Source organism: Cricetulus griseus, chromosome X, assembly GCF_003668045.3.
Source record: "Cricetulus griseus strain 17A/GY chromosome X, alternate assembly CriGri-PICRH-1.0, whole genome shotgun sequence".
In the NCBI taxonomy this organism is placed as follows: Eukaryota; Metazoa; Chordata; class Mammalia; order Rodentia; family Cricetidae; genus Cricetulus; species Cricetulus griseus.
Genome location: NC_048604.1, coordinates 29250515 through 29321840, shown reverse-complemented (window position 1 = coordinate 29321840; position 71326 = coordinate 29250515). Strand labels below are relative to the sequence as shown.

General features: G+C 45.7%; 4 protein-coding genes across 4 annotated transcripts; 1 reads left to right on the top strand and 3 right to left on the bottom strand.

Moving 5' to 3' along the window:
- Positions 1-19951: 19951 nt before the first annotated feature.
- LOC100766788 (rhox homeobox family member 2) lies at positions 19952-20862 on the bottom strand. The gene is made up of 3 exons (XM_027431933.1): positions 20781-20862; positions 20280-20493; positions 19952-20027 (listed from the first exon to the last, which is right to left on the bottom strand). Exons 1-3 carry the CDS (start codon positions 20860-20862, stop codon positions 19952-19954), a joined length of 372 nt encoding a protein of 123 aa, XP_027287734.1.
- Positions 20863-31625: 10763 nt separating this feature from the next.
- Positions 31626-34193, top strand: LOC113837549 (putative deoxyribonuclease TATDN2). Its single transcript, XM_035449707.1, is given in 3 exon segments — positions 31626-31903; positions 31905-32365; positions 32549-34193. Coding segments are annotated over 3 exon segments (2352 nt in total). The 3' UTR covers positions 34162-34193.
- Positions 34194-49218: 15025 nt separating this feature from the next.
- On the bottom strand, positions 49219-52681 carry LOC100766209 (protein phosphatase 1 regulatory subunit 26-like). Its single transcript, XM_027431942.2, is given in 8 exon segments — positions 49219-49622; positions 49625-51178; positions 51181-51475; positions 51477-51822; positions 51824-52065; positions 52067-52253; positions 52255-52289; positions 52292-52681. Coding segments are annotated over 8 exon segments (3453 nt in total).
- Positions 52682-61107: 8426 nt separating this feature from the next.
- Positions 61108-64985, bottom strand: LOC100765912 (rhox homeobox family member 2). Its single transcript, XM_027431948.1, has 4 exons — positions 64919-64985; positions 64377-64752; positions 62436-62481; positions 61108-61158 (listed from the first exon to the last, which is right to left on the bottom strand). Exons 1-4 carry the CDS (start codon positions 64983-64985, stop codon positions 61108-61110), a joined length of 540 nt encoding a protein of 179 aa, XP_027287749.1.
- Positions 64986-71326: the final 6341 nt, after the last annotated feature.

The window sequence follows — 71326 nt, the reverse complement described above, 5'->3', positions numbered from 1 at the left end:
TGAGTGAGGTAACTCAGTCACAAAAAGACAAACATGGTATGCAATCACTCATATATGGATTTTAGACATAGAGCAAAGGATTACCGGTCTATAATCCACACTGCCAGAGAAGCTAGGAAACAAAGAGGATCCTAAGGAGACATACATGTTCCCCCAGAGAAGGGGAAAGGGACAAGATCTCCTGAGCAAGTTGGGAGCATGGGGGAGGGGATAGAGAGTTAGGTGAAAGAGAAGGGAAGAAGAGGAGGGGAGAGGAGGACATGAGGGAGCAGGAAGGTTGAGTCGGGGGAAGAATAGAAGAGGGCTAGATAAGAGATACCATTATAGAGGGAGCCACTATAGGTTTAAAGAGAAATCTGGCACTAGGGAAATGTCCGGAGATCTACAAGGATAACACCAACTCACAATCTAAGCAATAGTGGAGAGGCTACCTTAAATGCCCTTCCCCTATAATGAGATTGATGACTGACTTATATGCCATCCTAGAGCCTTCATCCAGTAGCTGATGGAAGCAGAAGCAGAGACCCACAGCTAAACACTGAGCTGAACTCTGGAATCCAGTTGCAGAGAGGGAGGAGTGATGAGCAATGGGGTCAAGACCGGGCTGGAGAAACCCACAGAAACAGCTGACCTGCACAAGGGGAGAGCTGTTGGTCCCCAGAATGATAGCTGGGAAACCAGCAAGGATTGATTCAGACCCCCTGAACATGGGTGTCAGTTTGGAGGTCTGGGTAATCTATGGGGCCTCTGGTAGTGTATCAATATTTATCCCTAGTGAACAAATGTACTTTGGAAACCCATTCCACTTAGATTCATACTCTCTCAGCCTATGAACAAAGGATATGACAGACTTTGAAGATCCCCTATGGAACCCCTCTCCCTCCCTGGGGAACAGAAAGGGGTTGGGATGAGGGTTAGTGGGGGGTTAGTGGAGGGCAGAGGAGGAGGGGAGGGAGAGGGAACTGAGATTTACATGCAAAACAAGCTTGTTTCTAATGTAAATAAAAAATAGAAAAAAAGATTTAAGTTTTTAAAAAATCATATATTTTTATTTCCTGTGCTTAGGTGTTTGGCGTGTATAATGTGTTACATGTACCATGTACATGCATGTACAGTGCCTGCAGAGGACAGAATAGAGCATCAGATCTCCTGGAAATGGAGTTACACAGAACTGTCACATGGATGCTGGGTTCCCAGCACAGGTGGAGAAAGCAGAAGCACGGCTGCCAAATAGACTGAGTCCTGTAGACGGATTTTTGTTCGGGCTGCCAGATCACAAAAAAAAAAAAAAAAAAATGACACGGAGACTTACTATTAATTAATTAAACTTGGCCTTACCTTAGAGTTGTTCCTAACTAGTTCCTTTTTTTGATGCAAACAGCAAGAGGTTTTATTGCAGTTGTTTAATGAGCTAACCCCATGTTAGCTTGGGCCTTTCATCCACCCACCATGGCAGATGGCTGGGGAAAGAAGCCGAGAAACCACAGGACAAAGATCTTATAGGGCAGCGTAAGGGGAGAGTCTAGGGGTACACAAAGGCTAAGGATTGGTGTACCTCCAGGCTTGGAGGGCTTGCCCTGTGTTGATTGGTCAACTGGTTGTTATGGCCCATAGGCCCTCCCAGGGCGGTTGCTATGCTCTCTACGTCATTGCTGTGCACTTGTCCCTAAAGCACACCCAGGGTCGTAAAGCATAGCACCATCAGCTAACTTATGATTGGTTCCTTGCCACAAGGCAGGCATCTGACCTCCTAGTGACCAAGGCAAGGTTAGGCAAGCACGTGTTAGGCTGTTATGGCTGCCGAAATGGGGAGCTGGTCCCTTCATTCCCCCATTTTCTTTTTGGAGATTCCAATCATGGAATTGCTGTCTCTCAGGTGTCCCCATCAGGGAGTGAGAGATATTGGCATCCCCTATGTAAGGGAGATCCTTCTGACTTAGCATTTCAACCAGGGAAAATGGGCGACGTATTCTTTCCCATGCTACTTCCTGCTGACTTTGGGACGAAGTTAGGGACCCAAGAAGGCTGAAATGCTAGTCAAAAGCAAAAAGGGAATTTAGGCAATGGGGAAGCAGGTTGTTGGCAGAGTCTGTTGAAGAGACAGGGGGTGTCCACATCAGCTGGACTGGTTCACATCCACAGCACGTTCAGGGCCCTCAGTCTACTTAGGAACTGATACTCAGATGTATCTGCCAGAAGCAGAAACCTGTTTAAGATATGTTTAAAGTGGGAACAGAAGTTAAAATTTATTTATTGAAACCCTCAGTGCAGAAAAAATAGATTTCTGGATATCTGTTTAAACAGCAGGAACATATTTATATCTTTGAGTCCTAGCAAAAACTGCAGATTTGGGCTAGAAGCATGTACATTGTCTTCTGTCCAGAGAGCCAGGTATGGATTTAAGTTTATACTTAGATGGCAACCAAAATAAACCTAAAAACCTTGACCTTGTGCCTGAACAGTAGGTAGTCATTACTTTATCAGCTACCAAGCTGACTATAGTCTATAGTAGATCTGACTGCCTGATGCTGTCAAGCTGACAACCATTAATACTTTCAGAGATCTGAGAAGGGTATATTTTATACAGTTTCCGAATCTATTAAAAAGTGACAAAAGCCAGTTAGAAGCCAGTCCATATACAGTTAGCCATACCCAAGTCTCTCCATTACCATTGGAGGCAGAAGTCTCAAAGAACAGCAATCTTCACCAGGCCTATAAGGTGAGAGGTTTTTTTCTCTCTGTGGAAGAGGGACATGGAAAAGACTGACCTTGTTTTATCTAGGCAAAAGGGGTGCAATCAATTTTCCAGTGTCCAGCAGCTTTGTCCACAGTCTTGGTCAGGTCCTGGCAGGCAGCAGGTGTCACATCTGAGCATCTCGCTCACTGGTCAGCGTTGTCATCATCCAGGTGCAGGAACTGGGGTGTCTCATAATCTTCTTTGGAGACTTTGGGTCACTGTCAGGATCTGGCAGTCTGTCTGATATTATAAACTTTTAAAATAACATTTTAAATGCCATATTCTGCAGGTCTCTGAAGCATTAGAGGTCTGTCTGTCTATTTTAGTTACTTGCCTTAAGTGCATTGGTGGCTAGGTAAGTCCTTATTTCTGTAATTAATTTTTAGTCTGACTGTAACAGGTTTTAACTTAGTAAAATATTTGAAACTTAGCACAGTTGACTTTAAAACTGCATAGAGTTACCTTATATCCCTTAAACAGTAGCTACATGTACACATTTTAGTTGCTTGCTTAAGCTTAATTTCTGAAAACATAATTATATTAATTTGTATTTTTAACATCTTAGATTAACAGCCTTTATAAAACTAGAACTTTACATTGTTAGACTTTGCTTAAAAATGATTCTAAATTGAAGTTCTTTAAGTACAAACATTAATAAAAACACTTTAAAATCATAAACATTCAAAAAAACTGGTTTTAAAAAGAAATTTAAAATCCTTTAATGTCTTTCTGTAAGATATAGAAGCATTAACATTTTAAATCTTAATTGAAAAACTTGTTTATAAGATGGTACCTCCTAATTTCCATGTGGTCACCGTTAGTCAAGATGTTGGTCCAAGTATTTTTTTCAACTTCAGCAAAATGGCTACCAGCCAGTCACGTGACCAGCTTTCCATGTGACTGACTGCAAAATGGCGATAACCTGCACCATTTGTTTTAGCTGTATGCTTGTGACAGAACTTAGGTTATGCCAGGAAACAGATAGAACTTTTTTAAACAAGCATACATAATTTACTTGAGAAATAAACAGAACTTTGTAAACAGAATTAACTTAATATGGTTAAATTTTTAGCTTATATTACCAATTTTTGAAATTCACTATTTGTAAACCTGAGAAACCATAGCAAACAGTTTACGTTTCTCTCTGACTTTTAACAACCTTTTCTCTGACTTTGACAACTTTCCTCTGACCTTCTACGACTTTCTTTGACCCTCTATAACTTTCTATATACCTTCAGTTCATTCCTCTGATTCCCTTAGACATTCTTAGACAAATTTCTCTTTGCCTTCCCCTCTTTTTCACTTTAGTCTCCTACATTTTCTCTCATTTTTCAGTCAACATAAAAACTCTTACCAAAGTCCTTATAGTTTTTAATAACTTTAAGGCCGTTTCTTTAGAATGTCCGGACCAGGCCAGATGGTTCACCTGCCCCAGCTCCATGTGTTCAGGGCAGAGACCTGGGGGGGGTGCTGCTGCTGGTAATCCCAGACCCTCTGCCAATGCAGGGGTGGGAAAGACACTTCCCGGATTTCCTGCTCCAACATTCTACATAACACGTGTGTGGAGCACAGAGAAGGCCGAGCAAATAGTGGCCTTGCAAGCCATGTGCTCAGGGCAGGGAAATTCCTGCCGTCATGCTAGGACCTGCAGCAGGATGGCCGCAGCAGTGGTTGGAGTTCAGAACAGCAGCCTCACCATGTGCTCGGAGACAGGGTACCCTGCCACAGCACACTCTAACATGGAGGAGGAACTCCTGTCCCGCACGCCACATCCTCAGGATAGCAAGAAAAGACCTGTGACCCACGCATGCCACACGTATGGGCGGTAAGGACAGAGAGAGACGCTGCTGGAGTCTTGAGCAGCAGCTGTTCTGAAAGACCTCCAGAGTCAGGACAAAAGACAAAGACAGGCTTAGCAAACACACAGCACAGACTAGACTAGGGTCCTATTCAGAATTTCAGATGGCTAGCCACATGGGGAACAACTTGGTCCACAATCAAGTCTCCCCTTACAGATTGGGCGACCCCCCTGGGTTCCCTTACAGATGGAGCAGGCAACTTGGTCCCACCAAGTCCCCCTCCTACAGATTGTGCAACCTTGGGCCCTCTGGCCCTCTTTTTACAGACTGTGGAAGCTGCCACTGAAGGGACCTGCACCCCTTTCGGCAGCCATAACAGCCGAACACGTGCTTGCCATAAACCTGCCTTGGTCACTTAGAGGTCTCATGACAAGGAACCCATCAGAAGTTAGACACTAGAAAGTCAGATGCCTGTCTCATGACAAGGAGCCAATCAGAAGTTAGCTGGTGGTGCTATGCTTTACGACCCTGGGTGTGCTTTACGGATAAGCGCACAGCAATGACGTAGAGAGCATAACACCACCCTGGGAGGGCCTATGGGCCATAACAACCAGTTGACCAATCAACACAGGGCAAGCCCTCCAAGCCTGGAGGCACACCAATCCTGAACCTGTGCATACCCCTAGACACTCCCCTTACGCTGTCCTATAAGATCTCTTGGGAGATCCTAGGAGCCGTCTTTTGCTAGCCATCCGCCATGGCAGGTGGGTGAAAGACCCGAGCTAACATGGGGTTAGCTCGTTAAATTACAATAAAGCCTCGTGCAGTTTGCAGCAAGCTCTCGAATCTGCCTGGTGATTGGGGTGACCGCGAACGTGGCCTGGGACCCCGGATACTTGAGTTTTCAGGGGTCTAACACCACCTGAACCTCTGCCCAAGGCCTACTTACAGATTTTGTTAGGGAACCCAACATAGGACCTTTACATTTACACAATTAAACAAAACAACAGACATGAAAACACAAAACTGACACAGAATCATACAGCTCAGGATCTGCCAAGCCAGCACCGAAAAGCAGGCAGGCAGGGTGTGGATTACAACAGATCAGATAAAAAATCCTGCTTAACTGGCCAGTCACACAGCCTGTTCTGATCCTCCAGGCTTCACAGAAACCATACAGAAACAAAGACAGAAAAAGGAAAGTTACCTGTGTGGCGCCATGTGACTTAACAAAAGGGGGTGTCATGGTGGATCCTGAATTGAAAACCAAAGATAAAAACACACAGAGACAGAATAGACAGAAAAGAACAGACCACAACCCAATCTGTCCGCGCCACTTATAAGGCAATGGCACCGGGTGGACGGGTAGCAGAACCAGGCGGCTGCAATCACTGCTAACTGAGGAGGGTCTAAGTGTCCTTGGTCCTCTGTACATCCTCTTGGGGCGTCCCCCAAGGCTGCAGTCTGCGACCCTCCGGGCACGTCTGCCGATTATGACCACCAGGACAACTACAAACTGAAAACCGAACCAAAAGCACGCTTTTACAGAATCAGAATAGACAGAGACAGAGCTGGCAGACAGTAGACGAGACAGCATAGGGTACCCACTTACCTCCAAGATGGACGCTACTCAGGTGAGGGGTGGTGGCAAATCCAGGATGAGCCCCCAAATAAAAAACCCCCAGAGGCTTAGGCCCCGAGGATCTCAGCCCAGGACCACGGCAACCCCAATCACGAGGCAGAGGCGAAAGCTTGATGCAAACAGCAAGAGGTTTTATTGCAGTTGTTTAATGAGCTAACCCCATGTTAGCTTGGGCCTTTCATCTGCCCACCCTGCTGGATGGCTGGGGGAAAGACCCTAACTAGTTCTTATAACTTAAATTAACCCATATTTAAATTTACATTCTTCCCTGTGCATGTTACCTCATCTCTATTTTGCCCATCTTGCTTCCTCTGCATCAGGCTGGTGAGTCTGCCTTTTTTCTTTCTCCGAGTCTTCTCTGTCCAGAATTCACACCTATACCTTCTGCCTAGCTATTGACCACTTTGCTTTTTATTAAACCAACCACAGTGACACATCTTCACACAGTGTAAAGGAATATTCCACAACAGTCTCCCAGATTATGGAGCCATTAAAATGAAGGTTTCATTGGCCCTGGACCCTTTCACTTCCTGCCCCTCTACCTGCTCATGAGTCTTGTGTTTTGCACTATGGATATGAATACAAGGGGCATGCTTCAAACCCCACTGCCCTCAGGCCTGGAGCAAGGAATGAAAGAAGACAAATACAGGGGAGGTGATAGCCAGTGCACCTACAGACCAGCAACCTGTATTCCGTCTTGACTTTTGCTCACTGATGCCCACTTTAAGTGTTTAGTTGTATTGGAGAAAGGTAAGATATAGGAGTTTATCTTTTGAGGTCGTATAGAGTTTACTGGTGTTGGAGAGATGGCTCAGGAGTTAAGAGCACTAACTGCTCTTCTAGAGGACCCGGGTTTAATTTCCAGCTCCTACATAGCAAATCACAACTGTCTCTAACTCCAGTTACAGGGAATCTAAAACCCTCACACAGACATACATGCAAGCAAAACACCAATGAGCATAAAAACCGCAGAGTTTATAATTCTATATATGCTCTGCAGGTGTACCCCCTTGTAGTAGTTTGAATGTAATTGGCCCCCATAATCTCATAGGGAGTAGCACTATTAGGAGGTATGGCTTTGTTGGAGTGGGTATAGCCTTGTTGGAGGACGTGCATCACTGTGGGGATGGGCTTTGAGGTTTCCTATGTCAGGATACTACCCAGCGCAGTGGACTTCCTATTGGCCATAAGATGTAGGACTCACAGCTATTCCTCCAGCACCGCCTCTGCCTGCAGACTGCCATGCTCCTGATGTTGATAACAATGGACTGAATCCCTGAATCTGTGAGACACCACAAGTAAATGTTTTCTTTGTAAGAGTTGCTGTGGTCATGGTGTCTCTTCACAACAATACAAACCTTAACTAAGACACCTCCTACTTGCCAAGAACAAGAGAGTTTCCATTGCAAAGTCTTCCATGAAACACACAGGTGAATACATATGAAGAAAGCCCCCTCCCAAGGAATGCACAATAGGAAAATGTAATCTAATGGTCATAAAATCCAAGGCCTATAAATTTCTTAAGAAAGATCCTGGCCTTTGGGAAACAGGGAGAACCTGGGAAATCAGATTCTATGCCTAGGAAGAGACCCTAGGAATAGGGTTCCTACCCAGAAGGCACTGCCACCCAATGGTCCACAGACCTTTGGGTCCTAATGAAGATCTCCTCCCCACGCCAAAGCCCCATCCAGCTCTTCCCTCTGAAGAAACTGTTCCACTTAGCACACCTGGAGCCAGAGGCGTGCTTCCTGCTGTCCAGAAAATGGAGGGATCCTCATCTCTGTTTTCCACACTTGACAAGGTCCACCATTTAGTTAATCATTCCCAGGCAGAAATCTGCCAAAATTGCTGGTTATGCTTAACTTCCTACTCCTATATTACACAGGGATAGGAACTAACCAGACTGTCAGCCCACTGACTGACAAAACCCACTGTGGTTGAGGGGTACTCCAAATTAATGTTAGAGGAGTTACAAGGAACTGAAACTTGTCTAATATCCAAAACCTTTAACCTAGGCACTTCCCCATATTCTGATGCCTGCCTTCTGGGGTTAACTCATCTGGGCAACAGCAATATTACCGGGAACCTGAGACTACTTGGTGGCCATGTACAAATAGTCTAACTAAACGTGCTTCTTCTAATGCCTTACAAACTAAGAAGCACCTTTTATGCATCTTAGTACACATTCTGTCCCAGGTATACCTGTATATTGAGGAAGAAGGGATAATACATTTTAATATGAACCCTGAACTACAAAGAAAAACATCTATGTCTGTTATCATCCCACTCCTGGTTGGAGTGGCATAGACAGCTCAACAGCCATAGGCATGCCAGCCTTTATCATGGGAGGTAAATATTTTAAGGAACTAAGTAGACATACTGATAGGGACCTAGAGGTATCAGAACTTTCCAATTTTGAATTAAAACAACAGAGTCTCTTGCAGAAGTGGTCCTAAAAATCAGAGAGGGTTATACTTGCTTCTCATGAGAAAGGAGGACTATGTATTGCTTTGTGAGAAAAACTGTTGTTTCTATACTAATAGATCAGGACTAATTATAAAAATCTTGCCATAATTTGGGAAAACCTCAAAAAAAAAAAAAACAGAGAGGCCAAGACATGAGTCACATAATTGGTACCATTTCTTTTGGTCCCCCTAGCTAACTACTTTGCTATCAGCACTGGCTGGGCCTTTAATTATCATTCTGATTGTATTAACATTGGGCCCCTTCATCTCAAATTCCATAGCAAATTACATAATACAAAGAATAATCTGGTCAAATTAATGGTCCTTAGGAACAGCTTCACCTCTTTCAAGCAGGATGAGTTCACAATTTAATTTATTGACTAAGACAAGTAGGGGATATAATAGAGCTCAGCTCCCAGACCTTAGTACAACTGAGTCCATGATGGAAGCCCCAGTTAGACTATAAAATGAAGCATGTGGACAGTACCACCTGCCAAAATGAAAAAAAGACCTAATCCATCAATGTCCACGGTTCTTGGAAAGTCTCTAAATGTACTATCCTTGCTTTTTGGCTTCTGTAGTCCTAATTCAGGCTAACTGCTCTTGTTAATACAAGTATGTCAACCCAGGGCATGTTTTTTGTGGTTAAGCTCACCCTGAGAAAGGCTTGGGGCTATGCTGGGATCCCAAACACCCAGTGTAGTTTCTGACTGGCTAATAAAGAATTTCTATTGGCTTAAAGCCATGTCTGAATAATCTTCTCTGGTGGATACCCCAAAATACCACTAAAATAAACAAATAAATTAAATTAAAGAAAAATTGAGTAGTTTGAGGCAGATGATGATTTTTAGCCTAGGCATTCAAGGCCAGCTTGGGTAAGACAAAAAGATTGTTGCAAGAAAAAAAGTAACAAGGAAACTTCATTCTGACTTTCAAGAGACCAGTGTTTCAATTACATACGAAAACCAGTTCTGACACAGTGGTTAATCTGTCTGCTTTAGGTCCAAAGTGAAAAAAGACCCACTTCTGCACCTCTGATAGGCATAATTCTCTTTCCTACCAGTTTAATGAGAGCAGTTCATTTTTCTTAAATTGTCACCAAGGAGAAAGGGGAATACACAGGCAGGTGCAGACAGCAAGTGGAACTTACAGAAGTTTAGTCTTACGGAAGCTCAGATCTGAGAAAAGAATCATTTAAACCTAATGCAGATTCAATCGTGTGTGTGTGTGTGTGTGTGTGTGTGTGTGTGTGTGTGTGTGTGTGTGTTTTGGGGACATTCAGTCTCAATTAGCTGTTACTCTTTACAACATGACTATGTAACTTCTCAGGAAAGGATGTGAATGACACCCAAAGGACTGAAGCAGGAATCTGGATTGTGGAAATGGAGGTTAGGGTAAATCTCTCTCTCTCTCTCTCTCTCTCTCTCTCTCTCTCTCTCTCTCTCTCTCTCTCTCTCTGTCCCTGTCTCTCTCTCTCTCTCTCTTGCGCACTCTCTCTCTCCCTTGTTCCCTCCTTCCCCCTCTCAAGTGCCAAGTGTATCCAACTTGCAACCTATAAGCCTCATGTATCTCAAGTAAGCTACCAACTCATTTTTAGATGACAATATCATGTCACAATGTCAAAAGGTTGCATATACCTAGCACAGTTGGCCTTGAACGAGACTGGTCTCAAATATGTGAGCCTCCTATCTTTACCTCTCAAGTTCTGGGAATACAGGCTTGTGCCACTTTGGATAGCTTCAGGGCGATTCTTTATGTCTGTGTACACTTGCATCTCGGCTTTATGCTTATAGCAGGAGTTACTTAAGATCCTGCCAGACAAAATGGCTGCAGATTCAGCTCAGTGGTAGAGCACTTATCTAGGAAACACAAGGTCAAGGATATAGTCCCTAGCCCCGCGCCACTCACTGCCAAAAAATTTCTTATAAGAGATAGCAAAAGTTGTTGAATGTAACAGTTCATGAATGTAATTCCAGCACTCTGGAGCTGGGGACAGAAAGAAAAGGAGTTCTAGGCAATCCTAGATAATATGAGACAGTGTCTCAAAAAACAAAGTGACTTACATTCTCAAAACCTGAACTGCATGCTCTAAAAATGAATATTCTCCTAAAATATTTTTTCTGCTTTTTATTTAAAATTTCCCAGAATATTTCTGTGCTGGTTAAGTTTGCTTGTTTGTGTCATCTTGACACAAATTAGAGTTATCTGGGAATAGATAACTCAGTTGAAAAAAATGTTCACAATAAGATTGGTTTGTAGGTAAGACTGTGGGGGCATTTTTAAAAAATTTAATGTTTGATATGGGAGAGCCCAGCCCACTGTGGGAAATACCACCCCGTAGTCTGGTGGTCCTTGATGGTATAAGAAAGCAGGCTGAGCAAGCGATGGGGAGCCAGCCAGTAAGCAGCACCCTCCATGATTTCTGCTTTGGTTCTTGCCTTCATGTTCCCACTTTAAGTCCCTATTATGGCTTCCCTCAATGACTGTGACACAGGATATGTTAAGTCAAATAAATCATTTCCTCCCCAGCTTGCTTTTGATCACGATCTTTATTACAGTAATAGGAATCAAGTAAGGCAACTTCTCAAGCAATACAGACTCATGATTCCTAATAATTCTAATACGAGACTGGCTTTGCTAGGATTTCTTCTCAAATAATGAGTTGGACCTACTTCTATACAAAGAAACTTGATGACATTAGGTCTCTAAATGTATGGAAAGTCTTCAAACTCTTTTTTTCTTTTTTAGATTTTGTTTATTTATTGTGTATACAACATTCTGCTTCCATGTATATCTGCACACAAGAAGAGGGCACCAGATCTCATAATGGATGGTTGTGAGCCACCATGTGGTTGCTGGGAATTGAACTCAGGACCTCTGGAAGAGCAGCTGGTGCTCTTAACCTCTGAGCCATCTCTCAGCCCCCAGTCTTCAAACTCTTAGGTCAGGGTGTTTAACCATGTTTGGGGCGGGCTCTGTGTCTGTCAGCAGTTAATAATGTGATAGGATCAAAAGAAATAAAACTGGAAGAATAGAGAGGTGGAAAGATATGGGAGAAGATGAGGGAAGGGAAAGAATATGGACCAAGATTTATTGTACGATTTTTTTTAGAATAAACACAAATAAATCATACTTTCAAAATGTGGCTGGTGGTTGTGGTAGTATTCTGTTGGCCAAAATAAATCCAGAACAAAATAGAGTGCTATAGTCAAACAATTAATAAAGGGAGGGAGGGAAAAGGGGCAGATAATTTGGAGAAAGTATGTTCGGAAGAAGAAACAAAACAAATGTTATCAAGAATGGTTTTTTAAGTGCCCCCGTTCTCCTCCTGCATCAGGCCTGCTGAGTTCAAAAGACCAGACCAAGGGCCAGCACCCTGTCTTGTGCTTTTAGAAAATAGATTTTAAGGGCTGGAGAGATGGCCCAACAGGTAAAGACCCTTGATGCCAAGCCTGAAGACCTGAGTTCAATCCCCAGTTCCCACAAGCTGTCTTCTGTCCTCCATACACCCTCTGTTGCATGCCCACAAAATAAAAAGGTAAGTATGAGGCCCTGAGTATAATCCATATTACTACCGCCACCACAACATTCTCTATATCCAAAAATGGGCCAAGTCACTTGGTGGAAAGAGAACTGATTCCTGCTATGTGAGCGCGAGCTCGCAGAGGTGTGTGTGCATAAATTAAATATCAATATATAGCCTTGGCAAGACTCAAATTTGCTGTGGAGACCAGGCTAGCCTCAAACTCCTAGAGAAGCATGTCTGTCTTTGCCCCTTGAGTACTGGGATTAAACGTGTGCCACCATGATCAGCGCAAAAATTATTTTTTTAAAGGTGCAATGTCATTTTTTTTTCTTTTTGGGAAAGGGTCTCACGATGTAGCTCTGATTGGCCTGGAACTTATTTAATTTATGCACACACACCTCTGCGCGCTCGCGCTCACATAGCAGGAATCAGATCTGGTGCCCTCTTCTGTAGACCAGGGTGGCCTTAACTCATAGATATCTGCCTACTTCTGCCTCGCTAGTACCAGGATTAAAGGTATTGCCTTGGTTATTTATTTATTTATTTATTTATTTATTTATTTATTTATGTATTTTAGTGCAAGCATAAAATACTAGAATATTGAATCACAGGATGCTATGACTGCCTTGGGTGTTGGCTTAACATTTCGTAAAGGGCAGTTAGTTTTATATCCTAGAATGTAAACTGTGCTGAGCAAGTGTACCTCTCTATGAATGTGTATCATTGACATGAGCACCACCATGTCAAGGACCCCCATGCTTCAGACCCATGGGAATGGCAAGGCCTTCCCCTAGTCTAAGTACAATGTTTACAGACATTACCCTTTAGCTAAACGTCTGGGTCCTGGTTGACAGCCTGAGACTGCTGTCCTGCAGAGATCCCCTACTGAGATTAGCTCACCTGCCTCCTCCTTGGTGTTGCACTGGCTACTGCTGGTGCATTTCTATCAGAACACAGAGCCCACACCATCTCAACATTTTCTATCGGGTCCTTTCTTCATTTTCTATTGCCCCAGTCCAGGCCAATCCCAAAGCCACGAAGGTCTCCAAAACAAGGCATATTGAATGGCAATTTGGAGTCTTTGTCAGGAAGCTAATGTGATTTGAATATTTTAAATTACTTCTAGTCCTGTGTTTTTAGTAGAACTGTTTTCTGGGGAAAACAACCTCTTGATCATTACCTATCAGAACTGTTGACCTCTGTAACATCTCTTGTTCTGGTAGTCCAGTTTTCTAATAATTTTAATAATGTTTTGTGAAAGATGGAAAATTTGAGTGTGTACTGTATTGGTTAAAAAGTAGCTTCATAGCTGGGTGGTGGTGTCACATGCCTTCAATCCCATCCCTTGAGAGGCAGAGGCAGGCAGATCTCTGTGAGTTCGAGGTCAGCCTGGTCTACAGATCGAGTTCCAGGACAGGCTCCAAAGCAATACAGAGAAGCCCTGTTTCGATAAAACAACAAATAAGTAGTTCCATTTCAAAGTGAGTTTCAAACTAAGTTACTGTGTTAAAAAAAAAACACCTTAGGAGTCAACAGGACCTTATTCTTAGCTTAAGAGTTGATAACCATGAGATGTCTAGACCATGACCCTAAGGTCAACCATGTCAGCAGTTGAGTCATGACAGCAATCTGAAGAGGAGACTAATCTCAAAGCCACCTGCTCAAATCCCCTTATTGTATAATTGTTACATGAAAATATTAATCAAATGCTCATCTGCCTCTGTAACCTTCCTTAATTACTTGGTTGCTCAGAAAACAAACAAACATATATGATAATGACTCATGTAACAGAAAATCCCCAGAGTTGAGACAATTGTGGTTTGAACCTTTAAAAACTCCAGTTCCGGGCTGGAGAGAGGGCTCAGAGGTTAAGAGCGCTGACTGCTCTTCTGGAGGTCCTGAGTTCAATTCCTAGCAACCACATGGTAGCTCACAACCATCTGTTATGAGATCTGGTGCCCTCTTCTGGTCTGCAGATATACATGGAAGCAAAATGTTGTATACATAATAAATAAATGAAATATTTTTAAAAAACCCTCCAGTTCCTGTCTTCCCCTTTTGGAGCAGTTCTCAGACTGGCAAAGGCAGCTGTTGCTGCAATGCTGCTATGTAGAAAGTATGCTTTTTTATTTTATATTTTTCTTGTAGTTTTTCTAGACAGGGTTTCTCTGTGTAGCTTTGGAGCCTGTCCTGGAACTCCCTCTGTAGACCAGGCTGGACTCGAACTCACAGAGATCCTCCTGCCTCTGTCTCCTGGGTGCTGGGACTAAAGGTCTGCGTCACCACCGCCCGGAGCTGTTTTATATTTTAAATTGGAATTTTGTTTGGTGGTCTTTCCTGGGTGGTCTTGAACTCCATGCATCAGTAGTGTGTATGATATAACATTGTGAATCAGTCAGAGTTACGTAAAGGATATGGATATTAGAACATATCCACAGGATATTAGAACATATCCTACAGGAAAATTTGCCACCAAGATTGAATATGGAATATCACTGGAATAACTCTTTAGAAAGAAATATAATACATGGCTCTTTAGATTTTTTGGTAGGTGTGTTACAATTGTGCATGAATTGAAATGTAACAATACTAATAATAAATAATAATGAAGCCGGGTGTTGGTGGTGCACACCTTTAATCCCAGCATTTGGGAGGCAGAGGCAGGCAGATCTCTGTGAGTTCCAGACCAACCTGGTCTCCAAGAGCTAGTTCCAGGACAGCCTCCAAAGCCACAGAGAAACCCTGTCTCGAAAAACCAAAAAAAAAAAAATGATGACAACTACAGGCAAACAAACAAACAAAACCCCTGGGAGATGGATATAGCTGCACTCACATCTGATTGTAGCTATCAGGAGGGTAAAGCAGGAAGGTCACAAGTTTAAGGCAAGTCTGGGTTACATAGTGATTTCCAGGACCCTATGCGCTGAGATCCTGTATCACAAAAAATAAAACAAAATAAAACAGAACAAAAATGAAGAGTATTACAAAATGACTGCTGATGACACTGCCCATTCCAGGCAAACTGAGGCCAGGAAAAGGAAAACAAGCATGAAGGGGTCCTGGGGAGGAGAAGGCACAAACGGTATAGGTGGTCCAGCTGACAATAACTTCATCAGCACCCAATCTCCAATCAGACTCCAGAGCCCTGGGGAATGGGGACACACTTCTGAGCATTTATTAATGCCCTGTGACATAGACTTTACTATGACCCTCTGGTTCTTAAACCAAACCTGAAATCTGATGATAATGGGAACTGTTTTCGTATCTTGAGCAATCTGCTGGTAAAGGAAGCTGTACTCTCTGTAATTCATTATTCTTTTGAGAAGCTGTTTTCTTTCTTTTTTTTTTTAAAGTTTAAGTTTGTTTTTGTTTTTTTAAATTTTATTATGTATACATTCTGCTTCTGTGTATACCAGAAGAGGGCACCAGATCTCATAACAGATGGCTGTGAGTCACCATGTGGTTGCTGGGAATTGAACTCAGGACCTCTGGAAGAGCAGTCAGTGCTCTTAACCTCTGAGTCATCTCTCCAGCCTGAGAAGCTGCTTTCTTATTGGAAACTCTTTTAGTGAAGTTAAGTTGTGGAGCATCTCACAGCCTGGTCTTTCTCCTGCCATGTTTGCTTTTGCCCACCCCGTTGAGACGGTCCCCTCTAACTTAGGTTGAAGAGGACCTTGAACGCCATTCCTACTGCTTCCACTTCCACTTCCAAAGTGATGGGATTATATACATAGGTCACTATGTCAGATATAATGTTTTAGGATAGGGTCTCATGTATCCCAGGCTTGCCTAGAACTGGCTTTTATAGCATATAATGACTTTGAACTTTTGACCCTTCTGTTCCTACCTCCTGAGTTCTGGGTATTTCTTGTGTGTACAACCATACAGAGTTTATGCTGGGGATTGAACCCACGGTTTTATGCGTGCTTGTCACTCTAGTGACTGAGCTGCATGCCTGACTCCATCCCTTTTGTGAGAGGCTCTCTCTCTGTCTCTGTCTATGTCTCTGTCTCCCTGTCTCTCTGTCTCCTTTTTCTCGTCCTTTGGAATAGTGGAGGTTGGATTTGGTATAACATCGTCCTTGCTTTAAATGATACTAAGTGGAACGGCCTCCTATTTGAAAATCCCATCTCCAGTCTGAGGTACGTAGACTATAGGAGTGGGCTGGATATTAATATATTGAGACAAGGTATCACTGTGTAGCTCTGGCTGTCCTGGAACTCACTATGTAGAACAGGCTGGCCCCAAACTCACAGACATCTGCCTGTTCTTGCCCCCCGAGTGCTGGGATTAAAGGTGTATCTACTGTGCCTGGCTTGAATTTTTTTACACTTATTTGCATATGTTTTTCTGTATATACATTTACTACAGCAAATGTGTGGAGGCAAGAGGACACTTTGCAGGAATAGGTTCTCTCCACCAGTTGATCCCAGGTTGAACAGTAAACGAGCTTTTCTTGAGGATGTCCAAGAGTCATTCATCCTCCAAAACTTAATTAAATTAAATCAGAATTAAAAAAACTGACAAAAATCTGGGGCATGTGGGGCCCAGAGCTTCTGTCCTGTCTAGCTGCAATAGACAATTACTGAGCTCCTTAACATTGCTTTTATATTTCAGCCTATAGATTTTAGGAATATATTATATGTGTGTATATTTGTGTGTTAGATTTTAAGAAATTGTGTGTGCTGGGGGGCACATGCATGTGCTTGCTGGTGCCTGAGGAGGCCAGAGACAGCATGGGATCAACTGGAGCTAGAATTACAGTGAGCTGCCCGATGCTAGGAACTGAACTCTGATCCTCTGCAAAAGCAGCAAGTACTTGTAATCTCTGAGCCTTCACTCTGACCTTGGTATAGGAGTATCTAAGCAAACTGCGCCCAAATTCACTAAAAACTACCACCATATCTGCAGCTTCTTCCCATACTACACACTACACACAGTCTAGGGAAAAACATAATAAACTCTCCCTAGAGTGAAATCCTTGCTGTGTGCAGTATGAAGATTGGAGTTTGGAACCCTAGAACTCCCATAAAAAGCCAGGGAAGCATGGCAGCTCTCTGTAATTCCATCACTCAAGAAGAGGCTGGCTAGTTTGACTAGCAGGAATTGGCAAGTTCAAGGTTTAATGAGAAATCTTACCTCAATCAATAAAGTGGAGAGTTACCTAAGGAAGATCCAATGTGGACTTGGGTCTCTGTTATGATAACTCTTTCCCGCCAGCCTGGTCCCACAGCTGCGTCATCCTCAAATGAACACTCAGAGACTTATATTAATTATGAAACTGTTGGCCAATGACTAGGGCTTTTATTGGCTAGCTCTGTCTTAATTACTAACCCATTTCTATTAATCTAAATATTCCATGTGGTTTTATCTTACTGGAGAAGGGTCCAGGGACCTGTTACTCCTCTGGTGTCCTACATGGTGACTGCTTTCTGCCTACCCCTCCCAGAATCCTCCTCATCTCCCAGACCCGCCTATCTTGCTGCCCTATTGGCCATCAACCAATTCATCAACTTATTCATCAACCAATAAGATAAACATAAACAGAAGACCATTCCCCATCAGGTCTCCATTTCCATGTGTACACATGTACACACATGCACATTCATGCACACACACACACACACACACACACACACACACACACACACACACACACACACGCACGCACGCACACACACACACACACACAGAGTACTACAATACAGATATGCTCCATTTCCATGTGCATGCATGCACACTCATGCACACACCACACACATACATACACATGCATATACACAGAGTACCACAATACAGACATGCTCCATTTCCATTTGCATGAACATGCATGCACACCACACACACACACACACACACACACACACACACACACACACACGGAGTACTACAATACAGGTATGATAAATCTGAGCACCTACATACCTCAGACAGGAGTACTGATTGCTGTGCATTCCTAGTCCAGTCTGGGATTCATAGTGAATACCAGGGAAACCGGGGCTATAATAACAAGCCTGTCTCAAATGAAACAAAGGGGAAAAAACTAAAAAAATCACCTCAAAAAGTCTTAAACACTGGAAATTTCTGGAGAACACTCAAAGTTCAATTTGTGCTCTATCTTCAAGCTATATAGTTGTCATCTAATTCATCATGATCCTTTATTCTAGATGTGTACATGTGTGTGGGTATGTGCACAGGAGTGCAGAACCCCTTCGAGGCTAAAAGCGTCAGATTTCCTGGACAATTATGAGGAGTTATGAGCCACCTGACCTTAGTACTGGGAACCAAAGAATTCTGCAAGAGCAATGCAGCTTGATCCTCACTATGGAGCCATTTTCTCTAGTCTTAACTTTTTATGATTGTGTGTGTTCCAAGTGCATGCTGTCTCCTTCCATCCTGGAATTGAACCTGGGATTTCAAGCTTTGGAGGCAAGTGCTTTAATCCTCTGAGCCACCTGCCCCAGGCCCTGGATTGTTCTTTGTTCTAATATTAGAGAAATTTCCAAGTTGTAAATGCTCTAGCCATCCTCCAGCCTGACATATTTTGGCAATGTCTTCATTATGACACAACTATTCTAGAAGGATGAAAATCCAGTTAGAAGTTTGTATCACTATAGGCTAATTAGGGCAATCAGACACTTTGACTTTTTAAAATATTTATTTTTATGAGTGCTCTGTCTGCACGTATGCCTGCATTACAGAAGAGGGCATCAGACACCATTGCAGATGGTTGTGAGCCACCATATGGTTGCTGGGAATTGAAATCAGGACTTCCGGAAGAACACTTTGACTTTTGAGCTATGTCCATCATCAGAACTAAGTATGTATTTAACTGCTTATATAGTGTGTTCTGTGTAAATTGTTCATTTATCCCAATGCTAAAACATAAATTCATTCAATTAATTAAGTCTATGTATTTTAATTTAAAAAATTATGTGTATGGCCCGGGGGAAGGCCTAGACCGTGCCCCAAATGACTTGATAGACTTTGATCATCCCTCATTGAAGGCCTCACCTCCCTGGGGAGTGGATGGGTTCGGGGGTCAGTGAGGGGCATGGGAGGATGGGATTGATATGTAAAATTAGATTGTTTCTAATTTAAATGAAATTTATAAAAAATTACGTGTATGGATGTTTTGGCTGTATGTCTGTCTGCATACCACGAGTGTGCTATGTGCACAGGGAAGTCAGAACACTCTCATATTTCCTGGCAGTAGAGTCAAAGACAGCTGTAAAGCCACTGTGTGGGTGCTGGGAATTGAACCTGGGTCATCTGGGAGCAAAACCAGTGCTCTTAACTGTTGAGTGCTCTTTCCAAATCTGTTTTAAAAATGATTATGGGAATTGTAATGTTAAGTCCCAGTGAATTACTTTGCAAATTTCCCAGGTTAGAATGGTATGGAACGCAACTCCACCCAGTATTCCCTAAATAGTAGCAGCAGCAGCAGCAGCAACAGGGTTACACGGTTAAAGTTTATTTAATCTTACAAAGTTAACAGGAGGAGCAGGTTGGTTCCTTTTTCTTTTTTCCCCTAGCAATTTCCAATTCTTTTGGTGGGATTTCTATTTGATGTGTATTTCATTTTTTATTACTCCAAATGGCAATTTAAAAAAACTCAGTTTACAAATATTGGATAGGGAATGAAATATGATGAAGTTTACTTATTCCATTTCCAATTCCTCCCAAATTTGACTAATTTCACAAACATGGGGCAGATAGTCAACTAATATAAGCGTAGGTCGGAGAAAAATGTGAAAATCTTGTTGCAGATTTTAAACCTGACTACTCGGACACTTCATCCTCAGGTTCACCTGGCTCAGCTTCCGCTTCAACATTCACTGATACTCCAAGCTCCTTCCTAAGGGGAATAAAATAGCAAATGTTCAAGATTTTGTTACAGGTAAAGTGAAATACGTTAAACTGGTGGTGGCCCTCCCACCTCCGCTTCTTGAGTGCTTGGCAAAGAAGACTGATCCCACCCAGTGGGCCCTACAGCTTCAGACTATGGAGGGAAGGGAAGGAAGCTGGGAGAAGCCCAAGGCATCCCTGGAAGATGCCCCACCCGCTAAAGCGGGGAAGGAAGCCCCGCCCCCTAAAGCAAGAGATATACCTCACAAACACGTTGGGGAACTGAGTCCGCTGGAAGATACGATCCAGCTCGCTAAGTCGCAGCCCACTGAAGGCACGGCAGATCATATTGAGATCGGCATCATCCTGGAGTTGAGGCATCATGGCTGCAGCCTTGAGGGCTGGCTGGTTCTGGTTCTGTTCACCATAGGCCTTGTTCTCCTCGTTCTTAGTGTCGTGTGCTCCCATACCGACACCTACAAAACCAAAACCAGATTTGATGACCCCATCGCCCCTCCCCCAACATTGATCACAGGCAGCTTTGCTTCTGAAAAGCAGAATAAGAGAGAGATCACGATGCCAAGAGACCAAGAGACAGACAGAAAAACATAAAGGTGTTCAGTCCCATACCCCGAATCTAAAGGCTGCCACCAAGGAGCAGCGTCGGTGGCATCCCAGTACCACTCTATCCATCTGTGTCCCCAACAGAACTTGTGTTTGGGGAGGAGCCCGCCAATTTTCCAATTGTAGCCCAAGCACTGACCTTTGGTTCCTTCCAAGGAAGCATCAACTCCCAGGCTCTGGTAGCTGGAGTCTGTGTGCTCAAACTTGGGGGGATGATCCATTTCAAAGGTGTCTGAGCACTTTCAGGGGGCCTGCTCTGCGAGATGGCAGCTAGACGGCTGCTCTCCGTGCCACCACCAACGGTTCTGCTCCAAGCTTTGAGAGTCGAATGAAATGAGCGTAAGGGGATTGTGCCGACTGTGACGTTCACAGCGCTGGGGATTGGACAGCGGTGACATGCTCGATGCTGGGGATTGGACAAGTTGCAGGTACACACTACACTGGTGATTGGACAGGCTAGGACACGCATAAGGTTTGTGATTGGAAGACTGCGATACATTTGACGCTGTAGATTGGACAGTCTAAGGGCAACAACCCTAGGGATTGGATGGGCTGGGATGCACATGCACACGATGCTAGGGGTTGGAGGGCTGGAATGTGCATACAGAGGACAATGGGGATTGGGCAAACTGCAAACTGCGCGAGATTGTGGGGACTGGGTGGTACACTTCCGGGTATGGTGGCTGGGAGGGCCAAGTTGTGGCCTGTGGCAGGAGGGGCAGAGGAGCAAGAGTGCGATCTCATGTGAACTTCTGAGCCTGTGTTGAAAAGCCCTCCACCTCCCACCCCCACCCCACGGCCAACCCTCGAGGTGCGCATGCACATTTGTGGTGCCATACCTTTGTGCCTCAAAAGCTAGAGTGACGTTGACTGGACTTACTCTCTCAAAGCTGAGCCCCAAGGTTCTGGTCCTTTCGCTCTCAAAGTCTGTAAGTTGTAAATAAGATGAAACAATCAGGCAGTAGTTGACACACTAATAGTTTGCCCAACCACATATGAAAAGCTGAGTGCACAATGTGGGGTAAAGTGTCTGGGTTGCTGGAGTTTGGGACTCTGTATGCTCACACGAAAGCTCTCTGCTTTGCTTTTAAATATTTTTATTTTCTAATACTTTTGTTTATGCGTGTTTGTATGCTACCATGTAGAGGCCAAAGGACAACTTTAACAACTTTGGTCTCTCTGTTATTCTTTTGCTTAAATTGAAGATAAAGAAGTGTTAGACCCCAGGAAAACTCAGGCCTCCGGGGTCTCAGCCCAGGACTGCGGTCACCCCAATCACCAGATGGATTTGAAAGTTGGATGCAAACTGCACGAGGCTTTATTGTTGTTCAACGAGCTAACCCCATGTTAGCTCGGGTCTTCACCCACCTGCTATGGCAGATTGTTAGCAAAGACAGCTTGAAGGGGCTGCAGAGAGATCTTGTAGGGCAGCGTAAGGGGAGTGCCTAGGGGTATGCACAGGCTCAGAATTGGTGTGCCTCCAGGCTTGGAGGGTTTGCCCTGTGTTGATTGGCCAACTGGTTGTTATGGCCCATAGGCCCTCCCAGGGTGGTTGCTATGCTCTGTGCATCATTGCTGTGCGCTTGTCCGTAAAGCACATACAGAGCCGTAAAGCATAGCGCCACCAGCTATCTTCTGATTGGTTCCTTGCCACGAGGCAAGCACCTAACCTCTAGTGACCAAGGCAAGGTCAGAAAAAGCACGTGTTTGGCTGTTATGGCTGCCAAAAGGGGCAGGCATCTGACCTTAGTGACTAAGACAAGGTCATGGCAAGCACGTGTTACTGTCATGGCTGCCAAAATGGGGAGCTGGTCCCTTCAGAAGAAGAGACGCAGGATGAGACATGAGATGAGACATATTAGACATATTACCCAGTTTATTATAGACCCAGCAGAGTAGAGAGACTAAGAAAGAAGAGAAACAGGGTTAATGGCTGACCGCCACGACTGGTCACCATAGAGAGAGAAAGAGCACATAGGTGGGAGAAGAGAAGAGGAGAAGAGAAGAGAGTAGAGAGAGAGAGAGAAATAGAGAGGACTAGAGAGAGCGTAAATGGACAGAGGGGTCTGTTTTTTAAAGGGGACCTTTGCACCTGTGTGCAGACTTAGTTCCCATGGAACCCTCGGCTGACCAGTGTACTGCCTGAGTGGATTCTGCCAGAGGCAGGACAGCATAATGCCTGAACCTTTCAATCCCACCTTTACTTATTATTTAAAAAAGATGGGGTGTTAGAGAAGGCAGATTAAGGAATAAGGGCGTCGAATTCTCAAGACTGCTTCCTGCTGATGTGGGGGGCGTTGACCATCTTTGGGGGACCCGAGAAGGTTGGGGTGCTGCCATGTCCTGGGGTAGCTAGTTGTTTCATTGCAGTCCAGGCTGTATGGAACTCCCTGACACCTCTTAGACCTGGCAAGATGTTGACAGAGCAGAGGACAAGGTTAAGTTTAGAAAAAAAAATTCTTAGGTCCTGTCACTTGAGGGGAAGATTGTAATATGAGGGAGGGGTTCTCGAGGTGTCCCAACATGAGGGAAGGGAGTCCTGGGACCAGAGAAAGATTGAATAATTGGAATGAATCTGACCTGTTTATTTGGATTCAATTCAGCTCCCTGGAACTTACAAGAACCCTTAGAGTTTGTGGAAACATAAGTATTAGACACATTAGCAGCATATTCATGTTAGAAGCAACTTGGCTGAAAGCATTACCATTTTAAAATTGACAGATTTTTTAGGACAATGAAAAGCATCTTAATCTTGACCTTGTAGGTATGATCGCATAGTGGTATTGTAGAACTTTACTGACTATAAACAGTAGCATGAGAAATAGAGAAAACAGGAACATATTTCATTCTTTTTAATGTCTCAACTCACTTTGTCATCACTTAAAGCCTTTTTATCCTCAGACCTTCATAACTTTAATTCATACACCTTACATTACCATCTTAGACCTTCCATTTTCAGACCTTTATACCTTCCATTCTCAGACCTTCATAACTTGCATTTGTCCATCGTGTTAGACCTTCCCATCCTCAGAACTTTGTCTTAGATCTTCCATCCTCAGACCTTTATACCTTACATTCCCAGACCTTCATACACCTTACACTTTCCTATCTTCACATAGATAAACCCTAAAATACCTGTTCCTGAAATCTGTTTTTCTTTAAGATGGCAAGACTACCAGTCCTCAAAAGCATCATAGTTCTTGAGAAGGATAAGATTTTACCTGAATTAATGATTAAAGAATAACAAAGCCTTCCGTCCATAGTAGTGGGCTGCAGGACACCTGCCTTCTTGCTGATAGCATGTGAACTATAGATTAGGCTCACCTACCGTTGACACAAGCAACTTGGGAAAATCGATTCCACTGTCCTCTTGTCTACGGTCTGGAGTACTTTGTAGCAGTTGAGGTGAAGGGCAGGGTTGCTCAGTGATCAACATTGTCACTGACTCAAGATGAAGCTTCTTCAGTGTCCACCAGTCTTCTTGGAGGAAATGGGATGGAAAACCAGCAAAAGCTCCTCTTCGGAAGCCCATCGGTCTGTGGGAGTTGCCAGGGGCCTGGCTCCGAGGGGGACACAGCTGTCCCGAAACCAAAAAGGACCCAGGGGTCTGAACGGAAAAAACCAAAAAGCACCACTCCTGGAGCAGGATTCCTAACCTGACCCTCAGGAAATTCAAGGGATATCTTACCTGATTGTAGCGAACAGGCAGATGAGTGGGTTCCAGAGATGGTTAGTTGGAAAAGCGACCTGTTTGAAGTTCACAGGTTCCCAGCACAACTCAAGACTGCCACAGGCAGGAGAAAATGCCAGGAAAACCTGTGGAGTCTTACGGCACCAAATGTTATTCTTTTGCTTAAATTAGAAATAAAGAAGAGGCACAGGATGACACATGAGACTATTTGACATATTAACCAGTTTATTATAGGCCTGGCAGAGTAGAGAGACTAAGAGAGAAGAGGAGCAGGGATAATGACTGACTGCCATGCTGGTCGCCATAGAGAGACAGACAGAGAGAAAAGACAGAGGGGCAGAGAGAGGAGAAGAAGAGGAGAGGAGAAGTGAGAGTGTAAGTGGGCAGAGGTCTGTGTTTTAAAGGGGTCCTTTGCACCTGTGTGCAGACTTAGTTCCCATGGAACCCTGGGCTGACCAGGGTACTGCCTGAGTGCATTCCACCAGGTAACAGAGGCAGACCAGCATAATGCCTAAACCTTTCAGTGTCCATGGGGGTATATAAATGGGAAGCCTTGTGAGATTGGAGAACAACTGTTTTTGAAGAATAGAAATCCATGAAAAGAATACATGTGTGAACTGATTCAGTTCCTTCACTCTCAGCCCAACCCCTTGTTGTAAGCATCCAGCCTAGACCCTGAGAAGACACAGAGGCTGGAGCTCAAAGGGACCCGAGTTCCATCTTCCAACCACATGGCAGAAGAGTTCATTCTCTAGTCTTGCCCTCTGACTTCCTTGCCGTGGCAAACAGACATGTGTTTTTAAATTATGAAATTTATTCATTTGCTGTGTGTGTGAGTGAGGCCACATCATTCATATGGAGGTTAGTGTATATCTCATGGGAGTCCATTCTGGCCTTCTACCATGTGGCCCCAGTGGTCAAACTTAGGTCATCAGTATTGTTGATAAGGACCTTTACCCATTGAGTCATCTTGCCAGCCCAATAAAAAATTTTAAGGGCCAGTGAGATGTTTCATTCAGTGTAGGTTGGAAACTGTTACCAAGTCTGAAGGTCTGCATTTGATTCTGGGTCCCATGGAGTGGAAGGATTGAGCTGATGTGGAGGAAATGTCCTCTAATTTCCTGGAATTCATTTGCCTGGACATACACATATGTACACACACAAAATAAGTAAAAAAGATTTAAAATTTTCAATTCTGAGATACCATCTTACTCCTGTCAGAATGGCTAAAATAAAAAACACCAATGACAGTTTATGCTGGAGAGGATGTGGAGAAAGGGGAACACTCCTCCACTGCTGGTGGGAGTGCCAACTCGTACAGCCACTTTGGAAATCTGTATGGCGACTCCTCAGGAAAATGGCAATCAGTCTGCCACAAGATCCAGCAATTCCACTCTTAGTCATATACCCAAAAGATGCACATTCACACAACAAGGATATCTGTTTAACTATGTTCATAGCAGCATTATTTGTAATAGCCAGAGCCTGGAAACAACCTAGATGCCCCTCAACTGAAGAATGGATACAGAAAATGTGGTACATTTACACAACAGAGTACTACTCAGCAGACAAAAACAGCGGAATCTTGAAATTCATAGGCAAATGGATGGAACTAGAAGAAACCATCCTGAGTGAGGTAACCCAGTCACAAAAAGACAAACATGGTATGCAATCACTCATATATGGATTTTAGACATAGAGCAAAGGATTAACAGTCTATAATCCATACTGCCAGAGAAGCTAGGAAACAAAGAGGATCGTAAGAGATACATACATGGTCCCCCAGAGAAGGGGAAAGGGACAAGATCTCCTGAGCAAGTTGGGAGCATGGGGGAGGGGAGAGAGAGTTAGGAGAAAGAGACGGGGAGAGGAGGACATGAGTGAGCAGGAAGGTTGAGTCAGGGGAAGAATAGAGGAGAGCTAGATAAGAGATACCATTATAGAGGGAGCCAGTATAGGTTTAAAGAGAAATCTGGCACTAGGGAAATGTCCAGAGATCTACAAGGATAACACCAATTGGCAATCTCAGCAATAGTTGAGAGGCTGCCTTAAATGCCTTTCCCTGATAATGAGATTGATGACTGACTTATATGCCATCCTAGAGCCTTCATCCAGTATCTGATGGAAGCAGAAGCAGACACCCACAGCTATACACTGAGCTGAACTCCTGGAGTCCACTTGCAAAGAGGGAGGTGTGATGAGCAAAGTGGTCCAGATCAGGCTGGAGAAACCCACAGAAACAGCTGACCTGAACAAGGGGAGAGCTGTTGGTTCCCAGAGTGATAGCTGGGAAACCAGCAAGGATTGATTCAGACCCTCTGAACATGGGTGTCAGTTTGGAGGTCTGGGTAATCTATGGGGCCTCTGGGTCCGAACTGAAAAAGAAAAAAAGCACCGCTCCTGAAGTGGGATTCGAAACCTGACCCACCGGAAATTCAAGGGATATCTTACTGGATTTTAGTGAACAGGTAGATGAGTGAGTTCCAAAGATGCTTAGTTGGAAAAGTGGCGAGTTGAAGTGTACAGAGTTCCGATATCTCAGGCTGCTGCAGGCAGGAGGAAGTGCCAGGAAAAACCGAGATGGAAAGTGAGTCATGAGTTCAGATTTTAGGATCCCTGAAATTTCCCACAGCCCTGGCAGGAGAGGTTTCGGGAGAGCCTAAACTGAGTTGGGTGCCAATTATTATTCTTTTGTTTAAATTAGAAATAAAAGAAGAGGAAGAATGCAAGATGAGACATGAGACTATTAGATATATTAAGAGACATATTAGACATATTAACCAGCTTATTATAGGCCCGGCATAGTAGAGAGACTAAGAAAGAAGAGAAACAGAGTTAATGGCTGACCGCCATGCCTGGTCATGAGAGAGAGAGAGAGAGAGAGAGAGAGAGAGAGAGAGAGAGAGAGAGAGAGAGAGAGAGAGAGAGAGAATAGGTGGGAGAAGACAAGAGCAGAGGAGGAGACGGTAGAGAGAGGAGTAGAGATAGCATAAATGGGCAAGGGTCTGTCTTTTAAGGGGGTCCTTTGCACCTGTGTGCAGACTTAGGTCCCATGGAACCCTGGGATGACCAGGATACTGCCTGAGTGAATCCCGCCTGGTAACAGACTCAGGACAGCATAATGCCTGAACCTTTCACTCTCCTTCAATTATGTAGGTCTTAGGGAGTGTACTTAGGTGTTCAGGCTTGGAGGCAAGCCTGTTAACTGCTGAGCCATCTCCTCTGCCCAGACAATCCTTTTTCAAAATGCCCCAATGCTTTGTGCTGGTTGTGTTGAACACTTCCTGGTGTTGACTATCTAAGAATGCTTACACTGGAAGGGATCCTCCTTTGTCTCTGGATAGAACTGCCTGCAGAGCATGTAGTACCTGCTTATATGTGCTCTGCTGCTGTGTCTATAAACCCTCTACTGTGGCTACAGATGCTCCACTAAAACTATGCTGGTGCTGTTGACATGGAACTGAACCCTCCAACTTTTCCTCCTCTCCAACAACCTCCCATAATCCTCCTGAGATGGTTAGAGGGACCCAGCCCTCTTGGTGAGCATTTTTTATTAGATGTTAAACACTATTAAATACTGTCAAGAATGCTACTGTTATTTTTGTGGTAGTTGTTGTAATGTAAAAAGTGCTGCACGAGAGAAAGACGCCATGCGACAGAGTTTACATGGAGGGGTTTTCTATTAAGGGAAAGGGAATGGGAAAAGGAAGAGGGGGAGGGGAAAGACCAGCTTCTGGGGACAGGAGTAGCAGAAGAGAAAACAGAGGCTGGGATGGAGCAGAGAGACAGGCAGAGGAGAGAGAGGGAGGGAGGAGGGATGGAGAGAGAGAGAGATAGAGATAGATAGATAGATAGATAGATAGATAGATAGATAGATAGAACAGATGCCTGAATACTAACACTCCTCCCTTGTAGTGAGAGATCTTACTAGGTACCTGTGGTACTAGGTACCTACTTACTAGGTCACAGGTGTGTATGTGAGTGTGTGGGATTTTGGTCTGGGATAGGGGACAGGCTTGCTCTCTTGGTTCTGGTCGGGCTCAGAGGGCAGCTAAGATTGGATTCTTGGAGTGCTGACCCTGGGTTATTGGTTTTTCATGTAAGTGATTTCTCCCCAATAAAATTAACCTACATCATTCCAATCCCGTGTATTGTAATCTGTACTACCACACTCACTTTTTATTTACTATAAAAGGGGGAGGTGTTAGAAAGGGGTAGCAGGCAGGGATGAGGACACAGTGTTCTCAAGACTACTTCCTGCTAACCTGGGGGGGGGAATCATTCATCTTTGGGGGACCTGGAAAAGCTGGGGTGCTGACCACGTCTTGGAGTAGCTGTTTCCCTTCACTGTCCTGGTTCTGTGGAACCGTTAGGTGCCTCCTGGACCTGGCAAAACGCTGTTCTTGGTAGATCTAAGTCGACTCCCTAGGGCTTAAGGCACCTGAACTTTTCCCATCCCCACAGCACCAGATGTGTTTGCTCGTCTTGTGCCTCCAGCTGTATGGCCAACAGCTGGTAGTCCTGCAACAGCTGATGAGGAATGGCCAGGGAGTCTCCAGAAAAACATCCCAAATGGGAACAAGGAGGTATAGATGATGACATAGCTCCCATGAGTGAGGCAGAGAAGTAAGACCCAAGGGTCTGCAATTCCTAGCATGCTAGGAATTGACAGGGTCGATTTCAAGACTGCACAGGCTGCCCAGTGAGTCCTCACACAAAGGGCAGGGCCAAGGGCTTCTGAGCCTGAGAGAGACACACTCACCTGTCATCAGGACTTTCGGGGGGGGGGAACAGAAGGCGAGGAGAAGACTGTGTTTGAGAAAAGAAGCCTCATATCCAGGGGAATGGTCAGAAGCGAGAGACTCAATTGCCAATATTGAATGGAAGGCAAAGTTGCCAGTGAATGAGAAAGCAGATTTGTTGCAGGTGGAAGAGAGTGGCTCTGTTGAGGGTGGAGCAGGTGGTTAGGGTTCCATCCTGAAGTGATTACAAAGTGCCGGGAAACAGATTTTTGGTAGACTTATTCCCCATGAGTAAGGCAGAGCGAGATCCAATGGCTTTTTATCAAGCATGGATCAAAAGAAAGACACAAGCTGCCTGGTGACCATCAATCAAGTTGTGGGGCCTGAAGGACCCTAGCGTCCAAGAAATGAGATAGATACAGGCCGTCCAGGGAGTCTTCACACAAAGGGAGGAGGACAAGGGCTCTGAGCCCAAAAGAGCCATGGTTGCCTGGTACCGGGGCTTAACGAGGACAAAAGGTGAAAAACCATGCTTGAGAGACCAGTCCTCACTCGGGGAAATAGAGGTGGGGAAAGGGGAAATGGCTCACCAATTATGCTGGTTTTCAATGGAGGGTCCCAGCAATCTGGAGAAAGGAGGTTGTTGTATGTGGATCAGGTTCCCAGCTTGCCTCAAACAGCCTGTGGGCAGGAAAAACTGCCAGGAGAGCCTTTCCCAGTCAGGGAACCAATGTTGTAATTTAAAAAGAGGTGTATGAGAGAAAGATTCCATGTGACAGAGTTCACCTAGAGGTTTATTATTATTATTATTATTATTATTATTATTATTATTATTAATTGGAAAGGGAATGGGAAAAGGAAGGAAGAGAGGGGAAAGACCAGCCTCTGGGGACAGGAGAAGCTTAAGACAAAAGAGAGGCAGGGGCAGAGAGGCAGAAAGGCAGAGAGGTGGGCAGGTGGGCAGAGAGGGAGGGAGGGGGAGAGGGGGAGAGATGGGAAGTGGGCAGGGCCTTTTTAAAAGGGATCGTAGTAAAAGTGCACAGGTGGTGCTCTTTGTAGCTGCAGCTGAGATTTGTATCCTGTCAGAATACCAAGGGCAGGCCAGTACAGATGCCTGAATAATAACAGTAGTACACACTTACTATCCCAGCATTTGAACAGCTAGGGCAGGAAGATTAGTACTGTTAAGGGGTACATGAAGAGAAAATCTCCTGAGATGCCTGAATAAACAAAATGGAGTCTTTATTACCAACTGCACTGCTTGTCCCAAGCACAGTATCAGGAAGTAGTCTCAATCTCCAGTTTGAGTTGTTAAAGGAAAGGACCATAACTGTGATGTATACAGAAAGGCAGCTCTGGATATCTGCAGCAAGAGTTGCTTCCAGAAGCAGAAAGACAGCAGTTAAGAGGCCAGGGTCACATGGTGTAGGAATGTATGACTGGTTTCTACTCTAGGAGTTTATGGCTGAATCAGAGATCCATTTACCATAGGGATCTATGACTGGTCTAAGTGACCAGAGACCAGAAATTAAAATATGCCAGTTGGCGTGTCACAGGAGCAGCATGTGGCAATTGAAGTTCAAAGTGTCAGCCCACCAGGAGGAAACTCTCTGTTAGTCAAGGCCCTGAGACCACAGACCCTGGAATGTCTTTTGCTTTTGCTGTGCCTTTACATGTTTGCTGCTGTCATCTTTCTCTGGTATCTTTCATGGTGCAAAGTAGTGTGTTTATGTCATGGAAACATCGAGATCTACTGGGCATTTTTATCTGTGGATTGTCATGAAGATGATACCTTCCTAAGATGTATTGTTTAATTGATAGTAATAATGTTAGCTTATATGGAGTTTTGATGAGTAAAAATAAATACAATGAAATGCTACACAGGCAGGGCCTTTGAGTTTCACTGAAGAAGCTACATAGGGCATAGCTCAAGTTAAAGATTAAGGAAAACAATCTCCAGGAGCCAGGCTGCCTCTAATTCTCTTAATGCTGAAAGACACATTCACAGTTTCAGTGTATATCATTAGCTGAAATAAATCTCTAAGATAACTTCAGACTAGATGAGTTGCTTTCATAAAAGCTTTAAGATGAAAATCCCGGGTGACTTCAGGCGCTGGGCTTTGGAGGCCAGAAGCCTGTGGTGGTTCCTCTCAGGCCGGGGAGGGGAGGGGCGGGGCGGGAAGGGGCGGGGCGGGGCGAGCGGGAAGGGGCGGGGCGAGGCGAGGCGGGGCGGGGCGGGGCGAGGCGAGACGAGGCGAGGCGAGGCGAGGCGAGGCGAGGCGAGGCGAGGCGGCGGGAGCGGAGCGGCCCCCCCTCCGCCTGGCGTCCGGGACCTGCGGGAGCGAGCAGCCCGAAGGGCGGCTGCTTCGCGCGCGCTCGGAGCCCCGCGAGGGGCTTCGGAAGGTTGACTGCCACACCGGAAGCTCCCTGGCGTCTCGTGAGTGGCGCGGTGCTGATAGGAGCGCTCGCAGACTACGGCAGCGCTTCGTGGCGTTCGGCCCGTGGGCGCGTCGCGGAGCGCTGAGGCGTCCCTGAAACCCGCAGCACTGGGATGGGCAGACGACAGGAACGGGAAAGGTGCCCATTGGCGTCGGAGCGGCGCAAGGTCAAGTACCACTGAGGCAGCACGTCGGAAGGGTGTGCCAGCAAGCGCAGCCGCTCCCGGGAGCCCGGCAATGTGCTCTCCTCCAGCCGACCGGTTCGCAGCTGTGCGTCGCGTCCTCGAGGGGCCAGCAGCCCCCAGCGTCTGAAAGCCCGGCGGGGGAATGATGTGGCCCGCACGGCCCGGAGCACAGCCCGCAGCCACACCTCCTCTTCCTCTTAGTCGTCCTCTCTCCTCGGGCTCAGGTGCAGGCGGGGCCGCCTCCCCTGGCTTCCTGATTGGGAGCCCTGGAAGGTTCCTTACGTCCGAGAGGTCCTCTTTGCACCCTGCCAACTCCTCCTTTGAAGAAATGGCTTCTCTTCGGAAGGAAGCTTGTCAGGTTGATTCTAAAGATAGTTCTTGTCACTCTATGAACTCTGAATTTGCAACTGAAGCTGAGGGTCAGAGTGATGCTATGGAGGAACCTAACAAGTTCCAGAAAAGGAAGAAGGACAGGCTTCGAGACCAGGGCTCAACAGTGATCTACCTAAAGGCCATCCAGGGCATCCTGGGGAAGTCAGTGCCCAAGAGGAAGGGAGAGGCTGCCACCACTCAGGTGAAGACAAGCTTGGGAGAGTATCCAAGCAGGGAAGGACCAAGAAGGAATGTGGAAGGACCATCCAGAAGCAGGGAAGGACCCTTGGCCAGGAGTGGGGAAGGACTGGCCATAAGCAATGAAGGACCTGCCAAGGGCATTGAAGGACCTGCCAGAAGCAATGAAGGACCTGTCAGAAGTATTGAAGGACCAGCCAGGAGTATTGAAGGACTGGCCAGAAGTGTGGAAGGACCAGCCAGGAGTATTGAAAGACTGGCCAGGAGTGTGGAAGGACCAGCCAGGAGCCGGGAAGAACTGGTTAAGAGTGTTGAAGGACCAGGTGAAAAGGTTACAGTCACTGTACCTCAGAAGGAAGAGTCACCTACAAAGGTCAGGGTGAAGAAGAAGGAAGAGTCTATGCTAGACAGGAGTAGCTTCTGTAACAGAAGAGTGATTATAGACTCTGTGAAGAAGTCTAGTGAGGAGCTGCTTGGTGACCAAATGACAGTCATTGACAAACCCTCTCCAGTCCTAGAATTTTTTGATAACTCTGACTCTCATGCAGATATTCAAAAGCACACAGACAGAGAGGTGGTGATTGAGCATCCCTCTTCAGGGAATGACTGGTCACATGTGGATGAACTGGACACCGTGAGGTTCTCCCAAGAGGAGCCTGTCTTGCTGAAACACTCAGCAGTTCCACAATCTTCTTCCTTCCCCACTGACTATGTTATGTACCCTCCTCATCTGTATAGTAGTCCATGGTGTGAGTATGCCAGCTACTGGACTAGCAGCCGTAAGACTCCTGGTTATCCATTGGTGGGATCCAGCAGCCATGACTCAGCACAGACTGGGAAGAGCAGCCAGGACCTTTTGAGAATTCATTCCTCTAAGTCCACAGTGAATACCCAGAGTATCTCCAAAGATCTGGACATTGCCCGGGAAGGCAGGTCCCAGAATTCCCATTCACTTCAATTCTCCAGAAGCACAGAGGAGGAGGTAAAGGGGAAAAGGACATTCCAAGAGGAGACACCACCTCGCCACACCAGAGAACATACATACAGCTCCTTGCCAAGGAGCCACAGGGAGATGAGCCTGGAGGAGGGCTTTATTGATACCCACTGTCACCTGGACATGCTTTTCTCCAAGCTGTCTTTCAAGGGGACCTTTACGAAGTTCAGAAGAATTTATAGCACTTCCTTCCCTAAGGAGTTTCAGGGCTGCATCTCTGACTTCTGTGATCCAAGGACACTGACTGATGGCCTATGGGAGGAACTCCTGAAAGAAGATCTGGTTTGGGGAGCCTTTGGCTGTCACCCTCATTTTGCACGCTACTATAATGAGAATCAAGAAAGAAAGCTTTTGCATGCCTTACGGCACCCCAAGGCTGTGGCATTTGGAGAGATAGGCCTGGACTACTCTCACAAGTGTACCACACCAGTTCCTGAACAGCACCAGGTGTTTGAGAGGCAGCTGAAGCTGGCTGTGTCTCTGAAGAAGCCCTTGGTCATCCACTGCCGTGAAGCGGATGAAGATCTGTTGGACATCCTGAAAAAATTTGTGCCCTCTGACTACAAGATCCACAGGCACTGCTTCACTGGCAGCTACTCAGCCATTGAACCTTTGTTGAGGTACTTCCCTAACATGTCGGTGGGCTTCACAGCAGTACTGACCTACTCCTCCGCCTGGGAGGCCCGGGATGCCCTTAGACAGATCCCATTGGAGAGGATCGTTGTGGAAACAGACGCACCCTACTTCCTCCCTCGACAGGTGCCGAGGAGTCTTTGCCAGTACACCCATCCAGGCCTCGCCTTGCATACAGTTCGAGAGATTGCCAGGGTCAAAGAGGAGTCACTGTCCCGTACTCTGGCGGTCCTCCGGGAGAACACCAGTCACCTCTATAGTCTTTGAGCAGGGAGCAGGCATCTTCTGGCAAAGGATGACCAGTGCCTGATAGTTTAGCATGGGCTCCATCTGCCTGTCCAAGGTGAAGGATGTGTTGGAGATCCTGTCAAAACTCAGCAAACCAGCATGGGATGTTACCCTTGGAACCTAATCACAAGGCTTCACCTGCTGTTTGGTGGATGGGTACTTTGGAATGGGTTGGGAAGAGGGGTAGTTTTGCCTGCTGGCGACATGGCCCCAGGGTAATCAGTGAGCAAAAACATTGGCGACATAAATACAATGAGTTGGCCAGTCTGGATACCTGCCCAGTGGTCTGGGTTTCCCAGCAGTCTGAAAAAGTCACTTCTTTGTCTTAGCACAAAAAAGATGAAAATCCCCCCAAAACAACCTGAAGTTCACAAGGACACATAACTGAGGTAAAAAATATAAATCAGCTCATTTGTTACTAGCTAGGGTTAGTTGATGATGAGAGGTGATGATTAATTCCTTAATCCCACTTCTGCCCTTAATCTCCTGATAAAAAGAAAGTATTGCTGAGTGGGTATGCACCCTAAAGACTTAAAATACAGATGGCTGGTGTTTTTCCATGTATAAAGCTTATATTTGTGATTCCTTTTAAGATAAACTTTCAAGCTAAGTAGTAAAACGATTGATTCTTTCTTTGTAAATGCAATGTTCAGCCTGCCAATGAAAGAGTTGGTTGTGAAAAATACTTTCTGCTTGCTCATGTTCTGTTGATCTGTAACAAGTTACTTACATGTAAATTATGTGGGTTTCAATTTCAGCCGTGTGCTGCATGGAGGCTGGCTCCTTGGGCAGTGATAAAAATATTCATAGGATTGCTTTCATGAGATCACATAGCTATAGTTCAGTAGCCCACTGTAGCATGAGTTCAAGTCTAGGCTAGGCTACAGCCTGAGTTGAAAGTCAAGGCTAGCCTGGGATATATAGCAACATCCTTAAAAGTTTTTTTTTTTTTAAACTGGGAGTACCCTACACATAAGTAGCAGTAATTGTTGTAGGATAGAGACTTAAAGACCAATTAGCATGAACAAAGTCTGAAATGAAAGTCTGTATTAAGCCAGCCTGAGACTGCCTGGAGAGAAATGTTGTGGCGTATCTACCAGAAAAAATTATTCAGACTTGAGTTTAAGCCAATACAAAGTGTTTATTAACCAGCCAACAACTACACTGGGTGTTCAGGGACCTGGTGTATCCCTGAGCCTTTCTGAGGGTGAGCCTAAGTACAAAAAAACCACAAATATGTTCTGGGTTGGCCTGTGTTAGAATCAGAAGTGAACAGGGTAGAGCACTGTTGCTTTAAGGGGAGGCTGAAATGATATCATTTGGAGGTTAGGAGCTTTGGAAGTAGGGACACCCAGCATCTGTTCACTGTCCCTCTGCACCATGGATGACTGGAAGATTACAGACAGTCTCATGGCTGATCCTAAGAAATACAAGGGTGAACACAATACATGTCTGGTTTTTCTCTAGAACCATTTAAATATCTGCAAGAGTGGGAGAAAAGATTCAAGTACTCGTCTGTTTCTGAGATAGAAGAAGTATACACTCTAGAGACCTCAACAAGTGTTAGATTCCGCTCTGGGGAGGAGGGACAATATGGCTTCTGGGCAGGAGGTGCAGCTCAAGAGAGAAAAGCCTGCCTGTGGACTGGATGGGGGTGGGTTTAGTGTCCGTTTGAAGCAGCAGGACCCCTGCCAGAGTAGCTGCCAGTGCCCTGTGTGCCACACAAAAGGAGGGCAGGGAAGAGAAGTAGGAACATCCTAGATATACTTGGGCTGCTTGCTTCTTCTGATCTTGTAAATAACCTCATAGAAGTTTCTCTTAGAGTCTAGGGCTGAAATGAAATTCTAAGCCTAGGCAGAACCAGCTGTGTCTGGGAAACCATTGTCATTCCCTAGGGACTTACCCTGCCTCTCTTGTACATAGTCAGGGGTGGGTCGGTGGGTCGAGGACAGCATGGCAGGGGGACAAAAAGAATGTGTGACTCCCCTCTCCAACTAGGAAAGGTCCTGAGATATAGAGGGCCTACTTATGGTGACTCAGCATTGTCAGCTCGTGGAAGGAGACCTTGCCATCCTGATTAAAGGACATTTCCTGATAATGTACGCCAGTATCTTACTATTCTAGAAGACACATGGACAAATGTATTGAGACTTCACCTCTTTATTGAAAACACAAGTGCTGAGGGGAATATGGGTAGAATAATAGGTTGCTGGTGACAGACAAAAGAGCATCTGCATCTGACTGCGGAGCAAGAATGAAACTCTAGGGCTCTTTCACTGTCTTCAGGGAAAAGTGGTCTGCTTATCAGGAAGAGCATCTCTGGGCCTTTATTTACAGCTTTTGTTATTTCCTGTATAGTTTGCTCTTCTTCTTAAACCAATTCTACAATGGGTGAAAAAGAAAGTGGCTTACCATATAAATAATTAGGATAATAACCTAAAAACACACCCATGTACTTTATCTGCCAGAAGACCTTTCTTCCTCACTGCTCTAATTTTTCGAGGGGCTGAGTGTGTGGAACATGGTTCAGTATCCCCAGCACTGCAGAATAGTCCCTGGACAAATGTGCAAAGGTTGCAGGCCCTTTCCCCCTCTCTCCTGTAGTGCACACTGGAGGAAGTTAGCAGCACTGTCAGGCAGATGAACCAGCGTGCTTCAGACAATTATAATGCTGGCTGCTCTTATCTGTGTGTCCTCACCAGGTGCTTCAAACAGCAGGAGGACCGCACCTTTGGACTCTGTGCTCGCCCATTCCCAACAGTCTCTGTTTGACCAAGTGTACTCCAGCTTTATGAGGGTGGGGTTCTGACTGTGAACTATCCATACACTCAAATTGCCTTGGTCAGGATAGAATTTATGTGTAGTTTATAGTATTTCAAATAGTCTAGGATCATGGAAACCCTAGCTACACCAGTTTGTGTCCTTTATATCTCATAACCCCAGAGAGATGTCTCCACAGAGACATTCTACTTAAATGTTAAAAAGAATTGTACAAGATATATACATGCTTATATATCTTATTTACCTATACAACTGCATGTGCCTATAACATATATGCATTTTTATGACTCCAACACATATATTTACAATTGATCCATAGGATAAGTGTGTGTAATATATATGCATTTAGGGAGTGAAAGTAGCTTAGTACTCACTCCTTTTTTGTTTCTTTAGGAAGTTGTGTTCAATCTTGAAATGATCCATTTCTATATGGTAAGGCTATCTTATTCCACTTTCTACCTTTTTTACAAAGATCACAAGTCAAACTGACAGGGCTAGGGAGATGCTGCAGTAGGGTAGAACATTTGCTGCTCTTGCAAAGATCCTGTGCTTGGTTTAGAGCACCCACATTGGGAGGCTCACAACTGCCTACAACTCCAGCTCCAGATGATCTAATGTCCTCTTCTGGCCTCCAGCACCCACAGATATGTTGTATAAACAGACACTACATACATACATACATACATACATACATACATACATACATACATGTAAATAAAATAAAAATAAAATCAGTCTTTAAAAAGGTAGTTTTGGGCTGCGCAGTTTTGGTTCATGCCTTTAATCTCAGCACTCCAGAGGTAGAGGCAAGTGGATCTCTGTGAGTTCAAGGTCAGCCTGGACTACAGAGCAAGTCCAATCTATAGAGCAAGTTCCAGGACAGCCAGGGCTAAACAGAGAAACCGTGTCTCAAAAAAGAAAACCAAAGTAAATAAATAAATAAATAAATAAATAATAAATATAAAGGTGCTTTTGATGGTTGAAGAGATGGTTTAGCAGTTAAAAGTGCTGGTTGATCTTCTAGAGGACCTGGGTTTGATTCCCGGTACCCATATGGTAGCGTACAACCATCTTTAACTCTAATCCGAGGCAATCTGACACCCTTTTCTGGCTTCTTCAGACACCAGGCAACACACGTGGTGCACAGACATAAATGCAGGCAAAACAACCATGAACGTAAAATATAACAACAAACACAACATTTTTTAAAAAGGTATTTTTTTTTGTAACAGTGTGAAGTCAGCAACAAAACATCAACTTCATGGACAGAATAGAATTGTCCTTAACCTGAAGCAAGTTCTAGAATGGCAGTTCTGTCAAACTGCCTTCCCTTTACTCACCTGCACTTTGGCTTCACTCACACCTATGCATGCTACTGGTCGTTTTCTAAGGGAAAAAACATGGCGGATATTCAGTATTTGACATCATGGATAGAATAAAATATCTGTAGGACATTTTACATTTGTTTTTAAATGTTTGTCCCATCTTCCCATTTTTTGTGACATTCACTTTGGAGATTTGGGGTTTAGAAAATTTTACCACTAAGTTTATTTTACCAACCCACCATTAACAGGCATGAAAAGCCAAGCATGTCCCTAATAAACAACTTGAAAAACAGTAATACAGACAGCAAAAACCTACAAAAAGGCAAGGAGGACTTCTAACACTAGGTGTGCTAATGAAGGAAACTACACACACACACCACACACACACACACACACACACACACACACACACACACACACACACACACGGCAAAAGCTACCAAAAGAGATTCACACAGGAAAAATTTGAGTGAGGCCCTTTGTCAGTACAGAAGGGTAAACTCAAACTGGCAAGCAAGTGATACATTAAATTTATTTTATTTATTTGGTGTGCTTTTACCAGGGTGCACCTGTGGAAGGTTGATCAGAGGACAACTTAATAGAAGTTAGTTCTATCATGTGTGTGTACTGATGAATTCAAGTTCTCAGACTTGGTGACATGTACCTGTGTTCATGGAGCTATCTTGCCCACTCCAAAAAATGAAATATGAAAATCACAACAGACACAAAGTGAATGTTACTATTTTTTTTATTTTGCACAATCCTGGCTGCCTAGTCCTGTACTCTCCCAGGGAAGGATGCTGGGAAATGAAGCTCCTTGTAAGATCAGCTTGAGCTGCAAAGTGAGCTCCTGTATCAGGAAATCCAGGAGAAGAAACAACACTGGCAAGGCAGACTATGTCCGAGATTCTTGCATAAATGGATTCAAGAGACTGGGCTGGCGTGCAACTCATTATGTAACTCAGCAGTCTTACATCCTTTTGCTTTACCTGTCTCCACCTTCCAATTACTGAGATTACAGATGATGATTTTTTTTCTGATCTGAGACACTGTACCACACTGTAGCCCAGGCTACCTGGAACTCACCCCTGTAGCCTGCTTGGCCCACCTAATGCTATAATTATAGGCAGCATTGAATCTTGTTTTTATGGAGAATATATTTTTGGAAGGGGTAGAAATTTTAATGGGAGGCCAAAAGACAGCAATTGAGAAAAACGTACCAATAGCAATGTTTATGCAACTTAAAAAATACATGATACACAGATGTATCAAATTTTGTTTTGTTTTGTTTTTCGAGACAGGGTTTCTCTGTGTAGCTTTGGAGCCTATCCTGGCACTCGCTCTGGAGACCAGGCTAGCCTTGAAGTCACAGAGATCCACCTGCCTCTGCCTCCCGAGTGCTGGAATTAAAGGTGTGTGCCACCAATGCCCAGTGTATCAAAATTTTTTTAAAAGATCATTTATTTCATGTGTGTGAATGTTTTCCCTGCATGTGTGTATGTGTACCACATTCCTGCCTGGTGCACAAGGAGATGGTCAGAGGAGGACGTCAGATCCCCTGGAACTGGAGTTCCAGGTGGTTGTGAGCTGCCATATGGGTGCTGGGAAACAAACCTGAGTCCTCCGGAAGAGCAGCAAGTGCTCTTAACACTGAGTCATCTTGCTAGTCCCAGATGGAGGAAAATTTTAAACAAAGGCAGAATGTCACCCTGATATAAGGTCTGTTTTAACAAGACCTCATATCAACAGACACTGCCCAATTTTATACAATTATATATATGAAAACACCTTTGTTCTCAGTTTTATTAGCTCTCATCCTTCACCCCAAAACCTCGGTGCCAGAGAATGGGGTCTGGCAGCATGGATGTTGTAGGTGGCTTTTATTTCAAGAGGGCAAAAGAGAGAGGCTGAGGAGATAGCTCAGCACAAAAAGGTACTTGCTGGCTCACCAGTTGGGCCGAGTTCACCCCTGGGAGGCATTTTGTGAAGAGAGAACTGATTCCCCAGTTGTCTTCTCACCTCAGTGCATATGATGCGGCAAACACACATAAAATAAATGAATACAAATAAAAGGTAATAAATACTTTTAAATGGAGGGTAAGAGGGGCACCAGCAGAAATCAGCAACAACCCTGGACCACATGCTCCCAGCAAACAGGACGCCAAGCCAGGCTATCTGCTCACCTTACTTCTGCAGTGATGTGGTGAGTATACTGGAGAACACTCTCCAGCTTCTGCAGTTGCCAGTGGGCCAAGCTGTTGATTGAGCTGCATTGGGGCTGGCACACACGCTGCCATAGACGTGTGCGGCACACCATCGCTGTCTCCCATGCCCTGGTGACCTGACTCCAGAGGCTGCTGCTCATTCTCCTGGCTGCTGCCACTGCCGCAGGCGCCCTCTTGGCTGCCTTCATCCAGCAGACACATGGCAGCCCCAGCGGCAGCAGAGGGACCTTCTCCACTCGATTCTCCCGAGGCTGCCCACTCTGCGGCCGCGCCTTCCTGCTCAGGCAGGCCCTGTCCACTCTCACTCTCTCCCTCATGTCTTCCCTCTCCTCCCGGCATGGCCTCAGCACCCGAAACTGGGGAAACAGAGAAGGCACAGTTGACAGGGCCCAGGGGGTGCGAAGTCCCTGTGAAGTGGGAGCGAAGCCGAAAGTGCACACAGCTCCTTCCCGTCAGGTCGCCTCTGTGAGACACCCCCTCATGTGGGACACCCCCCTCATGTGAGACCCCCCATCATGTGGGACACTCCCCTCATGTGGGACACACCCTCATGTGGGACACCCCCCTCATGTGGGACACCCCCCTCATGTGGGATACCCCTCCTCATGTGGGAGAAGTCCGTCATGTGGAACACGTCCCTCATGTGGAACACCCCCTTCATGTGGGACACCCCTCTCATGTGGGACACCCCCTCATGTGAGACACCCCGTCATGTGGGATACCCATTATGTCACTCTGGTTCCCCGAAAGCCAGCTCTTTTCACCATGTTCTGGTCACTTTGAGACTAGAAAGGGCCCTAAGACACTACTGTATCTTTGTCTGTTACACATGTGAACTGGCAATATTCAGGAGCCTTGGTACTGAAGCAAGACTCTTCCTGCCAGGTAGGGGTGGCTCATGCTTTTAATCCCAGCACTCAGCAGGCAGAGGCAGGCAGATCTCTGTGAGCTCGAGTCCACCCTGGTCTACAGATGGAGTTCCAGTACAGCCAGAGCTGTTACACAAAGAAGCTCTGTCTCGAAAAAAAAGAAAAAGCACAAAAAAACAAAAGAAAAACAAAAACAAACACCCCCCCACACACAAAACAGAATTTTTCTCCCAGAAAACGACTGGCCTCACAGTTCTGCTAACTGCTCATATTCTAAAGGTGCACACATACAATTCCTGTCCTTTGCTCATCTTTACTCTAAATCCTGAAACTGTTCTTGGCAAGGTGCTGAGAACATGAAAACTTTTCTGTCTAGTTTGGCCACAGTCATAGAGACGCCAGTTTTTGGGCAGGGGATGTAGCTTAGTCAGCAGTGTCTTTGTGTCATATGAATAATATCATGGGTTATAGTCCCTGAACGCCATGAGACTGGTATGTTTTTTTCCCAGTTCTGTGATGCCTATCATATGAGAACTTGGGAAGCAGAAGCACTAAGATCAGAACTTTAGAGTAAACTTGACTACAGAATGCATTTGAGGTCACTTTAGGGCATTTGAGACTCTTTTGGGAAAAAAGACATCTATTTCCTTTCTGAAATTCTGAAATCTCTAGTTTTTTTTTTTTTTTTTTTCTTTTTCTGTCAGGCAGTGAATGATTGACCTGATTTAATTTCAATCCTTTTTGCTTTCTGTTTTAAATCAATGGCTGGTTAAAATATATAACATTTACATAATATATTTCTATGGAAATGTAAATAAGCTATACATGCATCAGTGGTATGGCATGCCTCTTTTTGTTGTTGTTTTGATACAAGGTCTGTGTAGTTCTGGCTGTTCTGGAACTCACTTTGTAGTCCAGGCTGGCCTCAAACTCAAAGAGATCCACTTGCCTCTTCCTCCCATGTGCTAGGATTAAAGGTGTGTGCCACCACCCCCTGGGTCTTTTGCTTGTTTTTGAGATATTAATTTCATTTCATTTCTCCCTTCTCTCTCCTCTGTCCAAGTGGTCCCATATACTCCCCTTGCTCTCCTTCAAATTTATGGTCTGTTTTTCATCAATTGTTATTGTATGCATATATGTATTTGTATATACATGTATATTCCCAACTATAATGTGTTGAGTTCCTATAAATGACTTGTATGCATGTTTTAGCGCTGATCATTTGGCATTGGACAACCAATTGGTGTGCTTTCCCCCGGGGGAGGACCACCTCTCCTTGTCATAGCTTTACTCACTTGCCTGTAGTTCTTTGTGTAGGGCTGAGACCTCTTGGGCTTTGCCCTGTGAAGTTTGACATGTTCGTTTGTGTCATCCTTGTTCAGCTCACCTTTGGATGGGCTTATTGGTTAAACTTTATGGGTATAGTTTCTGATGTTACTAGCAGACATAATCCCATAACAAACCCTCTGATCCTCTGGCTCTTAGACTATATCTGTCCCCTCTTTCTTCCACAATGTTCCTGGTCTTAGGTGCCCAAGTATTTTGTAGATATATCCATGCGGATTGGGTTTCACAACTCTGTATTTTTTTTCACAACTCTGTATTTTTATTGGTTGTGATTTTCTGTAGCAGCCTCTGTCTGTTATAAAGAGAAGTTTCCTTGATGAAGGGTGAAGACTCCACTTATCTGTGGGGATAAGGACAAATGGACACCTGTCAGTCAACAGCTTAAGCTTTCCCTCCAATTGCCTCTCCCTGAGGGTGGGCTTGCTCTTCGCCTGACTTGGGGACTCCTCCACTTCTCCCAACTACCAGGACCACAGGCTTGAAAGTTTCAAATGTACACCCAAGATAAAGATTTTCCTTTAAGCTCCTTAACTTTACCTTCTGTCCCTAGTTTATATCTGTTCCAACATATTTCTGGTCACCTGGAAACTGGAAACTGCTTCAAAACTGCCTGCAACACTTCAGCCCCCGGTGGGTCCATCAGAATCATCTAGCAAAAGAGATGTGTCTGAGTCCTCTCCCTCCTCCTGGCCTTTGATATTTCAGACTTCCTGGACCTTGTCAATCACACTCTAATTTCAGCTAAGAAGCAGTTGCAGAAGAGATTATAGTGCCCCTTATCATCAACAAAAAGGCTTGAATGTCAGGTCCAAAAGAAACTAGCACCAAATGGCTATCTGTGGTACCTATTAGCATACCAAGGCTCATGCTGGCCTCCTGGCTTCAACTCTTCTCAGATCATCTCACCCCGCCCCAAACCCTAAACTCCTCCCCCTTGTGGACTTCCCTTCCCCAGCTTCTCAGTCCCATATAACCTTGCCATTTTTACCATGTACTCTCTTGGCTTTTTGCTCTCTCTCTCTCTTTTGTCTTCCTTTCTCACTTTCCCCTCCCCCCTCTCATGGCCAAGTTCACTCTGCTGACCATGTTTAGTCTTCTACTTTCTCTCTCTGCTCTGGATTTTCTCAGATGCCTCTGGCTGTCCTCTCCTTCATATCTACAATAAAAATCTTCCCCTTAGCCATACCTTAGAGCATCACTCATCATCTATTTGTTTCCACTTTTTAAGTGCTCAGTTCCCAACAGTACTATTTTAAAGGTTTTTCTACTTATCTATTTTATTAATCATTTGAAAATTTTGTACAACATATGTTGATTACATCACCCCAACTTCTTCCAGATCCACCTCTTTCCTTACCCATGCAACGTTGTATCCTGCTTTTTTGTTGTTGTTGTTTTTTTTTTTTTTTTTTTTTGAGACAGGGTTTCTCTGTGGCTTTGGAGGCTGTCCTGGAACTAGCTCTTGTAGACCAGGCTGGTCTCAAACTCACAGAGATCTGCCTGCCTCTGCCCCCCGAGTGCTGGGATTAAAGGCGTGCACCACCAACGCCCATTTTGTGTCCTGTTTCTTTTTTAATGCACCATGTACCTCTCCCAGCAGCTATAAATTGCCAATAGCTCTTTATCTAAGGCTGGGATTTCGTGCCCGTCACTCCTCTCTATGCTGGAATTTTGTCTGGCTCAAACTTATGCAGGTCTCTTACATATGGTCACAACTGCTGTGAGCTTATATGTGTGGCTGCCTTGCTGGGCCCATAAAACACTGTTACTGTGTAGTTATTTGCCACCTCTGACCTATCAATCTTTCTGCCCTGGCCCCTTTCACAATGATTCCAGGTTCTGGGAGTGTGATGGGGACATGATACAGATTTCTCATTTAGTGCAGAGCATCCTGAAATCTTTCATTCTCTGCACCGTGATCACTTGTGAGTCTCTGAATTAATCATCATCTACTACAAATAGTTTCTCTCATGAGGGTTGAGAGATGCAGTAATCTACAGATATAATAATAAGTTGGGAATATGGTTAATACTATGCCCACTTAGCAGAAGAGTTGGAGTGGGTTTTTCCCCTAAGACCTATGACCTGTCTAGCCACAGGTTCTTGGACTTACAATGGTACCAGGTTTAGGTTTCAACTTGTAGAATAGGTCTTAAATCTGATCAGAAAGTGGTTGGTCACTCCCATGGCATTCATATCACTATTGTGCATGTTTCCATATCCTTCCGGGCAGCTTGCAATAACCCTGTAATAGCTAGCTCACAGGGCTCACAGTTGGATAGAATTTGTGATTATTTTTCTCCTCTGGTACCACTCATAGTGCCTTCCAGCACCATGAAAGCTAGCCAGTAGGAATGATGCTTCAGGGTTAGTATCAGCATGATTACTCTGTTACTCAGCTATGGGATGTCTTAAGCAAGAGGGTCTTACCATTAGGTTCTGGCAGATAATTGTGGCTGTTTGAATGAAAATGTCCCTGATATTCTTAAGCATTTGAACATCTTGGCCGACAGTTGGTGGTGCTGTTTAAGGAGGCCATGGTGAGGTGTAACCTTGTTGAAGTAAGTACATAGCTGGGGCCAAGCTTTGAGAATTTATATCTTCACCTCATTTCCAGTTTACTCCTTCTGTGTGTTTCCAGTTGAAGGTGTTACCTCTCAGCTTCCAGATTCTGTCACTTGCTACCATATCTTCCCAATATGATGAACTCTTACCGTTCTGGATCCCTAATCCAAAATAAATTCTTCTCCAAGATGCTTTTGGTCATGCATTTTATCCTAGTGACATAAAAGTAACTAACAAAGGAGTTGGTACCAGAGTGTGGACTACTGCTGTGAAGAACTTGACAATGTTTTTTTGTGGAATGTAGAAGACTTTGGAATTTTGGACTAGAAACATGGTTGAATGCTGCAAACAGAGAGTAGGGAACCATCCTAGTAGGAGCCTGGAAGACAGTAGTGCTGGGAGCAATAGAAAACATGGAGACTTGGATCAAGAAAGAGGCTTTGGAGGGGAAAATATGAGCAATTGGGCTAAAGAACAGACAGTCTTGTGATATTTTGGCAAAGAGTCTGGCTGCTGTCTGCTCATCCTAAGAACTTGCCTGTGGCTAAATTGAAAAGTAATGGACCAATTAAAGGAACATTCAAGATAGCATAATATTAAATCTGTGGAGAAGTTAGTGTAATGATACATTTGTAGGTCTACAATGGAAAACAAATGGGGCAGAAAGAAATACAAAGTGTACAATTTGGAGAAAAGATGAGCACTAAGGAGCTTGATGTTCCAACCAAGGCTTGCTGAGGCTATAGTTGTTGAGATTAGCAGAGTCAAGGTAAGACCTCCTTCTCTGTTTGTGAGATAGGAAGGATGACCTCAGTGTGAGACCTCCTGGAACTAAGCTTCCAACTTGTGAAAGAGACCCTACGGAGTTTTCTGCTTTTAGAAAGCAAACAAAAGCTGCTATAAATGTGATTCAGGGGAGAGAGTCCCCAAGTGGACGGCTGAACTTGGTAGTATTGTAGAGTACATTAACTTTGTAGCAGGCTTTCCAGTTCAAGAAATGGGATTGAAGGGCTTCATTTTACCAGGGAGCATTGTATTTAGTGGATTAATATCTGAAAGCTAGAGAGCCCCAAATGGCCCGAGGTTGAGGCATTAATATATTATCGCTTCTCTGTCTCTTACATATGGTTACATACATTCTGGTTGGGTGTTTTTAAACTACTAGGCGGTGGGCACTAGAATGAGAAGAGAGAGGGTTAAGGAAAGAAACTTCAAGGGCTTTATGGTCAGGATCAGGTCTAAAGGAAACGCCACTCCCCCAAATTCCAGTGCCTTTTACCCTCTACCAAAAGAGACATTTCCTTATGACTGTAGGAAAGGGACACATGGTGCCAGTTAGCATACCAAAGCTCATGCTGGCCTCCAGGCTTCCCCAGTTTCACAACTACCCGTGTCTCTTCTCAGCTCTTGTCACCCTGCCCCCTACCCTAAGGGCCTCCAGCTCCTGGGCTTCCCTCCCCCAGCTCCTCATTCCAATATAAGCCTGCCATTTTAGTTGTGCACTCTATTGGTCCTTTCTTTTGTCTTCCTCTCTTGGTCCCTGTTCTCTTGCCCCTATTTCTTGGTATCCTGTGCCTGTACTCTCTTTTCTCCCTTGCTCCCGCCCCCAGCCTGGACCAGTCTGCTGACTATGTTCAATCTACTACTTTCTCTCTCTCTGTTCTGTACTCTTCCAGACACCTCTGGCTGTATTGTCCCTCAGGTCTACAAAAGGGCTTTTCCCTCAAACATACTTGCAGCTCTTATGTCCTCAGTTTGTATACACAGTTCACATGTACACATTAGAGTACTTGTCAGCTGCATGTACAGATGGACATTGACCAGACCTCATGGTTATTTCTTATTTTCCATTCCCCTTGCTCTCCATGATCCCTTCTTCTACATTGGTGCCCAAGCTCTTCTCAGGGTAAAAGATCATTACCTTGGTTTAGTGGTCTGTATTTCCATGGCTTTTATGAGGCTGAAGATATATTTATGAGTAGGGTAACTATGCAAACTAAAATCAAACGGGCTCCTGGAATCAAAAGCATAACAACTATGATACTCTTGAATCCCTGCAAAGAGGAAAAACATCTCCAGATCATTTCTAGCCACTCTAAGTCTGAATCTGAACATGAGCAATCTTCATCTGATTGTTGGTTTCTTCTATGACTTTTCCTTCATCATCTATTTGTATATAACAGTTGCTCAGGTTAAACTATGCATAAGCTCCCCCTTTAGAAACAAGTAAATAGTCTACAGCTAAATCATTTTTTTGTGGCTAGTACTTGGTTTATTTATTAGAAAAACAAAAACAAAAACCTAATGGGTCTTACATACAAAACAAGATGCTTTTTGTTTTCAAGGGTTAAAAGCACTCTTTAAAAATTTAAAGTGGGAACACAGATGACACAAAGCTGTTTCTTCCAGAAACCCATGAACAAATATGATATGCACATGAAATTTATTATACACAGATCAAGATCATTCAGGGGCAAGACAGGACCTCAGAGCCCTGTCACGTCACAGGTCCAACATAGCAGGCACTGAGGATGGTGGGAGTGTGTGTCTGCATTTGGGCATAGAAGTGAATTACAATTAAGACCCAGGTGCATAAAGTATAAGACTCACTTCCATATTAAAATGTTACAATACCAACAGAACTCAGCCATAAAGTAGAGCCACAGCAACCCAGTATACTGAGCTGCAGAACTCAGGGGTGGCAGGTGACAATCGCAACACAGATGTAATGCTCACATCTGAGGTCCAGCACATCTTCAGTCCCCAGTTACCTCTGGCATCTTGGCACCAAGGCAGTATCACTCTGGTTAATTCCCAGGATCCTAAACTGATGCCTATAGCCTAGCCTCAGCACTGTCCAGGCCCCCCTTTCTCCTGGATAGAGGCAGGGTTGCAGAGAGCCATGCAGGCTGCTGGTGTTATCATTGGTCACAAAAAACTGGGCTTTGAGTCCTTCAGGGCCGGGGTTCACCATCACAGGTGGCTACAGTGTTCAGGAACCACGCCATCTCATGGCCGCACTACTCACACATACATACATCAACAACAGGACAGTCAAAACGAACACATGGAATCACCCTTTAGAGCCACGAATAAAAGCAAATCGGTAGCTCTGTATAAAGAGGCTTACATGGATGCTAGAATGCCCCAGTGACTGGACACTGGATGATCTGGGCTCAGCTGAGCTGTAGAGCCAGCAGCCAGATTCCGATACTAGATAGGGATGACTGGCTAGCTATCTGCTGGCTGTTGTATTTTGAAGTGCTTTCTAATTACAGGCCATGGCTACAGGATGCAGAGACAGTCTCTGGCCTGGGACCAGAGTCCTTCATGAAGCACTCTTGACCTAGAGGCATCCTGACACACCTCAGCCATATTAGCACTTCTAAGGTGGACAGTTGCTTCTGTCTCCAGGCCTGAGTATCAGCACCAGCAATGACCCACAGATCCATCCTCTGTGTCTGACCCTCACAGGGACCATGAGAATCAAGTGTTTGCTCATCTACACACATGTGTGGAGACCACAGAGACCCTGCAAGATCAAACAACAATTTTCAAAAAGTGTTTTTTGTACTGCTTTAAATAATTTACAAAAAACCCTACAAAAACCACATGTACCAGGACACATCCATTAAATAAAATGTCATTTGAGTTTAGTGGACATATTTATACAGGAGGCTGCACAGAAGGGACCCTTCTTTTTTTTTTTAATGGTCAGTATCCCCTACCTTACCCCGTGTTGCCAAGACACACACACACACACACACACACACACACACACACAGAGAGAGAGAGAGAGAGAGAGAGAGAGAGAGAAGAGAGAGAGAGAGGGAGAGAGAGGAGAGAGAGAGAGAGAGAGAGAGAGAGAGAGAGAGAGAGAGCATTTCCCACAGTTATGGCAAGAGAGTGACATGCCTGTCAAAACTAGAGGCCTTTGCTGCTCACTATGGTGCTGCCCCCATCCTCCACAGAGGTGTCACTGAATTCGCTGGCATCACTGCCCAAGGCCTCCTGGTCCTGGTGTTCCCTGTCAACCCTGTGTCGATATCTCAGGCCTAGGACATTGTCCTCAGAGCCAGAATTCCTCCTGTCCTGCTGTCTCAGGGATCCCCGAGCCTTCCGGCTTGGCCAGTGCCCACTGTCCTTCATAAGCAAGTGTGGGCTTCCAAACACAGGGCTGTGGTCAGGTTGGGTCTCCCTGAAGGCCAAGAATGCTGGGCCTTGCAGAGGTAGGCCCAGGTTGGAGCTGAAGAGGCCAGCCTGCTTGCCCCCCCCCCAGGAGACACTCTTCCCGAAGTGGAAGAGCTGGGTGGAGAGGAAAGGCTTAGTGGGCCCCCAGTCTGTGATGTGACCCCCTTTTCTTTCTCACCCCCAAAGACCCCTGTCCATAGTGTGCCTTGTCCGGAATTCAGTGCCCATGGGCTGGACAGCCTACTCTGGTGTGCAAAGTCACTCCAGGGGAGGGTGAGGTTAGCCTGGGGTCCAGGATTGGGGGCCAGCAAGTTCTGACTGCCACAGTTCAGGTGAAATGTCCCCCTGGCCTCAGCACCCACTTTGGCACAACTGGGCAGCTGACCAAAAATACTTTCTGCCACGGCAGTCTGTGTTCCTCGTGGGCTCTGTTCTTTGTTAATACTGGCACTTTTCCTGCTTTGTAGAAACACTTTGGTAGAATTGTTCCTGCTGGTGTTCCTAGGCAGTGCTGGCTGGCTTCGGCCCAGAGCAGTGGGGAGACAAGTGTCCTGCTCTGCACGGAGAGTGCCCTTCCCAGTCTGGCTTAAGAGGCTGGCTGCCTGTGTCTGAGATCTCTCTGTGCCTCTCCTTCCTTCAGCCAGCTGAGGGGTTCCCCTGGCTTTTTGGCTCTGTGTGCACACTCCAGGCTGTAATCCCGTGGTTAGTTCTTTCCTGCATGGCATCTCTGGCTTGGCAGGACCCCCTTGAGGTTCTGAACTGCATACAGACTCTTTGGCCTTTTCTGACAAAAACTTCCTGATCCCTAGCTCGATGCTGTCATCACTGTCCACTGAGCTGTCCTCAGACAGGGGGCTGGAGGCAGAAGAAGGGCAACCACTGACTCCTGTGTCCTTAGTAGGAGGAGTCCCTTCTGGACTCTTCTTCCTGGGAAGCAAGGCTGGGCTTGCATCCTCACCACCTGTACCACCCAGCTTCGCCCTCTTGGCCGCACTGCTGAAAATGCTCACTGGGCTTCTTCCTGGGCTGTCTTTATTGTCCCCTCTGCACTTGAACAGACAGCTCCGTAGTGCCTGCTGCCCGTGGTCCTTCCAGTCTCCAGGGAGGCTGCTCAGCTTCTCTCCACACCGAGTCTCTGTGGCGCCGAATCTGACCTTCTTACACACAGCCCGGGGTTCTCTGCACCTCTTCTTGAACCTCCGCTTAGATCTTAACAAGTCCTTGATGGCCATGTCCAGGTCCTCATCGCTGTGCAGAGAACTGCTCTTATCCTCAGAGCTCTCTTTCTCACCAGCACACTTCCCTTCACTGGTTTTCCCGAGGCCCCCCTGGCCTTGTGACAGGTGTGCATCACTGAGCCCAGCTGTCCTGGAAGGGGCAGCCTGGTCCTTGGCCTCAGCCTGCCCTCCTGGGGCCTCTGGGATTTTGCTCTGGCTGGGAGGGTTCCAACCATCATGGCCAGGCTGACCTTTCCCTTGGATGTGGTTACTGTCCTGGGCACTTTCTCCACCCTCCCGTATTTTCTTGGGCACTATAGTGCTGCCTCCACCTCTCCGTTTCTGTTTGCAGCCCAGGGGAAGTTCTGGTGTTTGAGCAAGAGATGCCTTGGGGATGCCAGTCTGGCCACTGGGGCCAGGTGGAGACAGTGGACCCTGGGCAGGCTGTGGACTCCCTACTTGTGCATTGAGGGCCAAAATGTCCGGATCTCCTGCTCTATGCTATCATCACTGTCAATGTTGCTGCTGTCACCTTCAGAGCAGGGAGGTATGGGTGGGGGACAGAAGAGTGGGTTCATGGATGGAGGCCTGTCACTACCTTCCATGGGTACTGGCAGTATGGTCATGGAAATGCCCAGGATTGCTTCTGCGCACATCAGCTCGGTGGATGTGTCTGCCAGGCTTGATGTAGCCGGGTGCACGGCTTCGCTCCTGGCAGCTGTGTGTCCTGGAAGTACAGAGGTTCTCACATCCTTTAGGAGCTTGGAGAGGGGGGTCAGGGTGGAGACTTCCCAGGGTGGTGTCCATAACCCTTGGGGCTTCTAGCTTTTTCTTGCTTGGGGGTCTCCTGTGAGCTTCAGGCAAGGCACTTGGCTGAGCACTGCCAGGGCTCTCCTCTTTCAGCTGGGCTGTCAGAGGTGGATCCCCACTGGCCTCATTCCTGGTTTTCTTTAGCTGGTACAGCTGGATGGCCTCCTTAATGCCATCATCACTGCTGGAGTCGGATGCCTGATGCACTGAGGCTGAGTTCCTGATGCTCTTGCTGTGCCTGGCAGGCATGCTCCTCCTTACCCAACCCCTGTTCTGTGCAGCCTCTGGTCTGTGGACAGTCAGCCTTGTGCTCAGGCTCTGTGGTGACCTTAGGCCGGAAGTTTCTGGGCTGCATGCTCATCTTTGTTAACCTGGGAGGTTTGCGGAAGATGAACTCCTTACAGGTTCCTACCAGAGCTGCCCTGGCTGAGGTCTCTCGGTTCCCTCTAAGTCTGGCAGGGCTTTCGTTTGAGTCTGATTTTTTATCCACAGACCCATCACACTTTGGGTTTTCATGCGGTCTTTTCTCAATAAGAAACTGTTCTATTTCAGCTCCGGATGCTCTGTTCAAAGGAGTCCTCGTTGCTCATGCTAGCTGGGGAGGTGGAGCCCTGGTCCTCACTGGTTCCCACAGGAACTCTACCTGAGCCAGGAGTGAGTTGTGGAGGGCATGGGATGGGTAGGGGACAGCTGTGGGCAGGCTCTGGGACACTGGGGACTCTTCGGGACACAGGCTCAGAACCCACCCTTTGCCTTCAGGTACTCTTGGATAGCCTCTCCTCAATGTCCCGGTCCATGGAGTCATCACTGTCAGAATCTATCTCCAAGGAACCATGTCTCCCAGCTTCATCTTTCTCTAGGGGTTTGCAGTCTGCACCAAGACCACAGGCACGGAACTCTGGAGGTTCTTTGCACACAACAGGTTTAGGGGCCAGTCTGGTATCTTCGCACCTTTCTGCACGTGTGGCATGCTCATGGCTCATGCCCAGGGCAGCCTCGTCTCTCTGCAGTGTGCTGATAAGCATCTGTACCCTGGCACTCACTGAGGCCCTGGAGGTGTCCTCTTTAGACTCTGAGAAGCAGTCAGGAAAGCAGAAGCTCCTGGGCTGGCCAAAGGCCTCCCATCTGGACTGGAGCGCCACCACTGGAGGGGCGCTCATGAGGAACATGCTAGCAGGCAGGCTGGGTGCTGGGAGGCAGGGCTTATGGGTCAGACCATTTCACATCCTGTTCACAGCTTATAACGATGGACCCAGAGCTGGGCTTCTCCAACAGTCTTAATGGTTGTTGGTCCTTGTCTATACCAATCTTGGGAGCTGTCATTCTGGAGAACCATGAAACTATCCATCCTCGAAGTAATTTTCTGGGATCCCAGGCTTAGGGAATTCGGGGTCCTCGAAGGCAGTCTTCAAGGCCAGGCAGGCCTCGGTGACCAGGAGCCCGCCCCTCACCTCAGCCTTACCTGGGCCCGACCTGCATCCCCTGGCTCTCGAGGAACACAGGGCACAACAAGCGCCAAGCACGCGCGCGCGCGCGCGCGCGCGCGAGGCGCCTCCCGGGGCCGCGACCCTCGCCCATGGCAGCGACCAGACCCAGACCCAGCCACCGACCCGATCCGGAGCCCGCCCGCCGCGGCCTGCACGGCGAACCCGGCCCAGCTGCCAGCTTTGCGCCCCGCGTCCCTGGAGGCGCCCGGCCCGGAGGGCGGGGAAGGGCGGACACACGCGCCCCGCCCTCCCTCGGTCTGGCGCCCCGCGGGGACCCGGAGGCCAGGCGCATCGTGGGAAGCGCGGGAGGGGAGGGCGGGGCCGGCGCGGCGAGGGGCGTGGCGACCCCCTTCAGGCCCCTACATGGTTTTAATAAATAGCAGTGTGCATTTTGATTTGTGGTTTGGTTGGGATATTAAGGGCCTTTGCAGTTTCAGTAGTTAAAATTTCAGCAGCAGCAGTTTGTAATCTGGAAATATGGTATCTCCAGGATCCATTGTCTACCCAGGTGGCTGGACCGTAACAATAGATTATATGTTCATGGGGCCATTTGTTAGTTTTACATTAACAATTTGTAAGGTTAATCGCTCGGTTTCTTTGGGTCTCCCAGTCCTCATGCATCTGTATTTCCAAGCACTCTCCTCTGGAAGATAGGAGTAGGAAGAAGGAGGGCTGGATAGATCATAAGATCTGGACCAGTTTGGAGGAAGTACGGCATATGCGGTTCTCCCACAAATCCAATATAGTCTACCTGGCGCTTAGCATTTGATGTTAGCAGCACAGTGTCCTGTGCGTGCCAGAGGTGAGAAAAGTCAGACAAAAGATGGGAGGGAGTCTGGTTCTGAATGGTAGGGATCCGCACTACTGAGTTTTCTGGGCAGTTTCATTGTAGAGTCTTTGGTCCAGACACGTTAGACTTCCAATGGAAACAATGAACGGATTTTCCCATGGGAGAATGGAATTTTTCCCTGTAACTGAGCTTTTAAGAAACCAAATTCTGGTAGTGGGAGTGGGAGTAACCCATTTTTATCATAAAGTCTGAGAGGATCAAACTCTCTAGCGTCCCAAGGCCGTTGATCTCCTCTGTTAGTTCCTCCACGTACATAGCAAGAAGAGACCTTAAGAATCTGCACTGTGTCTCAAAAAAAAAAAAGAAAGAAAGAAAGAAAGAAAAAGAAAAAAGAATCTGCACTGTTTTGTGTCAGGTTTAGAAACATGTTTCTGGTTGTGGCAGGGATGTGGTGGGTGGACTGCTATTTATTTCCTCATAAAAGAACTGAAAGATTTGGTATGACATTGCTTTGTGGGTGACAGAAACCTTTTGAATTGTAACATGGTCCCTGGCTCTGTGTCGAGAATAGTGAAATTAAAAGGGTTACAGGTCCCTACTTAACAGTCTTGTGTTGCAGTTTCCTGGAGTACCATTTAGTTTGCTTTCTGCCCAGTGGCCCAAATAATTCTCGTTCAGGTAGGAGGGTAGGGTTGGGGAGTGGGGGTAGTACACAAAGCTCCAAGAAAAGAGCTATTCACACAGAACTTATCATTTAGCCCATTTTCTTTTTTTAATTAAAAAATTTATTTTTTTATTTATTATGTATACAATTTTCTGCCTGTGTGTATGCCTGCAGGCTGGAAGAGGGCATCAGATCCTATTACAGATGGTTGTGAGCTACTATGTGGGTGCTGGGAATTGAACCCATCTCTCCATCCCCATTAGCCCATTTTCTTATCCCCAGGATAGCCCACTGCATAATTCAACAAAGGGATTTTAGGCCTCAACTATAATTTCACATCAATTAGTGAGTCTTATCCTTTGTCTCATTCAACCTCTGGCTGTATGATTAATTCACAGTTATATATATATATCAGGGCTGGAGAGATGGCTCTGTGGTTAAGTGCCCTGACTGCTCTTCCAGAGGACCTATCTGGGTTTAATCCCCAGCATCTACTTGGAGGCTTATAACATCTGTAACTCCAGTTCCAAGGAGCCTCTATGGGCTTTGCATGCATGTGGTGTACATACATACATGCAGGCAAACACCCATACATGTAAAAAAAAATTGAAAACCCAAATTTTAAAAAAATGTATAGGGTGTTGTGGTGGTTTGAATGAGAATGGCCCCTATAGGTTCATATATTTGCCAGCTTAGTCCTCAGTTGGTGAACTGCTTGGGAAAGATTAGCTCACACTGGGGGTGAGCTTTGAGTGGCTTTTAAGTTTCAAAAGCCCATGCCAGGCTTGCTCTCTGCCTGTTTGTTGCACATGGAGCAGGAGGATGTAAAGCTCTCAGCTTCTGCCCCAGTGCCATGCTTGTTTGCTTCCCACCATGATGGTAATGCAAAGACCCCCTGAAACTGGAAACAAGCCCCCAATTAGATGCCTTCTTTTATTAGAGTTGCCTTTGTCATGGTGTCTCTTCACAGCAACAGAATAGTAGCTAACACAGGTGTCTTGTGTGCATTCATGTCTGTGCAACACAGGCATGCCTGGTGTTGGTGGAGGCCAGAAGAGGGCACCAGATCCCCTGGAACTGGTGTTGCAGATGGCTGTGAACTATTATGTGGATGCTAGGAATCAAATCTAGGTATTCTATTCTCTTAGCCATACTGCAACTCCTGGTTTAAAGCTCACAGGCAACTGTTCTCAGACACTATGATGTATTGTAACTAAGGGCAAGCCAAGGGCCTGCATTTGTTCTATTAAAGTGATATTTTAAGGATCTCTATATGCCTTTAACAATGAGAGGAGGGCACCCATCAAGGATTTAATAAGGGGAGAATCATGTCTGTTTGGCAGGGGTATATCTAATTCTTTTTTTAAAAGATTTTATTTATTATATATACAATGTTCTGCCTGCATGTATGCCTGAAGGCCGGAAAAGAGCACCAGATCTCATTATAGATGGTTGTGAGCCACCATGTGGTTGCCGGGAATTGAACGCAGGACCTCTGGAAGAGCAGTCAGTGCTCTTAACCTCTGAGCCATCTCTCCAGCCCTAGATCTAATTCTTAACGAAGTGATTGGTAACAGTTCATTCCCATATAAGCAAGTCTCTTGAAACAGTTTTCTTAGTTGTAATTTCAGTGTCCAATTCATATACTTCATCTTCCTGGAGCAGGGTAGTGTGCTATGTGTAAAACTTCTCTAACCCCTTAGCCCTCTCTGTACCACCTCAGCCATAATTGCTGGCCCATTGTCTGGTCCTTTGGTGATAAGAATTCCTAATTGAGAGAAGAACTCTTTTAAGAAAAGTTGGCCGTTTTCTTGTGGTGTCCTTGACCCCTGTGGTTCTTAAAATCCTTCCTCGACCTTTTGCACAGGATTCCCCTAGTTCCTCTCAATGTTGGCTGTGGGTCTCTGTATCTGTTTCCATCAGTTGCTGTTTGGAGCCTCTCTGATGACGATTATCCTAGGCTCTTGTCTATAAATATAGCACAGCATCGTTAGGAATCATTTCATTGACATTTTTTTTGCTGGACTTGTTTGGCTCTATCCTAGGTCTCTGAGTTATCTAGCCTCTGGTTCCTGGACCTTAAAGCAGTGTCAGGAGTGGGCTCCCTCACATGGCATGGATCTTAAGATGGACCAGTCATTGGATGGCCATTCCTGCAATTTCTGTGCCACCTTTGCCCCAGCACACCTTTTTCCCATCTTTGAATTTATTCTTTGTGTCTGCCACATCATGCATCTCCATTCCATTCATTTCCTTGTCCCTTCGTATTCACCCTGTGCCTTTGCAGCCTTTCCCCCAACAGTAAAATTGAAAAAATTTAAGAGAAAACAAAGAAAAAAGAGGATGAAAAATCAATCTTTTTATGGAAGCTGTACTGTCACATGGTGAGTCACACAGTAATCCCCCTTTTGCCCATTATTTGCAAGTGTTCATTACAAAGAGTCATTGGTCTGGTCCGAGGCCTCTGGTTTCTGCTACACCACTGATGCTGAGCCCTCACTGGGCCTCCTTTTGGATATCCCGTTCTTTGCTCTGTGTCGTGGAGATTCTACAGCTTTGCGTTTGCAGGACAGGTCCCTTCACATGCTCCAGCAGATCACAGATGGGGTGGAAGTTGGCCGTCATAGCGCTGGCCCTGGGCCTGGGTGGTTGCAGGGTTGGTCAGCCCACCAGCTCTCCCTTGTCCTCACCACCAGGGTGAGCTCTCCAGCATTGCCCTGTGGCTAGTTCACCCCTTGCACTATGAGCAAGGGACGGGGCCAGTTCTCCTGCTTTCATGTCCTCAGGGTCGGGTCTCCCAGTCCTACATCTTCAGGGCCAGCTCTACTGTGTTGCCCAGGCATGGCATAGGGACCACTCTCTCTAGTGCTGCAGCTGATGAGGTCAGGGCCAGCTTTCCCACTCTTATGACTTCAGAGCCAGAATTTCTGCCTGCCTCAGGTGAGGGGGGCATCTCTCCCCGACCCATTCACATGACAGATGAATAATAGGGACAGCTCCCCCATGTTCACAACGTTGTGGCTGTCTCATCTACACCTCTGCCCGCAGGGTTGGCTCTATTGTGCTGCCCAGGTGAGGTACAGGGCCTGCACCCCCAAGTGTTGCAGCTGGTGGGGGGACAGGGACAGCTCACCCATCCTTATGACCTCAGGGCCATCTCTCTTCCACTCATGCCGCCACATGACAGATGAATAATGGGGACAGACTCTAGGACATCTTGAAGGCAGTTCAAACTGTAGGTCAAAATTTTGTGGCTGGGTTAGTGTCCAAATCCCTCTACTGAAAATATTGCCTGGTTACAGGAGATGACTGGTTCAGGGCTTGAATCCTCCATACTAGAAGTCTTAGCTAAGGTCACCCGAATCGATTCCTGGCAGTTCCCATTGCACTAGTTTTCTATCTCACCCTTGAAATGCCCCCTAATTCCAGTCATCTCTCCCAGTACTCTCTCCCCCACCCCCACCCCCACTAAGCATGGCTCATAGTGGCTCAAAGAGACTGAACTGACAATCCCGGAGCCTGTGTGTGTCTGAACTAGGTCCTCTGCATATATGTTATGGGTGTGTAGCTTGGTGTTTTTAGTTAATAGTGCCATTGGAGGCTGTCTCTGACTCTTCTGTCTGCTTCTGGGACCCTTTTCCTCCTACTGGCTTACGTCATCCAGCCTTAACATGAAGGGATATGCTTAGTCTTATTCTAACTTGATGTGCTGTGTTTAGTTGGAATCCCTGGGAGGAATGTCTTTTTCTGAAGGGAAAGGAAGGAGGGGTGGGTCTTGGGGAGAGGGCAGGTGGTGGGGAAGGACTGGGAGGAGAGGAGTGAGGGGAAATTGAGGTCAGGATGTAATATATGAGAGAAAAATAAATAAAAAGGAAAACAGGAGACATTGGGCCTCCAAATATCCTTTGTGTGTGTGTGTGTGTGTGTGTGTGCAGGTAAGGAAGGAAAGCCTCCACTCAACCTGGGAAAGATCACTCAAAGTCTCGCAGCCTTAGACCTGGGGCAGGTCAGTGAAGTCTACGATTATATTTCAAAAGAGATTTTTGTCAGGGCCAAGGGAAATTGCAGTTCCTCATACTTCAAAAGACATTCCAAATGTCCAGAAATGAGCTTGATCCGGGCTAAAGGAGGGTTTTTGGTAGTTAGATTAAAGCCCGAATTCCTTAGGAACTTATGAAAATGGTTCCCACCTGCCAAAAGGAACCTTTTCCCTTACCTCTGACAGAAGAGACCACAACACATATTGGGGTTTATCCATGCCTAACTCCATTTAATGTATGTGTTTGTATATAGTTCAAGAAGCTTCCACGTAATAGGTTTCCATATGACTTTTATAAATGTCTTTTGTGTTGGTTATCCCTCCCAATATTTCTTCCTTTACCCTGCACTCCCACCCACCTCATTTAACACTTTTCTTCCATTATTCCCCCATAACCATTTATTTTTATTTTTATTTTTTCACTTTTTATTTAAATTTAAACAATCTTATTTTATAAGCCAATCCCATTCCCCTCTCCCTCCTGTCTTCCCACACCTCCCACCCTTTCCCCATCCCACCTCCACATCCACTCCTCAGGGAGGGTGAGGCCTCCCATGGGAAAATCATCAAAGTCTGACACATCATTTGGGGCAGGACAAAGCCCCCCCCCCCCCCGCGCTCTGTATCAAGGTTGAGCAAGGTATCTCTCCATAGGGAATGGGCTCCAAAAAGCCAGTTAATGAGTTAATGCACCAGGGATAAATACTGGTTCCACTGCCAGTGGCCCCATAGACTGCCCAACTGACAGCTACGTTCAGGGGGACTAGTTTGGTCTTTTGCAGGTTCCCCAGATGTCAGTCTGGAGTCCGTGAGTTCCCTATAATCATTTATACTGGTGCATTCTATTTCTTATTTCATAATAGCCCTCCTTTCCCAACTATGGACTTTTACTAATTTTCTTTTTTTCCTTTCTTTTCATTTTTTATTTAAATTAAAAATAAGATTATTTTACATGTCAATTCCAGTTCCCTCTGCCTCCCCTCCTCCCCTGTCCACCCCCAACTAACACCCTAGCTATCCCATACCCTTTCTGCTCCCCAGGGAGGATGAAGCCTTCCATAGGAGGGTCTTCGAGTCTGTCATATCCTTTGGGATAGGGCTTAGGCCCATCCCTGTGTGTCTAGGCTCAGGGAGTATTTTCCCAAAGTCCAAACCTATGCTAGGGATAAGTACTGATCTTCTACAGGAGGTCCTGTAGATTTCCGAGGTCTCCTCACTGACACCCACATTCATGGGGTCTGAGTCACTCTTATGCTGGTTTCCCAGCTATCAGTCTGGGGTCCATGAGCTCCCCCTTGTTCAGGTCAGCCGTTTCTGTGGGTTTCCTCAGCCTGGTCTTGACCCCTTTGCTCATCACGCCTCCCTCTCTGCAACTGGATTCCAGTTCAGTTCAGTGTTTAGCTGTGGGTGTCTGCCTCTGCTTCCATCAGCTACTGGATGAAGGCTCTAGGATGGCATATAAGATAGTCATCAATCTCATTATCAGGGGAGGGCATTTAAGGTAGCCTCTCCTCTGTTGCTTAGATTGTTAGTTGGTGTTATCCTTTTACTAATTTTCTGATATCAATGAATATTCCAAATGGAACATACATATCTCAAGATTCAAAGATAAAAGGAAAAACCATGACCCCCAAACCGAAACATCAACAAAAACAAAACAAAACAAAACTTGTCATGGAAGCTGTAGTGTGACACAGTGAGTCATGCAGTAAACCCTTTTGTCCATATGTCTTTAAGTAAGTGTTCATTGCAATGAGTCCTGGTTCGAGGCCTCTGACTTCTCCCGTGTTATGGAAAATGGGCCCTCACTGGGCCTCCTCTTGGATATCCTGTTGTTATCCTGTGTTGTGGAGATCCTGCAGCTTTGGATCTGCAGGTACCTTCCCTTCACATGCTCCAGCAGATCACAGATGAGGTGGATGTTGGGGTGGGCTAACTCACAGCCCTGGTTCTGGGCCTGAGTGGTAGCTGGGTTGGTCAGCCTGTTAGCTTTCCCTCATCATCACCACCAGGGGGAGCTCTCCAGAACTGCCCCAGCTAGCTCACCCAATGCAGCAGACAGCAAACAGTGGGATAGTTATGCTCCTTCACCTTGGATCCAGCTCATCCACACTTACACCACCAGGGCCAGCTCTACTGTTTTGCTCAGGAGAGGTGCAGAGAGCCTGCTCACCCGATTGCTACAGTTGGTGAGGGCCAGAGACAGCTCTTGCTAGGGGCTTCTCCTCCTTCTACATTTGTGGTTTGACAAGTTAAGAGTGGGAGATGTGGACAGCATGATAGTGGGTCAGAAAAGAATGTGAGTCAGTGCAAACCTACTATGGTATTTGGGAAACGCCAAGGACATACTGATGCTGACTGAGTGGTGTCATTTTACAGCAAGAGACATTGTCATTGTGTTTAAAGGACAGTTCCTTGATAGCTTACACACACATCTCACTAATTCTTGAAAAATGGAGCAAATGCACAGAGAATTCAGCTGTTTATTGAAAATACGATGTTGAGAGTATAAGAGTGTTAGCGGCAGCCAAAGCTTATCAGGATCTGGCTTCTGGGCAAGGGTGGTTCTCTAGGACTCCTCCAAAGTCTTCAGGGAAAAAAGCACCTCTGCACACTTACAGCTTCTGATCTCTCCTGTATTGTTCTCGTCTCCCCTTAAACCAATTCTGCAAGCCAGAAAGAATTGGTTCACCATAGTAATCACGATAATAATCAGAAAACACACCATGTAAGGTGAGCTGCTCCCTATAATTTAGATTGCACGGAAGAACCTGCTGTCTCACTGCTCCAACTCTGTGAGGAGCTGAGGGGCTGACACAGGGTCCAGCGCTTCCCTAGAATGTGGGAGGCCCTGGTTCCCACCCCAGCACTGCAGAATAGTCCCTGGACAAATGTCCAAAGGTTGCAGGCCCTTTCCCCCTCTCTCCTGGAGGAAGTTAGCAGCACTGTCAGGCAGATGAACCAGCGTGCTTCAGACAATTATAATGCTGGCTGCCCTTATCTGTGTGTCCTCACCAGGTGCTTCAAACAGCAGGAGGACCGCACCTTTGGACTCTGTGCTCGCCCATTCCCAACAGTCTCTGTTAAACAAGTTTACTCCAGCTTTATGAGGGAGAGGTTCTTCCTGTGAACTATCCACACACTCAAATTGCCCCGGTAAGGATAGAATTTATGTGTAGTTTTTAGTATTTCTAATAGTCTAGGATCATGGAAACCCTGATTCTATTTAAATTAATTCAAAGTTAATTTGAATCTAATAATGTATGTCATAACACCAGAGGGGTGTCTCCACAAAGACATTCTATCTGAAGGATATTAACATTACAAGGAGTCACACACACATTTCTTTATCAATGTTATTAATGCAATTAGTAATGCATAGAATGTGTACATATTTCATGTTAAAACGCATATTCCTAATTTATCTGAGGATACATATATTGTGATCCACATATGTCTAAGGGGTGAAAGTAGCTTAGTACTATTCTGTGTGGCTTTTGGAAGTTGAGCTTCATTTTGAAACGAGCCATTTCTAGTAGGTTGGCCTTTCTTCTTCCATTTTTTTTTACCCACAAATAATAGAAAGCTCAAAAGTCATCTCAAGGGCACTGTAGAGATCTCTAAGAGTTAAAAGTACTTGCTGCTCCTGTAGGGGACCAAAATTTCATTCCCATCAACTATACAAGGCACCTCTCAACCACCTGTAATTCAAGCTCCGGGGGATTTGACTCCCTCTTCTGGCCTCTGAGGGTACCTGCATACATGTTGCAAACAGACACAGTCACATCGATTATACATGAATTGTTAAAAAATATCTTTGAAAAGCATGTCATTTTGAAACCTGATCAGGTGAGAAACACAACACACCTTTACCCGCAGGACGAAAGTATCCAAGATATGAAGCAAGTTCTAGAGTGGCTGTCTTGCCAAATTGTCTTCTTACCTGAACTCTAGCTTCAGTCACACCTATCCATCTTGCCAGCTGTTTTCTGAGGGCAAAAATAGCAGATGTTCAGTCCTGGGCATCTTGGATGAAATCAACTATGTGAAGGATACTTTATATTTGTTTTTCAATGTTTGTCCCATCCTTCACTTTCTGTGACATTCACCTTGAAGATTTTGAGGCTTAAAAAGTTCTACTGGTCATTTTGTTTTATTTGCTATCCACCATTAGCAGACATAAAAACTAACCCCAACCCTAATAAGCAGTTTGAAAAACACTAATATGGACAGCAAAAAACCTTAAAAGAAATGCTCCTAGCATCAAGTGAGGTGGTATGGGACACTTTCTCAAATAATAAAGCAAAAGTTATGAAAGAAACACAAGCAGGAAAAATCTGTGCAAGGCATTTTGTCAGGACTGAAGGGTGAACTCAAATGGGAAGCATCTGGAGATTTCTTTTTTGTTGTTTTGGTTTGGTTTTTTTCAAGACAGGCTTTCTTTGTGTAGCCCTGGCTGTCCTGGAGCTCAGTCTACAGACCAGCGTGGCCTCGAACTCACAGAGATCCGCCTGCCTGTGCTTCCTGAGTGCTGGGATTAAAGGTGTGCGCCGCTACTGCTGAACTAAAGATTCCCAATATTCACTTAACTCCTAACATCATGACGATGTTCGGTCTGCTCATCACTAGGGAAATGACACGTTACATTTATTTGTTAATTTATTAGTGTGTTAGTACATGCATCCCATAGGTGTAGGGGTGTGTATACCTGTGCTATGGTGTACCTGTGCTGCTCAAAGGGCAACTGATGGGTGTTGGTCCTTTTCTCCTACCAAGAATGTCACCTGTCTATTATTTTAACCATTTGATCTTTCACATTTCTTTGAATGGAATCTTACTCATAGAAGACATTGCCCAAAGTTTTCCACTCTGATTCATTGAAATACTATATGAAAATACCTTCATTCTCATTGTCTTAGTTAGGGTTACTATTGCTATGATGAAAACACCATGACCAAAAGCAGATTGGGGAGGAAAGTGTTTATGTAGTTTACACTTCCAGAAGATCACTGGAGGAAGTCAGCACGGGAACTCAAATGGGACAGGAACCTGGGGGCAGAGGCCATAGAGGGTGCTGCTTACTGGCTTGCTCCTCAGCCTGCTCTCTTATAGAACCCAGAATGACCAATCAGCCTAGGGACGGCACCACCCACAATGGGCTGGGCCCTCTCACATGAATCACTAATTAAGAAAATACCCTGCAAGCTTGTCTACAGCCTGACTTATGGAGGCATTTTCTTAGTTGAGCCTCCCTCCTTTCTGATGACTCTTGCTTATGTCAAGTTGACATAAAACTCTCAGCTACACCCGTTTTTGCACGACTCTCACCCCTACCTCAGCACACTAGTGCAGGATGCAGGAGTCTGGCAGCCTTGCTTTGGGAAGGGGTTTTTATTTAGATAGGATAAGAGATAGGCTGAAGAGATAGTTCAGAAGGTAAAGGTGACTTGTCAACAAGCCCCATGGCCCGAATTTGATCCTGGGATTCACATGGTGGAAGGAGAGAAGGGACTAACTCAAGTTGTATTCTGACCTCCACATGTGTCAAGTGACACCCTACACCCACAGAAACACATTACCATACCCACAAATAAAACAAATGAATGGATAAATAAATATGCAATTTTTGTTGCCTGGTAGTGGTGGCGCACACCTTTAATCTCAGCACTCAAGAGTCAGAGGCAGGCGAATCTCTGTGAGTTTGAGGCCAGCCTGGTCTACAGACTGAGTTCCAGGACAGCCGAGGGTACACAGTGAAATCCTGTCTCAAAAAAATGCAGCTTTTAAGGGGTGGCAGGAGGAGGACCAGGGAGAGAGCCGAAAGCCATCCTGGGACACCATGTGCTCACAGGAAACTGGGTGTCAGGCCAGGTTATCTGCTTACCTTACTTCTGCACTGATGTAGTGACTTTGCTGGAAAAATCGCTCCAGCTCCTGTAACTGCCACTGGGTGAACTTGTAGTGGAAGCAACGCTGGCGCACCAGCACGGACACAGGTTGCACATTTTCTGCAACCCCCATGACCTCGCAAAATGGCTCCCAAGGTTGCCCCTCATTCTGTTCACCGCCGCTGGTGCCACGGTCCTCCTGGCTCCTGTCATCCACGAGGCCTTCAGCACCAGCAGCAGAGGGACCTTCTCCGCTTAATTCTCCTGCTCCTTCCCCTTCTGCGGCTGCGGCTCCCTGCCCAGGCTGGCCCTGTCCACTCTCTTTCTCATTTCTTCCCTCTCCAGCCAGCAAGACCACGGGTGCCTTCACACCTGGAAGTGGGGAAACAGAAAACAGGCGTCAGAGTCCAGGGTAGTCTGAGGGTGCCGTGAAGTCGCAGCAAAGCCAGCAAGCAGTACAGTGCCTGTCTAGTCGTGTCTGTGGGACACTCCTCCTCTCTTGGACATCTCCATCCCACCATTCCCAGCACAAACTAACCATTCAATTTTTCTTCATCCTCATCAAGTCCCTCATGAAGCAGGTAGTTGGCGTTTTGGCGCTCCATGTCCTGAATGTTCACTTGCAGTTAGTTTGCTTCAACAGATTCTGAGTTGGAGCTCCTGCGGTTACGAAAGTCTGTGCTTCTTAACCAGGAAGAGTTCTTGTTTGGCCCTGGGGGCCTGTTGTACAGGTTGCTAGCTATCCAATCATGAGCGTGCTATCCTGGCTACCATTTGACCTCCTGCTGCTAGGGGTTGAGCCCCTGAAGTGAAAAACAGGGCAGTTTGGTGCAGCAAAGAGCAGGATGTGTTTGCAGGGAAGGTCTTATCGGGATGCACAGGAGACTCTCCAAGTTGCAGTTTCGCCTTAGTGAATTATCTTCCCGGGGAAGGCATGGTGGTCAACTGTGCCCACTGACTAATAGTAAGGAAGAAAAGCTCTGGAGGCCTTAGAGAAATGTTTTTAGACTAGCATTTGATAAGTTGGGTGTGCTTTTCCATGACTTTAATTCCAATACCCTGGGGACAAAAGAAAGTGGATCTCTTGTGAGTTCCAGGCCAGACTGGTTTACATGGTGATTTCCAGGCCAGCCAGAACCACAGTGAGACAATCACATTAGGCACCTGCTACTTGACAGAGAACAGAAATTAAAGATTATCCACGAAGTCTTTTCCTTTGTGCTTTCATAGAAAGTGAAGTTAGAGTCTGTCTTATTTGCATGGTCTATGTTTACAGGCATTTGGGCTTGGATTGGGGTTTAGTAGTACCGTTGAGCCTTGTTAGTGCTGTTAATTACTGTTCAACCTGTGATAACTGACATATCTGCAAGGAGGTTCCTCACCTTTCTCTTGAACACAGACACAGACACACACACACACACACACACACACACACACACACACACACACACACACACACACACTTCTAATATCTTCTCTGAATGATCAAAGGCTCAAGAGTGGACCTTGGTCTCCATCCAGGAACTGTCAGTCAAGCAGCCCCTTCACTGGCATGTGGTCAGACTGGTCCCAAGGCAGCCAATTTTCCCCAACATGTTCTGGTCTCTCTGAGACTAGAAAGGGCCCCAAAGAACTAGGATATCTCCGGGCGGTTCCTTTTTATAGGAGATCTTCTTCCCACCAAAAGACATACCTCAGAATTCTGGAAATACCTTACAACTAAATCTACATATGTGTATTTCCTGCCCTTTGCTCTCTGCTGTGTAGCCCCAAACTGCTGTTGTCAAGGTGCACAGAACCTGAGAATCTTTTTCTCTTGAATTTTTCTCAAGATTGCAAAGATATCCATTTCTGTGTTAGTGTATAGTTCATTGCATAGAGTCCTTGCCTAGCATACATAACTCCATTGATAGCTACTCGCCAGCACTGTATAAAGCCAGCATGGAGTCTCAGTCTCTCAGTGCCTGTAATCTTAGTGCTCAGGAGGTAGAGGCAGAAAGATCAGAACTTCACCTGCAGCTACAGAGTTTGTATGAACCTAGCTTGGGACACATGCACACTGTCTAAAAAAATCCATATCTTCCCCCAAATTCCAGTATCTCCATTTTCAAATAAGATAGTGGACAATGGACCTGATTTAATTTTTGAATTCACTGAGATATGCTCCTTGTCTTAACATGTAATCTATCCTCAAAAATGTCCTAGTATATTTGAAAAAAAGTGTATTTTACTGCTTGTGGTTACAATGGACATAGGAGTTTTAGCTGGGTAGGACTACTGATTGCAATCCTTTGCAGCTTGTATAGCATTTTCTGACACACTATGAAAGCTGGTTCTGGGCTGGGGGAGGCGTCCAGGTCATATCCAGCTGGATTCCTCCAAGACCTTTGTGTGAGTGTGTCCTGTCTCCAGCAATACAGACTAACCGTCAGTTCTGGGAGGTCACTAAGAGCCACAGAAGTAGTCAGATGATTTTCAGAGTTTTTGACTCTCTCCAGCTGCCCTGGCCAACAATTTGAATTGGGGTTTCTCATGCCTGGTATTGGGAGTGTGCCACCACCATCTGGCCTGGTTTTGTTATTTGATTTCGAATCCTGACACTTGGTTGAACTTTTTAACATATGCCTGCATTTGACTTGCAATTATATTTTCTTTCATTCCTGTAAAAAGGTGACGGGATGCAGTTGCAGCAGCCATCTCTAAACCCAGTTCTGATGGAGTTAGGTGTGGGTGGAGATACAAAGACCCCAGGGCTAACTGGCTGAACTGGGGGGCTCCAGGCTCAGTGAGAGACTTTGTCTCAAAAAATAAGGCAGAGAACCGGGAGGTGGTGGCACACATCTTTAAAAAGCACTCGGGAGGCAGAGGCAGGCGGGTTTCTCTTAGTTTAAGGTCAGCCTGGTCTACAGAGTGAGTTCCAGGATAGCCAGGGCTACACAGAGAAACCTGGTCTAGAACTCCCTACCCCAGAACAAAGAGGTAGAGACCAATTGAGAAAGACACGTGGCATAGACATCTGGCTTCCACACACACGAACACACATGTACACCCCACCAACACACTATCACCATTAAGAAAAACCAAAAATGTTATTTGGAAGTAAGATATTATCTCCCCATTTTGATCTCAGTTTATATGATTTTGAAGGCTCACTGAAGTTGCCTAGAATTTAATTTTGTCTGACATCAAGGTCATGGGAAGCTTCTTTGGATTTTACTTGTCTGTATATTTTTCTAGATTTTGTTTTTAAAATGCTTTTATTTTATATGCATGGGGGGTTTTGTATGCATGGATGTCTGTGCACCCTGTGCAAGCAGTACCTGAGCAGTCCAAAAGAGGGTAGTGGATCCCTGGGACTGGAGTTAAAGATGCTTGTGAGCTGCCATGTGCTTCAAGTGTGTAAGTGAGTTGATCTCTCTGATTCTTTTTTAAGAACTTTTATTGATTCTTTGTGGATTTCACATCATGCATTCCCATCTCACTTATCTCCCCATCTCCTCGAATCCACTCTCTGCCCTTGCAACCTATCCCCCAAACAAAAACCCGATTAAGAAACAAAAACAAAAATAAAAGCAAAAACGAAACAATCCAAAAAAAAAAAAAAAAAAAGGAGAAAAATCTTCTTGTGGAAACTGTAGTGTGGCCAGTTGAGTCACACAGTTTTACCCTTTAGTCCATTCATCTTTACTTGTTTTTATTGCAATGAGTCATCAGTCTGGTTCCAGGCCTCTGGCTTCTGTTACCCCACTAATAATGGGCTTTCACTGGGGCTCCTCTTGGATATCTTGTTGCCCTGTGTCCTGGAGATCCTGTAGCTTTAGATCTGCAGGTCTGGTCCCTTCACATGCTCTAGCAGTTTGTAGATGAGGCGGATGTTGGGGTGGGATAACTCATAGTCCTGATTCTGGGCCGGGGCTGTAGCTGGTTTGGTCAGCCTGCCAGCTTTCCCTCATGGACACTACCGGGGCAAGCTCTCCAACATTGCCCAGGCTAGCTCACCTAGTGCAGCCTGAAGCAAGGAGCAGGGCCAGTTCTCCTGGTCCTCAGATCCCATTCACTTCACACCACCAGGGCCAGCTCTACTGTTTTACCCAGGCAAGGTGCAGGGCCCTGTCTCCTGATTGCTGTAGGAGGCATACTGGGTGAGGGGAGTCAGCGCTCAGGTTCTCATGCCCTCAGGGCTGGTTCATCTGCACATCTGACAACAGAGTCAGCTCTACTGTGCTGCCCAGGTGAGGTGTGAGGCCTGCTGGCCTGTGTGCTGCAGCTGATGGGGGCAGGGCTAGTTCTCTCCCTCTCATGACCCTGGGGCCAGCTCTCTCTCATAGTAAGGGGTGGCATATGAGGGAGAGCAGGGTCAGCTTTGTTGTTCTCACACCCCCAGAGCTGGCTCAATGGGTCCCTGGCAATAGGGTCAGCTCTAGTGTGTTGCCATTGTATATTTGTATCAGAAAATTCACTTTTGAAATGGAGGCATTCTGCAGTCTGCATATGTTAGCTATGTGCTCTACATCCGGAGAACAGATGTCACCCCAGGCCTCTCTCTGCTCACTTCAGTGAAGGATGCCACTCTTGCCTCTCTTGGGAGTATCAGCCTCTGTTTCCAGGCTGGAAAGTGAGGGACAGAGCACAACAGGAGGTACAAGCAGCTGGGGTCTAAGTCTGACCAAGCAGCTACTGAGGAATTCCAGCCCTGCACAGGGTGTGTGTGTGTGTGTGGGGGGGGGGTTTGCCAACTTCTGCATCGGTAATGAAGTCATTGGGACTATGGGCTTTGCAGGTAGAGACAGCCTGATTCTTCCCAGTGTCTCTCCACATCATCTGTGGCTCTGGAAGATTCCAGGTACAAGGTGGATACAGTAATTCAAGTAACACGGGTGTTTCTTGAATTTTTAAGGGGTATCTCATTTACCAGGAACTATTTAAGAAGTTACAATATTGAAAAAAACCCTTCTCATTCTCCTAGCTCTCTGCCCCTCCCCCATGCTCCCAATTAGCTCAGGAGATCTTGTCCCTTTCCCCTTCTCCAGGGGACCATGTATGTCTCTCTTAGGATCCTCCTTGTTTCCTAGCTTCTCTGGCAGTGTGGATTGTAGTCTGGTAATCCTTTACTCTATGTCTAAAATCCATATACGAGTCAGTACATACCATGTTTGTCTTTTTGTGACTGGGTTACCTCTACCAGGAAGTTTGAGTCAGGGGAAGAATAGAGGAGAGCAAGATAAGAGATACCATAATACAGGGAGCCATTATAGGTTTAAAGAGAAATTAGGCACTAGAGAAATGTCTGTAGATATAAAAGTTTGACCCCAACTAACAATCTAAGCAATAGCTGAGAGGCTACCTTAAATGCCCTCCCCAGATAATGAGATTGATGACTTACTTATATGCCATCCCATAGCCTTCACCCAGCAGCTGGTGGAAGCAGAAGCAGATACCCACAGGTAAACACTGAACTGAACTAGAATCCAATTGCAGAGAAGGAGGAGTGATGAGCAAAGTGGTCAAGACCAGGCTGGAGAAACCCACAGAAACAGCTGACCTGAACAACGGGGAGTTCATGGTCCCCAGACTGATAGCTGGGAAACCAGCATGGGACTGATCCAGACCCCATGAACGTGGGTGTCAGTGAGGAGACCTCAGAAATCTATGGGGCCTCCTGTAGTAGATCAGTACTTATTCCTAGCATAGGTATGGACTTTGGGAGCCATTCCACATAAAGGGATACTCCCTGAGCCTAGACACACAGGGGTGGGTCTAGGCCCTATCCCAAAGGATATGACAGGCTCTGAAGAAGGCCTCCCCCTCCCCTCCCTGGAAAGCAGCAAGGGTATGGGATAGGTAGGGTTTTAGTTGGAGGGGTGCAGGGCAGGAGGGGAGGACAGGAGGGAACTGGGATTGATATATAAAATAATCTTGTTTCTAGTTTAAATAGAAACGGATAGAAAGAAAAAAAACAAAAAATTTAAGAAAAAACAAGATTTTAACTATTAGTCTCATTCTGAAATCACAAGAAATGTATACTTTGAGACGCCATCTTAAGTGTCAGCTCGTGCTCTGGGGAAGAGGGACAATATGCCTACTGGGTTTGGGTTGGGGGACAATAAATAGAAAGAAGCTTCATTATGACCTGGAAGGGATGGGTTCTTCTCTTTGAAGCAGCAAGACTTCTGGCAGAGTGGCTAAAGTGCCCTGTATATGCTATGGAAAGGGATACAAGAGTTTGTGGAGCAGCCCAAATGAAAAAAGACACTGTTCTGTTTCCCAAGAGTCTTATGAATGTCTATAAGGAAACATCTCAGAGATCAGGGTTTATTGTGGGAATTACCAATACGGAACCAGGTAAAAACATAAGGGTATTTAATAGGGAAAAGCCTTACTTACAGAGCAACCTAGCCAGCTGGCGGGGCAGCAGTAAGTACAGCAAGCCGAAGATGAAACGGAAGAAGGGGCCTTCCAAGTGTGCGCCCCTCACTCTTAAACCTTCCCTACGTCACCCTGACCACGCCCAAGCAGTTGTGGTTATGGTTTCCCCTACAAGGGTTGAAATAAAAATCCGAGTATGGCCAGAATCAGCTGTGTCTGGATAAAAAGTGTCTCTCCCTAGGGTCTTGCCCTGCCTCTCTTGTATAGTTTTGGTCCTAAATGGTAAGAGAATGAGTGAGCCCAGCATGATAGGTGAACAAAAAAGAATGTGTGGGTCAGTGAAAGCCTACTATGCAACCGGGAAAGCTCTTGTGATATAAAAGGCCTGCCTAAGGTAGAACCGCAATTCCATGTCATGCAAGGAGGCCTTGTCATTCTGGTTAAAGGAAATTTCCTTGATAGCTCACACACATATTTTACTAAACCAGAAGGCACATGAAACAAACTTACTGAAACTCATAATATTTATTGAAATACAAGCACTTAGAAGATAAGAAATAACATATTGTTGGTGGCAGAA

Bases quoted from the DNA above. Each gene is read 5' to 3' on its own strand.
- LOC100766788 (XM_027431933.1), bottom strand. From the start codon at position 20,862: ATGGATCATCCCCCCAAGTTTGAGCACACAGACTCCAGCTACCAGAGC. The intron at 20,494-20,780 runs GTCAGTGCTTGG...TTGGTTTTGTAG, and splicing joins TTCCTTGGAAGGAACCAAAG to GTGTCGGTATGGGAGCACAC. The intron at 20,028-20,279 runs GTATATCTCTTG...TATTCCCCTTAG, and splicing joins TTCCCCAACGTGTTTGTGAG to GAAGGAGCTTGGAGTATCAG.
- LOC100765912 (XM_027431948.1), bottom strand. From the start codon at position 64,985: ATGGAGCGCCAAAACGCCAACTACCTGCTTCATGAGGGACTTGATGAG. The intron at 64,753-64,918 runs GTTAGTTTGTGC...CCCCACTTCCAG, and splicing joins GGATGAAGAAAAATTGAATG to GTGTGAAGGCACCCGTGGTC. The intron at 62,482-64,376 runs GTAAGCAGATAA...TTTTGCCCTCAG, and splicing joins TACATCAGTGCAGAAGTAAG to AAAACAGCTGGCAAGATGGA.